Here is a 72,089-nt window from a genome sequence, read left to right as displayed (position 1 = left end):
GTTCCTTTGACTGGTCTAATAATTAAATTGACATAAGGCAGATTAACGGGAGAAAAACAAATTTAATTATGTATGTACAGGAGCCCCACAAAGACAATGAGATTCCAGGATAAGTTGGGCAAATGAGGCTTGTATGCCATCTTGAGCTCAGGAATGGGATAGGGGCCTGGAGCCTCAAAGGGGAGGAGGGTAATTCACAGCCCATAGGAAGAGCAGATGCTTGACAATTGGATGTTTGCCCTGTCATACAGACAGGTCATTCAGATAAAATGTTGTCTCTGGTAATAGCTCCCTTTCTGGACTAGGCTCCCTATCTAAATTATTTTAGATAGTTAAGGGAGAGCTAAACACTTTTCTGGAGTCTGCTGGGTCTTGATTGTCTTTAGTTCAAAATAGTCCACGTGCCAAAGTGGCACATTTTGGGAAAGCTCATTCTGAATCCCTTCAATGCCCAACATATAATAAGATGCTTCTTAGATGGAAGGCCACTGACAGAAAGGAAAGTCACTCAGCCCGTTAAGGGTACTTCAGGCTCCCTTTTGAAGGAGCACCTATTACAAATGATATTCTTTAAGGATGTTGAGTGAATTTATAGATTTGCATTGTCTGCAGAATAGAAGTTTCTACTAGAATAAAAATATTATACAAGACTTGCAAAATCTAGCCAGTGATCTAAATTTGACTCATGTATTTATACTATGGTATATGTTTAGGAAGATATATAATTGATTAAGACATGCTCCCTCTCCTCAAAGAGAATACAATAACACATACTAAAAAATAATAACAAAAGCAACACCAATAATAACAATGCCCACAAACCTTTTCCACGTGTTAATTCATATTCTAAAACTAAAATATCCTTAAAATTAATAAGTACTATTATTGTTATTGTGAACAGACAGATGAGGAAACTGAGGCACCGGTAAGTTAATTAACCCAAGTCCCAAATAGCTAGAAATCAGCAGATATAGAAAAATGCTGAAATCACTATTCATAATAGCCAAGATATAGAAACAATCTAAGTCTCCATTAACAGATAAATAAATAAAGACGATATACATATGGGCATTATTCAGCCACAAGAAAGAAAGAAACTCTCTCATTTGTGACAACGTGGATGGACACTGAGGGCATTATGCTAAGTGAAATAAGTCGGATAGAGAAAGACAAAGAATATATAATATAACATGTGGAATCTAAAAAAAAAGTTTAATTCATAAAAACAGACTAAAATGATGGTTACCTGAGGCTGGGGGTGTGGGGAAAACTGGGGAGATGTTGGTCAAAGGGTACAAACTTCAAGTTATAAAGTGAATAAATTCTGGTAATATAATGTACATAATGATTATAGTTAATAATACTGTATTACTTATTTGAATGTTGCTAAGAGAGTAGATCTTAATACATGCACATGTTCTCACCACAAAAATAGAAATGGTAGTTATGTGACCTGAAAGAGGTGTTAGCTAAGGCTTTGGTGGTAATCATTTTGCAATATGTAAGTGTATTAAATCAATACATCATATACCTTAAATTTACACAGTGTTATATGTCAATCAAATACAATACAGCTGGCAGGAAAAAGAAAAGAAAATTGTTGGAATTACCAGAGCTGGAAACAGCATGGTACGTGAAGAGGTACACAGCTCTGAATGAATGAAGGCAAAGTTCTCCTTGCTATGCAGTAGCATAAAAGAAAGAGAGAGGCTACCTTTTGGAAATAATCAACTAGTGTAGGCTCCACTGCAGGCGAAACACATGAAAAATAGTCGATGATCACTTCATTTCCATACATGCTTTCACTCTGCCAAGATTTTTAAAATTGTGTTTCCTGTACATACCCTGGGGTATGGGGAGAATGCATAGCTCTGGGAGGATATACATAAAGTCATGTGTATATGCACATAAATATACATGGGTTAGAATAATTGATCAAATGGAGACCTAAAGGTCCTCCCACAACTCCCTATACACCAGAGAAACAAACAAGGCAAAATATTGAGTAGCAGAGTTCTGGCTCAGTCTTCAGGTCTTGATGACATCAAGACAAACCACAGTGGCTTGTGCTGTTTATGAGCTCATCTAACCTCTTGGCTGAATTACAGCTTTATAAGCATACCCTCCTATTTATTACCCTGCACTCAGCACTCCATTATCTAGAGTGCTGTCAGAAAATACCTTCCCAGCTGCTGAATCTCCCTAATCACAATTCTTGTCTAACCCAGCCCTGCTCTGGGCTGCGGGGATGGGGGAAGGAGCAGCGGGGAGAGGAGAGTTTTCCGTGACAACTAGAAGGAGGTGCTTGACATTTCCTCCATGCTCTCAGTCAGTGCGACACTCCACACTTTGCCCCAAGCCTTTAGTAACCCAGTGTGAAACATGGCAATTTCCTAAGCCATGGTCATTAAAGTAAATACCATTTCTCCCCATAAGGCTCTTTTAGCTGCTGTGTTCCTCGTGCTTGTTTTAGCTCATGATATATCATGCCAAGTATTTCAGAGACAGTGTTCAGAAATCGCCCAGCAGCTGGACTGGGAAGTGCAGTGCTCCCATCCATCAGGGGAAGGAGTGGGCTGCAGGGAGGTTGTGTTTTGTATTTGCTTTACATTCATTATGTGTTTCTTGCTGAGCCGGCCTTTTCCACAAACAGTGAAGACTGAGCTGACGAATGACTCCCTATTAACACCAACTCATGTTGGTAATTATGCATCTTCGGAAAGTACTTAATAAATACTATTAAAAGATTTGGCTTTACAGCGATGGCAATCAGGCCAGATGTGATATTGTGTTATTAGACAAAGGCAATCTTGAAAAGGTTTCAAGGTAACATTTAAAAAGCAATCCTATATTAGATTGCCAAGCAAGATGCCCCATAAGTGCTTAAAACACATCAGAGGTTTAACTTCACATAAAGAATGTGTCACCAGATGGCGACAGTAATTACCCTGTCCCCAAACCCAAGTTGTATTTACCCTGCCTTTTGCCTACAGTTTCCAATACAATAGCCAGCTTTTCTGCTGGAGCGCACACTTCCTGTTTCCTGCTGTACACACCCATACATGAATGTGTGCTTTTATTAACTGTGCAAGACAATATTTCAGTCACATTATTACACCCACTGCCTCATATAGATCATAAAGGACAAGGATAAAATTTAATGTGCGATAACTCTTTGGAGCCAGAGTGATAGTTGGCCAGGAGTTCTTTGTCAGAGCATCTCGCTTTTCATCAAGTACTCAGCCACGAAATTCTTTTCGACTCTGGCAGAAGCAGCAGGGAAGACGTTGGGAGCTCTATAAAAGGCATTCTCCTAATCTTCAAACCATTGGAAGGACTCTTTAGCATCTCTTAAAATAGTTTTTCCTTCTAACCTGCCTGAAACTAATAGAGAGAAAATTCTGAGATGTTTCTTAATTAAGCAATAAGAAATGGTGAGGGTGGTCTGTGCTGAGGTCATCACAATTGCAAAGCATGAAAAAAAGCAAAAAGTACCCTCAGTCCTTAGGCATCTAATTAATTTCCCTCTGAATGTGCCTTATTGCTATTATTAAGAAGACTTCTTATAGCAAAAAGGAAGACCCAAATGTAGACAAGTCCAAAAGCAAGGGAGGGTCAGGGCTGTGAGTGATGCAGATAAAAACACTGATGCAAAAAAAAACCCCCAAAACAAACAAACAAAGAAAAACCCAGAAAATGCTGACCTCTGGCCTGGAGAGGGGAGAAAGGAGAGGGAATGCAGGGGATAGAAGGGTCCCTTGCTTTGGCCTCTTTATCATTTAGCCTCCTGGGCTGCTGGGAGTGGCTTGCAGAACTACCTCCTTAACCAAGCAGGAAATACAATTGTAAGAAATTCTAGATGAGATACAAGACACCTGGATTGGAGATGGCTACAGCTAAGGAGCCTGAGCAGCCTCCCCTGAAGGAATTCCTGGTGCAATTCCTAGATGTTCATTCCGCACGCAGCCAGTGAGGAAAACAGATCTGAGAGCGCAAATCTTGCTCCCCAAACCCAGTTTGCAAAGCCCTCTTTAAAATCACGGAAACGGTGAGTGCCTAAACTCTTAAGCCTACTTTCTAGTCACTATTTTCAAACTAGGACGCAGTAGTGTTTGAAAGTCCTCACTAGTATTAAAAAATTATTAAAGACGCCCTGACCAGTTTGGCTCAGCGGATAGAGCGTCGGCCTGCGGACTGAAGGGTCCCAGATTCCATTCAGGTCAAGGGCATGTACCTGGGTTGCGGGCACATCCCCAGTAGGGGGCGTGCAAGAGGCAGCTGAATCGATGTTTCTCTCTCTTCGATGTTTCTAACTCTGTATTCCTCTCCCTCTCCCTTCCTCTCTGTAAAAAAATCAATAAAATGAATTTTTAAAAAAATGATTAAAGACAATTTAAGTGGTACAAACTTAACACTTCAGGAAATGGGAAGTATCTGTTAGAGAACTGCAAAATGGGACAAAAAACAGGAAGCTTTTATAGGGTAAAGAAAAAAGAACAAGAAAGAGAAAAATAGAAAACACTTATTGTCTGGAGCCACGCAGTCAACCTTGTTTGTGATGAGAAGAACCGGTTGGCTTGGCTTTTGGACACTGGCTGACTGGACAGCCTGTGTTTCTAGTCAAGCAAAGCCTTTATAGGGACACAAAAGTTTTGCTTTTTATAACTGCATAAAAATTCATTTCTTTAATATGACTGTTCTCCCTTTGTTTCCCTTTTGATTCAAACCGGTCTCATCCAGCACCTCATTCATCCACCCCCTTCCCCCTTGCACGCCCACGACCTTAAGAATTGAGCCCTCAGGGCAATGAGATTCTGATCAGCATCAAATAATCTTGGGAGGAAAGCCTCTGGTCGGTGATCACAGGGACAAAGTTTTAGTCAAACTAGAGACGGAATCCAGGCCTCAGTTGTGTTTCAGCTCCAGGCCCAGAAAAGTGGAGAAATAAGACAAACTGACTCCATGACTGACAGCAGGACCAGAGGCAATGACCAATGACCCCTACCCTAGTGCTGACCAATCAATAGAGACCACAACCCTGACCATGACCCTGACTCCCTTAGTCACCATGATTAATGATTATTCCCCTAGATAACCCATCCCCTGCAAGCCATCAGGGAGCCAGGCCTTTTGAGCATTAGCTCACCTGTGTCTCTGGGCATAGGCCACTTCCTGAAAATAAACCCTATTTTTTTGCTGCAAACTCTTATTCATGTCTTATTGGGCTGTGATGCACGCAGGCAAACAGACCCTTTTGTCTGGTAACATTTTGTTGACATGGTACCTGGGCTCCAGGAGCAGCTCTATCTTGGGCCTAGAAAGTTATCAACACCAGCAAATCTGGAGTTTGCCAGAGAAGCAACGCAACTCAAAACTTGCTACCTCTCCATGCCATTGACCCAAGAAGTCTCTCTATTATGATTATTCAACTCTGAGATCCACAATAGGAATGCACTCAGGAACAAGCTTTGACTCTGTTGTATGCCTTTCTCGCCTCTGTGAAAAATTTACTCATGCCTTAGTTAACTTAATTTCATGGAATGACTTGTTAAAATAGTTACAATGACAACAAAACCCTTTATCTGCTCTGCCGTTTGTGATTTGCATCCTCCTACGCATTTGGATGGAATAAGTGCACCATGCCACCCACACACTTCATGTTGCTTATCTCTTCACTTTAAATTGACATTTTATCCCACAAAGAGAGCAAAATCTGTTGGTTTGAAACTCTATATTAAATACTAGAATTAAGTACCTGACTGATGTTTTTATACTTTGCCCTCAGTACAGTCAATCCTCATGATTTGAGTGTTTGCCAATGTGTCTACTAGTTTAAAATCATTTGTAACCCTGAATCAATACTCAGGCACTTCCACCGCCATTCAGACATGCATATGCACAGAGTGATAAAAAATGAGTCACGTGATGCACATATTCCAGCTGAGGTCGAACAACGCGATGATTTGCTTTCTCATTTCAACCCCCCTACTGTAAACTTGTATCCGTTTTGCAATCTATTTGAGCTTTTGGGGTGGTGATTTCACTTTTTAAAATGGCCCCCTAGCTTAGTGCTGAAGCACTGTGTAGCATTCTGAAACTCGAGGTGCCTTACAGGGAAAACAAATGCATTAGGTAAGCTTTGTTCAGGCATGTCGTAGTGTTCTTGGCTGTGACTTTAATGTTAATGAATCAACAATATATATTAAATAAGATGCCTTTAAACAGAAACACACATAAAACAAAGTTATACATTAATTGGTTGATGAAAATGTTGAGGCTTGCAGGAACCTACCCCTGTATTTCCCCCCGGGGGAATGATTTGGTATTTGCTAATTCACTGCTGTGACTTTATAGAATGTAACTACCGTGACTAATAAGAATCAACTGTGTCATCAAAATTGCTGACTTCACGTTCTCTACTCAGCTGGCTCTAACCAAAACTGATAACATTTGTGATGGTTTGGTTGTGAAATTAAATCATGTCCTTTTTTTTTTTCTTTTTCTTTTTTAATCCTCACCTGAGGATATTTAAGGAGACAGGTAAAGACAGAGAGAAACATCGATTGGTTGCCTCCTGCACGAGCCTTGACCAGAGCCTGGACTGGCACTCTATCTAATGAATCAAACCGGCCAGGGCAAATAATGTCCATTTTAAACAAAGTGTTTTTTATAGTCTCCTCTTTAGAATCTTATATTATAAATTTTTTAAGTCTTTTAATTTCAGCCACAACTGGACCTCTCTCTAAGATCATGTTTCCCAACCTTCCTCTCCATTTGTGAGGTTCTGATGTCAACAGATGGGCTATGTGAGCCCAGAGGAGTCCTAACTTGTGGTTTTAACCAGCATTGGCCCTGTCCACAGCTCTGAGGGCTGAGAAAATCAATATCTTGCCTATAAATTGGCTGTGATATCTCTCCTATAACTCTGCTCTAAGGCATGAGACATTAAAATGAGCTATCACACCCTAGCCAGTTTGGCTCAGTGGATAAAGTGTCAGCCTGCGGACTGAAGGATCCCAAGTTCGATTCTGCTCAAGGGCACATTCCCGGGTTGTGGGCTCTATCCCCAGTAGAGGGTGTACAGGAGGCAGCCGATCAATGATTCTCATCATTGATGTTTCTCTCTCTCTCCCTCTCCCTTCCTTTCTGAAATCAATAAAAATATAAAATAAATGTTTTAAAAATGAGCTATCACAAGGAATATTTGGAAGCCTTCTAGATTTTGCTGGTCTGCTGACTCCACTGAGGCCCTATATGCCTTTGTAGAACAGAGTGATTGCTCTCCTACCTCAGTCAGTACCCCCAGCAGGCACAGCTACATAAATTACCAGGCCCACAGCCAAATGAAAATGTGGGTACAGTTTTATGGGTGTGTGACCTATACACTTGCACAGGTCCGGTGATCAGAAAGGCCATGTGCTTGCTTTAATGCACTATTGAGATCTCCGCAATTGAGTGTGTATGTTTTCTTGGAGGCTCTACTGCTAATTATAAAAACCAATGTATTCCTAGGTTTCAATTAACTAAGAAACTCAGAGCTAGGTTCGGTGTCCCATTCTGTAATTAAATTATGCTGGGAACAAGACATTATCAATTCCTCTGCTCCTTCTGCTTCATTTTTATCCTTTTGATATTTTAAATTATCCCCTGCTTTATATTTCATTTACTTTTGTCAGCCAAAGTTTCTGAAGATAAGCAAAGCAAAAATCCCATGGAAATGAAATGGCCCTCTAGTCCTTTTTATAATCACAAAACATAAACTTCAGATTCATTAGCTGAGATTCAATGAATGATTACTGAACACTTGAGTGTCAGAGTCATTTTTGGTGTCTTCATATGTGTTACCTAACTGACTCCTTGCAACCCACCTGTAGTGAAAGAGGTACTGACACCACGTTATAAATGAAACTTAAGGTTCAGAGAACATATATAATTTATCCAAGTCTAGAACTAGCAAATATTAAAAAAGGAACTTAGACCCAGCTTTCTGCTTCTTAGTTTAGTATTCTTTCTGTTATAATATGCAGCTTCTCCTCTTTACCTTGGTAGAGTTTCAATGATCATTTAATCCTAAACCCTTCCATTTTACAGATGGGCAAAATGGAGCTAGCAGAGGCCAGGTTGGTTACCCAAGACCATTCTGCCAGCAAATGGAAGATTTGGGATAAGGAGCCCTACTCCTGTCTCTGGGCCCATAATCATGGCTCTCCCCAGGCTTTTTTTCTTTAATTCTTCCCACCTTCCTTACCTTTAGGGTCATGTTGTGGATCTCATCATCTTCAATGCTTTGATGATCACTTCCTGCAAATGAGTTTCCAAGCCAATAACTCCAGCTTTGGAACTTCCTCCTGAATGTAGCTTGCATCTTTAATTTTCTACAGATTGCTAATTCAAAGAGTCAAAACTATTATTTATTCATTCAATTATTTAACCAATATTTACTAAGTGGCTTTTATGTGCCAGTAGGGGAAATGTAGTTCATTTTTATTAGGTTTAACAGTTTAAATACATTATGTTTTATGGCCCAATGAAAAAGAATATTTGAGACTGAGGCTGCAGACTAAAATTAGTCTTGGCCAAATACCATTTACCTGACAGCAGCCAATTCTAATTCTAATGCTAGTTAGTAAACATCCAAAGACCTAAGGCATCGAAGTTGGAAGCCTGACAACAAGCATGTATTTCCAGAAAGTAAAATAATATTCTAAAAATTGTAATTATGCCTCCCCATTTTCACAAAATCTCTGATATTTTTTTCAGTATTTTGATTATCCTATTTCTGTCCTTTGCTATTAAACCCACAGTTAACTAGTTTACATTCCACTGAGGTAAAATCTACCCACACTTGATTTCCATCTCTGTCCCAAGAATATACAATTTTGTGAAACTTATCACTAATATTAATCTTTCCCTGTTTGCTTCATTTTTCAGTCACTTTTCTAAAACATGAAGGAGTAAGGATAAAATTAAATACTCCAATAAGTACACAAATACTAGGGAGGGGGAAAAAACCCTAACGACTCTGTTGACACTGAGCAGTCGCCTGGCAGGTGGCACCCTATGCAGCATAGCTCACAATGCTTATTGGTTTGACAATACATGCAAATCCAATGTGCAATCTGCAAGGCAACCTAAGGGTATCAATGCATAATTTTCAGAAGAATATGTTGTATCACAGTCACATATGTGAAAGACAACAGGTAAAATAAGCAAAGTCAAAAAAAAAAAAAAAAGACCTCGGAGAAGTTACAATTCTATATTGAAGACCCGAAGTACCTAGGCATGCCTTAAGTAGGGGGGCATGCAGCTGAGCAGGGGAGAATCTCTTCACTCCTCTTGCTTGTTCTGTGAGGCAATAAATAGCTCCAGCTCCAGACTGAGAGCAGTGGAAAGTTAGTCAACCCTTTCCCTCCCAATTGTTCAAACCCCTTGTTTCTCTCCCAGAACCAAACTAAGCAGAGGGCAGGATCCAAGGTAAGTCTGCGGTAAATCGAGCCTGAGCCCGCCATTGAAGTTCTTAATCTCTTAGAAAGAACTGGAAATGGGGAACATTTTCTCTGGCTTCACTAGCACAGAAAAAAAATGAAATTGGTAATGAAGCAGAAGCACTGTGTCAATTGCTTCAAGTTCGCTCACATTTAACATTTCACACCCCATTTGCACTTCCGTTCTCTCTCCACCAAATGAGAAAGGCACTGGTGCCCTTTGGGGCGGAACAGGATGGCTGGCTCCCTGGAAGGGCCTCTCCCTGTCATTCCCTCTCTTCCCTTTACCTCACTCTGTGGTGAGATGTCTTCATGCCAACTGAAGCCGTCAGTGTCTCAGTGACACTCCATCCCACCTGAGCATCAAGAAATCGCACCGGTTCTCCCGTTGTGAATAAAAGAGCATCGATCCCACAGCAGGGCCCTGCCTAGTTTTTCAGATATCCATGCACACTCTGTAGAGCCTGGTTTTCAGTTTTGAGCTACAATTGCTTGTCTTAATCAATAGGACTTAATCTGAAGCATTGGTTTCACACACCAAGCATTCTAAAGAGATTTGACAGATAATGTTAACCTTTATTGAGCATCTTCTCTGTTCCAGGCTGAATTATGTCCCCCCAATCTGAATTTGGTTGTCCTCTCAAAATTCATATGTTGAAATCCCAATCCCCAATACCTCAGAATGTAGCAATATTTACAGGTAGGACCTTTAAGTGGAGGTGATTGAGTTAAAATGAGGCTGTTCGTGTGGGCCCTAATTCAATCTGACTGGTGCCCTTAGAAGAGAGAATTCAGACACATAGGAAGACATATATTATATGTAATATAATTCAATTAATTCTTACAACAACCTGTGTGTATACGGAGCAGGAAGAACATTCTTAATATGTTTTTTACAGACAAGGAAACTAAAGTCCAGAACAGTTTAAAAAAAAAAAATGTAGGTGACAAGTGATTGAACTAGAATTTAAATACTGGCACTCTGCATCCACAGGCCATGGACTGAACCACTACACCCTACTGTCCTTCTACACCCAGAGGAGCCCTTACTTATGCACCGGTGCTTCTCTTGCAATCTTTAAGGAACAAAGAAAATTTTCTTTTGACTCAATTGACGGCAAGGATTATGGTGTCTGAAAATTAATAAATAAATCAGCTCCTCTGCATCCTTACCTTATTTTTAAATTCCCTGAAGAGAAGTTTGTCAGTTAGGATTCTTTATATTATAAGACTAGAGGCCCGGTGCATGAAATTTGCGCACTTGGGGCAGGGGGAGGGGGTTCCCCTCAGCCCAGCCTGCACCCTCTCCAATCTGGGACCCTTGGGCCTAAACTGGCAATCAGATATCCCTCTCACAATCCAGGACTGCTGGCTCCCAACTGCTCGCCTGCCTACCTGCCTGCTTGCCCCTAACCACTTCTGCCTGTCAGCCTGATTGACACCTAACTGCTCCCCTAACGGCCCAATTGCCCAAAACTGCCCTCCCCTGCTGGCCCGGTCGCCCCCAACTGCCCTTGCCTGCCAGCCCAGTCACCCCTAACTGCCCTCCCCTGCTGGCCTGGTCACCCCCAACTGCCCACCCCTGCTGGCCTGATCACCCACAACTGCCCTCCCCTACTGGCCTGATCACCCACAACTGCCCTCCCCTGCTGGCCATCTTGTGGCTGTGGGCACCACCATCTTTGAGAGCATGGCAGTCAATTAGCATATTCCCTCCTTATTGGCTGTGGGTGCCGCCATCTTTGAGGATGGGGTAGTCAATTAGCATATTCCCTCCTTTTTGGCTGTGGGCGCTGCCATCTTTGTGATGGTGTGAGGGTCAATTAGCATATTACCTCTTTATTAGATAGGATAAACCCCAACCTAAACTGACCTAAATTTTTTTTAAAAGATGGGGTACCCCAGTTGTTCCAAACTTTTCCTCATGGAGGCAAAATGGCTGCCATGATTCCAGATCTCACGTCTTTACACCATACCCCTCAGGGGTAAGAACATGTGTTTTGGCTTTATTTCCTAAATCCTCAGTAAACATCCCTTTCCAATATTTTGGCCTTCAGTTTTACATTGGACCCAGGGGTATGAAATCGAGTAATTAGTTTAAGACAATTAGGTCCCCACCCAAATCACAGAGCTGAGGGTCTCGGGATGGAAATGAAGACTTCCCCGAGCCTTACTGGAGGTTATCAGGGGCTGGGAGGAGGGGTAGATGGGGAATTACTATTTAATGAGTATAGAGTTACTATTTGGAAAAAGTTCTGGAAATAGCTGGTGGTGATGGTGTACAATATTGTGAATATAATTAATGCCACTGAATTGTTCCCTTAAAATGACAAATTTTGCCCTCACTGGGTGGATCAGTTAGTTGGTGCTTCGTCCAGTACACCAAAAGTTACAGGTTTGATTCCCATCAGGGGAGGCAACTGAAATGTCTCTCTCTCTCTCTCTATCTATCTATCTTTCTATCTATCTATCTTTCTCTCTCAAAATCAATTTTTAAAAATATCCTCAGGTAAGGATATCTTTTTAAAAAACAAATTTTATGTTATATACCTTGCCACAAAAAAAATTACAGTAATTTAAAAAGTAAAAATTTTCAAAAATGTATGAACACATTTCACTCCTATGCCAACTGAGGCCAGTATTTTATCCTCAAAATGCCCCTATGCCATTGAAAATAACCCTTGGGAGCCCTCCCTAATACCTGAACCAGTGCCAGGACCAACGGGCATGGAAAGAAACCTGCCAATGTCAAGAGAGATCATACTGGACACTGACTTGTGGCCTGGCTCAGGAAAGATGGCGATATTCTTCATTATTAATGGGAGCCCAGCACTCTTATCTTACACTGGCAGAGCATTCACACAGGGAGATTATTAAGGTCAAATCCCTTACTGGTTTGAATGGAGGATTTGTAATGAATATTTTCTAGTGGCATTTACAGAGAGGAGGTTCTAGCAGGGGAAAGTTAAACCTGGGACCTGAGCTGTGGCATTCTTGTTTTCTCCTGTGACTATGTATAGTCGGTGCATAGGGAGAAATCCCAGCAAAGTCTCCCACAGACACAGCATTCTTCCCTTCCACAGCTGCAACAAAGGGGAGCAGATTGCTCTGTGATAAATGCCGCTCAGTTGCATGGTCCGCCCAGCAAGCAGAAACCAGGTCCAAGGCAGCCATCTAGCTGTAAGGTGAGTTCACTCTGACTTCATGTGTTGAGTCCCTTGTTTAAAAACAATACATTTGCATCCATGACGCCCAGCAGTCAGCTTCAGAATGATCTTATCAAGCGTGCTTTTGTGCAGCTAAGCTGGAAAATGTGGGCTGTGACAGACTGTAGCAAAAAAGGAACACATTTACATGTTACTGGGTTGGAAGAGCCCTTTGATTGTTGGAGAGGCCGAGTGCTGCTGTCAAGCCCTGGCAGGCAGCACACCTGAGACACGCTCCTCGTGGCTGACAGCTCAGGGCTGAGAGTCAGCGCCGGATCAAAGAGTGGGGACTATCTCAAGTAAGCGCGTTAAAAACACAAAGAAGCCTGCATCTTGATAAGAGGACAGGCTGTGGAGAGAAAGGAACAGAACGAACACGACCTTGAGTCTGTAAAATGTTACAAGCCTCAGAACTGTAAAATGCCTGAAATGAAAAGAAAATGTGCTGCTCAAGTAAGAGTCTCCGAGCTGGAAAGGTCGGGAGTTGTGTGCTTGCCACATGGAAGCAGAGAAAGAGGCTCATAGATAACCGCACGGATTCTTACTTAGGTTACATTGCCATTCAAGGCCCACTACATGCTTGCATACAGAGGTCTGAGACTTAAGGCACCAACCCGCATGCATTGTAGCTGAGCATGCCTCGTTGGCATGAAATGCAAGGCTTTGACATACAAATATCCTATCTAATAAAAGACAAAAAGGGTAATTGACCATACCTTCGCTACACTTCCCATGGACTAATCAGGGCGATATGAAAATTAACCGCCAACCAAGATGGCGGCCGGCAGCCATGCAGCTGAAGCGAGCAGGAGGCTTGCTTGCTCCAGGGATGGAGGAAACCAAGGTTCCCCGCCTGCCACGGACCGGCTCTGAGCTCTGAAAGCAACAGTTTCAATTATAGAAGCTAAACAAACCCCAGATACCTGCTTTCAGCAGGCCATGGCCTCAGAGCTGGAGCCAGCTCTCAGCTCCAGTAACGGCAACAAAGTTTCAATTATAGAAGGTAAATAAATCTCAGGGAAAAAAAAAAAAAAGAAGAAAAGGAGAAGCTGGGAGCTTCAGTCACCAGCCAGCCTGAAAATGGCCCTCAGCCCCTCACCCAGACTGGCCAGGCACCCCATTGGGGACCCCCACCCTAAAGGGGGTGTGACTAGCCTGAAAAGAGCCATCAGCCCTCATCCAGGCTGGCCAGGCACCCCAGTGGAGACCCTCACCCTGAATGGGCTGTGACCAGCTACAAACAGCCATCAACCCCTCACCCAGGCTGGCCAGGCACCCAAACGGGACCCCTGCCCTGATCCGGGACACCCTACAGGGCAAACCAGCCAGCCCCCACCCATGCACCAGGCTTCTATCCTATATAGTAAAAGGGTAATATGCAAACTGACCCTAACAGCAGAAAGACTGGGAATGACAGGTCACTATGACACACACTGACCACCAGGGGGCAGATGCTCAATGCAGGAGCTGCCCCCTTGTGGTCAGTGCGCTCCCACAGGGGGAGCTCTGCTCAGCCACAAGCCAGGCTGATGGCTGCCAGTACAGTGGTGGTGGTGGGAGCCTCTCCTGCCTCCTCAGCAGTGCTAAGGATGTCTGACTGCAGCTTAGGCCTGCTCCCGCTGGCAAGTGGACATCCCCCGAGGGCTACCGGGATGCCAGAGAGATGTCTGATTGCCATTTTAGGCCCAATCCCCTGGGGAGCAGGCCTAAGCCAGCAGGTGGTCATCCCCTGAGGGGTCCCAGACTGGGAGAGGGCACAGGCCAGGCTGAGGGACCCCCCCCCCCCACGCAATTGCACAAATTTTTGTGCACCAGACCTCTAGTTTTTCATAAGAGAAAACACTGGTTAGTGGCAATAGTCAAGACACAACTTGCTTTTTAAAGAAGCAAATAAAAATATTGAAGATGAGACATTACGTAGAAACAAATAATAGATGTGCTGCTTTGGAAATTAAGTTTTCAGCAAGGCATTTCGTATGGTGACATATTTATCCATAGGAGGATTTGTCATCCTCCTCTAGGGATGATGGCTCTTTCCAGCAGCATGTTGTTTCCCATCTGACTCCCCAATTTCAGTTCTTGGTTTGGGGGTGTTTTTCCCCTTTTTTATCCTCTCCATAGGAACAGCTACTGTCCCCATGTCTAGAATCCCCACTAAGAGAGAAAAGAATAATAGGCAGAGCCAGCTAGAAAATTTGAGCCCTAATTTTTTCACATAAGCAAAACTTCTCAGAATAAGCAAATACATAGGCAAATACATTTTGCCCCTTTAACCTTTACCTGGTATACGTACTAGAATAAGCACGTTAAACTCAAGGCCCGTGAAAACTTCTCAGAATAAGCAAATACATAGGCAAATACATTTTGCCCCTTTAACCTTTACCTGGTATACGTACTAGAATAAGCACGTTAAACTCAAGGCCCGTGGGCCACATGTGGCCCACAACGAATATTTTTGTGGCCCAGCCAATATAATGGTATGTAAAAAACATTTTGTTTTTTGGGTTTTTTTGGTTTTTTTTTTTTAAAGAGACCACAAACTCCATATTTTATTGATTTTTTACAGAGAGGAAGGGAGAGAGATAGAGAGTTAGAAACATCAATGAGAGAAAAACATTGATCAGCCGCCTCCTACACACCTCCTACTGGGGATGTGCCCGCAACCAAGGTACATGCCCTTGACCGGAATCAAACCTGGGACCCTTCAGTCCGCAGGCCGATGCTCTATCCACTGAGCCAAACCAGTTTGGCTGTAAAAAGCGTTTTAATAAAAATTTTGTAACTTAACATGTTAAGCACCATGTCAGTCACTGGTGACTGACACTATACTTATATCTGTCCAGACAGGTCAGTCACTGGTGCCGCCAGCATACCGGTGAAATTGGATATTGCAGGCTAAACGGAAAAGAAGACAAAACAGGCTTGGTGCTTACCGTGTTAAGTTTTACAATATCCTGCTATACATAATCCTATATAATAAAGGGCTAATATGCAAATCGGCAGAACAACCGGTCGCTATGATGCGCATTGACCACCAGGGGGCAGACGTTCAATGCAGGAGCTCAATGCAGACTGAGCTCACGGCTGGCAAGCACAGTGGCAGTGGCAGGAACCTCTCCAGCCTCCACTGCTAAGGCTGTCCCCAAGGACTCCCAGACTGTGAGAGGGCACAGGGACCCCCCCCCCCTCCCGAGTGCACGATTTTCGTGCACCGAGCCTCTAGTTATTAATAATGAACTACAACATTTGCTAATGACTGATTACTATAATCATGTTGCATTCATTTCCCTTACGCGCCTTATGCGTAGGCGCACCATTTCTCACCACTAATACTAGCAGCGAATATTTTAGCAGCCGATTGCCACGTCACTAATCTTGTACTGACTTGTTTGGTATGCGCAACAGGAAATATTTCGCTTTTGGAGAACAAGAAAAATAGGTCTATTTGCATTACACTTCTTAATCTGTGCAGTTATTCAGTATCTGGTAAGTTAATGTTCAAGAAAAAATATTAATTTTTATTAAAATGTTCTATTATTTTATGTTAATGATTACTCATTTATTTCAGCCCTTTGTATTCAGAATGTCTCTATTGAAATAAACCTATGTTTCTATGAAAATTGAAGCTTTTGGGGGTTTTTTGCAGTCCACATAAACTTAAACCTTGTTTATTTGGCCTGTGTTAGCCTTTGAATTTGACACACTTGTACTAGAAGGGAAAGCTTTACAAACACATTAAAAAATGATATTTTCTTTATTACTTGAGTCCCTTTTTCATTCACCTTATATCAACCACTGTAGGCACCCAAATAAATATTTGCTCTTGGCACCATCAGGCCAATAGCCCAGTTGTGAAAAGTGAATTTTCCACTGTGAAGGATGTTACCTGACACTGAGCTAACCCACACCCATATTCAGGTATTCATATATGGTTTCTATTCACTGATCCAGTATTTTTTCTAACATTGTTTTCAAAATTTACCAGCTTCTCGATAACAGTTTTTAATTGAAAAAAAAAAAAAAACTAACAAAAAACATCTCTCCAATCTCCAGCTTCAGTATGATCATATAAATAATTTTAACTAAATTATACCCTATGTGTATTTGACAAGCATAGAAGAGTTTTGCCCAGTGGCCTGAAATGGTCCCCCAAATTTTGATGGCTTCCTGTGAACATTTAATATTTTAAACTATATTAAAAACAAAATCCTGAGTACTTTAATTATATAGTGACTTTGCCTACACAGGAAATCATTTCCTTCTAAGTACTGTGCTTATCTGTTCTGATTTCTGAATTCGTGGGAAATCTTCCAGCCTTTGGTTTTTTCTGACCCAGGCAATTAACCACAGTGGAGAAAAGTAACCCTAAGAACTTTACCAGATTGTGCAATGTTCTAATAAAACACAAGAGGGCAGGTTTTGCTTTATTGTAAACCCAATTCAGCTATGCTGTTAATCAGGAAGGTCACTGTGCTAATTACACATTCAGAAATGCTCAGTAACAGTGAATGAGTAATCAGAATGTGTATGCTGGCAGAAAATCTGTGGTATTTTAATAAAGAGGAACAAGTTTAAGCCTTTCTACGAGGTGTTATTTACAACACAGAGCACAATTATATGTAGGAGACACTGTGATGGTTTTAGCTTTTGTTTATAAACTTCCAAAGGAGCAGAGGATGGCCAGAAGAAGAAAGGACCAAATCCAGTCGTATTACATCCAAGAAGTCTGACTGGTATCAAGGTGGCAAATAACACAAGTGGCTTAATGATTTCTGCCAAATAGATATAGTCTTGGTGAAAATATATAGAGCAAACAGGCCTTGAGTAGTTGTGCTTCTGTTTGCTTTGTTTACTTTTAGAAAACTTTGTTATGCTCACAATTTTCTTATGTGTTGGTTTCAAGATTTCACAAGTGTATTTTCAGCTTGAACTATCATTATAGCTTAAGTCAAAATATCATATAATCTTTAGAGAATTTCTAAAGAAACTCTTGAGCCCATTTGAATAGGAAAAGCACTTGTTTGCCTAGCTAGATAATTTTCCCACTTATTTCTTCCACTGGAACAAGGCTGTTAAGATATCAGCTAGTGGAGGGCCCTAAAATGGCACTGTGAGGGCCCAACTTTCTATCCTTGTCCCTAGAAATGGTAGAACTAAGGCCTGCTATCGGTGGGGAGAAGATATACCCAAAAAGAAAATATAGCTGAGAAGTATACCTTTGTATTAGGTTGTTTGAAGTAAAATTTTGCCTACCTTATGCCCTACTCAGAATCTAAAATATAGTTTATTTCATGGTTCAGGTTCACTTTGAGATTAATTTATTCATTCAAAAGTATTAATAGAGCGTTCATGATGAGCAAGGCACTGTAGAAATAAGAAAAGTTCAACCTTGGGTTTTGTAATTGCATTGAGGAGAGTAATTATCTCCCAGTTCAGAATGAATTGGCTCTTTTATGTGCCTGTGTCAATTAACTGCCAACATTTTCTGATTACTCGAAGTGCTCTGAAACAGTGACACTGGAGCCATACAGAAAGGTGTGCCACCTGTCCTCTGGAAGCTTCAAGTCTAGATGTAGAAGTAAACAGGACATGACCATTACCTCACTGCTTCTAACTTCCTTCTTCTGGGACCTCCAACAAGTTGATCGATGGAGAAGGCTTTCCAGAAGGGTCAGTGAGTTAGCTGCTGCAGACCCCTCCTTCCTGGTCACTGACTGCAAGTAGCCACTCTCCCACACCCCCCAGACCCCCACCCCCAGGATCAGTCTTTAAACCATGGGGACATCAATCATAACTCTTCTCCTGGGAAAAGGGTGGTGCCTCGTTTCTCTTACCTATGTAACAGACAGCCAGGAAGTCTCAATTGCTTAGAAACTCCAAAGTAGAAACATCGGTTTAAGAATTTGTTTCCCAAAATGGAGTAACTATTATGTATTTTATATTTCTTTTTAAAAAGTGAAGTAGTTATTATGTATTATATAGACTCATCTACACTAATAAAAGACAAAGATGCAAATAGACCATACCTTCCCTATGCCTTAAGCCATGCCCACCAGCCAATCAGAGCGACTGTATGCAAATAAACCCAACTAAGATGGCGGGCAGCAGCCACAGAGCTGGAGTGGCTGCTGCCTCCTCTCAAGGCAACAAAGTTTCAATTATAGAAGGTAAATAAATCTCAGATACCTGCTTCCAGTCACCATGGCCACAGAGCTGGAGCAAATAAAATAAAATAAAAAAAAAACAAAAAAAAAACACACACACACACACACAAAAAGGAAAGGCGGGGAGCTTCGGTCGCCAGAGGGCTTGGTCAGTCTGAAAACAGCTACCAGCCCCTCACCCAGGCTGGCCAGGCACACCAGTGGGGACCCCCACCCTGAAGGGGGTGTGACCAGCCTGAAAAGAGCCATCAGCCCCTCACCCAGGCTGGCCAAACCCTCATGGGGTGAGGGTCCCCACTTGGGGGGGCTTGACCAGCCTGCAAACACCCATCAGCCCCTCACCCAGGCTGGCCAGGCACCCAAACAGGACCCCCACCCTGATCCAGGGCACCCTTCAGGGCAAACCAGACAGCCCCCACCCGTGCACCAGGCCTCTATTCTATATAATAAAAGGGTAATATGCAAATTGACCCTAACAGCAGAAGGACTGGGAATGACTGGTCACTATGACACACACTGACCACCAGGGGGCAGATGCTCAATGCAGGAGCTGCTCCCTGGTGGTCAGTGCACTCCCACAGGGGGAGCTCTGCTTAGCCACAAGCCAGGCTGATGGCTGCCAGCACAGCGGTAGTGGCGGGAGCCTCTCCCACCTCCTCAGCAGTGCTAAGGATGTCTGACTGCAGCTTAGGTCTGCTCCCTGCTGGTAAGTGGACATCCCCCCAGGGCTGCCAGGCTGCCAGAGGGATGTCTGATTGCCATCTTGGGCCCGATCCCCCAGGGAGCGGGCCTAAGCCAGAAGGTGGACATCCTCTGAGGGGTCCCAGACTGCAAGAGGGCATAGGCCGGGCTGAGGGACCCCCCCGAGTGCACAAATTTTTGTGCACTGGGCCTCTAGTGTATGTATGTATATATATATATATATATATATATATATATATATATATATATATAGGAATTGATGCTCACAAATTATTATTGTTAAAAAACAATAGCCCCATCAGATGATAATAATCTGCAAAACAACATTTATTTTTATTTTCTTCTTTAATAAGTTTTTTACTTCTTGTTAATGTGAGATTAAAATTATTCATTAGGATTATTATAATTAACAATGTTAAATCTTAAGCAAGACACAAATTAATGTCAAAGAATTTTAGAATTAGAAGAGAATTTCGTTCACAAAGGAAAAATGTCAGTGGATTTCATTTCACTTCTGTGTATTAGATTTATAAAAACATTTCCTTTGAAATCATAATTCTTATACATATAATTTTTCTCATACTGAGGATATAGCATATAAAGTTATCTATTCATTTTCTTCAAGGTTGAATTTTCTTCCTATCATTGAGAAGTATAACCCTACAATGCTCATTGATATTTTCTGAGTTTATTTGCATAACATTCAATGTATGTAAATACCAACTCTTTTTATCCTACAGGTTTGTTCTACCTTTAAATTTTTTAAAAGACATTCATCATTGATTTATTGTAATATTATAAACTGTTAGAAAATGTTATTCCTCTTAAAAGGACTATAAAATCAGGAAATTATTTTTTTCAGGAAGACATTATAAAATATAATATTTATAAGTTTCAGCACTAAAGATAAAATAGCTAAGTATAAATGACTATCCTTTACTTCTACCACAAATAGATCTTGCTTTAAACAAATCTTATGAGAATACAATGTATGAAAAATTAATATACCTAAAAAAGAAGCTAAAGGTGGTTATTTGCTTTATAGAATTATTCATAATAGTTCATCTATAAAAACTAATTCCCCTGGTGCTTTTAATGTAGAAATGATTTATGCACAACTTTTCTGGAACATCCTATCATGCACAGCTATATGTTCATTTTAATATATATCTCCTTTGGCGTAAAAATGGATGTAAAAATGTGTTCAACTCTGAGTCAGGAACATAAACTTTACAAAGTGGAGAATGTTAATGAAACATTGTTAAATTTTCCATATGCTGTTAAAGGCAGGAATTCTGATGCAGCTGTGGCTAAAAAAAATCTCAGCAGTCCTTCACCCCATGAAGGACTCTGGGCTACCTTGGTTCTTATTTGCTGAGCCTACTCTTAAATATACCTGTGGCTGTATGAGACTCAAATTCAGTTCAGATTGAGCTTTGTCCATTTCTCTGGCTTCCCCAATTTTATTCCAGTGGACAACACTGGATGTTGGTGAACCTTGTACCCACTAAGCCCCCATCTGTAGAAGGCAGCTCTAGAATCCTCTTAGCACCCATTCTTGACACACATCAATTCCAGAGAGAGGTGCTGACATGAGCAGACAGACGGGCTACCTTCTAGAACTTTGGCCTGATGCATAAGTACCAGATATGAGCAGGTGAAATTTGCCTTGAACTCTCAATAGCTATTAGCTTCTTGGAAGTGAAGATCATATTGCTAAATTTAAACATCTTAGTGAAAAAAAATGCCTCATTCTTATCTCTCATGATCTGATGTTTACTAAATGGAGCATAACCATTTAATTCTGAGTTGTTCTATTTTGTATACTTGGTTTGCTTTTAAATGATGAGACTTAATTAATTAATATTCATAAGTAATGTCAGTATAGTACAGAATTAATTAGTACAAAGTCAACTCGTAAAAATAAGCCAAATGCATTTTAGGTTAGTAATTTTTCATCTGAGGCTACCTAGTAAAGAAATTGGTTCAGGATCAGTCAAATGAGACTGAGAACAATGGAACTCTGATATTAGGGATCCTCATCCGGCCTTCTCTAGTCAGCCTTTCCTGGAAAGAGGGATTCTATTTTTGGTAATGGGTTTGAAATTGTATGTTAGTTAACTGGAAAGCTCTATAATTTAATCCTTCATTTACTTATTTATCACTGTATGATTCATATTTATCCAGCTATTGAATCTTGTGATATGTCTACTGTTAAGAACTTCAGACTTTTGACAAATTCTGAAAAGTCTGATATATAAAAGAACCGAATCATTCATTCATTCATTTATTCTCTACCTTACTTGGAAAATAAGGCCTATTTTCATCCTCTCAGCCATTTTAAAGGCTGAAGAGGAAAAGAAGAAAAATAAGCCTCAAGAAGACAATCAGAAAGGCACCTAAAAGCATAGATATTTGTAGTTCAAAGGGAGCTCAGAGACCATTGTGGCATCTGCCACTCCCTACCCACCCTATTACAAATGGTGACACTTGGGCTGAGAAAGATTGAACCATAATCTTGTCCAAATCACAACTTTCACTAACCATAATATTACAATAAATCTACACAACCAACTTTTTTTTTATGTTCTCAAAACACTGAGGAGGCTAAATCAATATGGGGAACTATTATGAGATAGCACACATCTTCAGTTCTACCTTTGTTTGATGGTAGAGATAGCCTCAAGCACTTCAGCTTCAGTCTGTTACACAGAAAAGCAAACCAGAAACTACAGCTAAGCATCGTCTGTGTTTGGGATCATCACAACAGAATGAGCTGTGCCAAAGATCTTTAGCTAAAGGAAGAACCGTGAGGATTAGTTTGTTGTCAGGGTCTCAGCAACAAGGTCTTTGTGGCTGGCCTCTCCTCTAGGGTAAGGCATGAGCATCCTAGGCTTCTTCTGTATATCTCTTGTTCAAATGTGTCTCCATTAAGGGCGCATATCCTTTGCGAAGTCTTCTGTACTGAAGGAAAGCCAGCAAGACAAAAAGACCAACCAAAGCCACCAGCATTCCCATAACCACAGGGAGAGTCACGGACCAACTTGGAGTTTCTTCAACTGAAATTAAAACAGAAGAAAAAAAGTCTGTGGTTGGGATTTTCATCAGCTGAACACTCTTCACAAAGGAAAAAGTAAACCAATTTGCCTTTTACATGAATTTTTGCTGATGAAGCAAAACAACACTGGCTAGAATAAAATTTATCTTCTCCTTCCTCACCAACTATTTATCATAGCCACAATTGTTTTCTTTCTTAAGGAAGTGGGAAATGTCATTCCATTATTTAAATACAGTTTATTGCATCTTTAAAATTTTCTTACAATAAATATTTATATAGAATAAACCCTCCAAGGAAGTATATATAACTACTTTTGTGAGTTAGAAACTCATTTGTAAACATGCATGCTAAAATGGTATCTGGTGAGCTGCAAAATATGCAACCCTCAGGTGGAGAATTTCTGCCATTGTCTCTACCCGCTTTATGGGATGATAAATGATCAAGACAGATCAGATGGGTTATTACAACAGGAGACATTCAATAGCAGGAACAGTTAAAATTGGTACCCATTTGGGTAGTTGTGAATAAAATCTGAATCGTCTACATGAGAAATCCAATCCTCTACTCAAATGTATTTTATAATCACTCTTCCACAAAATTAATGGATATTATTTCTAGTATATGTATACTTACTTGTCATTTTTTTAGAAAGTATCTTAGCCTGGACAGCTGTTCTTAAATTCAGTGTCTCTACACTAGGTTCTTGGTCTATATCCTACACTTATCTAAATGTAGATTCTCCTTCTCGTTCTTTTCTTCCAATCCCACAGAGGGCTCTGACCCATCCTGATGGGATTCCCCCAAAAGGACTTTAATTTGCCTCCTTTTGCTCTAATTGAGCAGCATCTTTTGCCAATCTAAGCTTCTTAAAACACAGATTTCAAGTCCGCATTTCTTTGTTCAGGAACCAAAAATGATTGTCTTTTGTTATTGTCCAAACTGCCCTGCCTAGCTTTTTTTAAAATTAATATTATTTTTTAATTGTGGTAAAATACACATAACATCTATTTTACCCTCTTAACCATGTTTACGAATATAGTTCTGTGACATTAAGTACATTCACACTGTTGTGCAATTATCACCACCATCCATCCGCAGAACTTTTTTCATCTTGTAGAACAGAAATGGTAACCCACCCATCTCCCACTCCCCACCCCAGATCCTGGTGACCACCATTCTACTTTCTATCTCTATAAATTTAACTACTCTTGATACCTCAAAGAAGTGGAATCATACAGTTTTGGGCCTTTTGTGACTGCTTTATTTAACTTGGCATACTGTCTTCAAGATTCATTCTTGTTGTACCACATGACAGGATTTTTTAATGAATATTTTTAATGAATGAATTATTAATGAATAAGACTCCATTGTATGCATATACCACCTCTATGTATCCATTCATCCATCAGTGAATACTTGGGTTGCCTCCACCTTACATCTACTGTGAATAAAATTGCTATGAACAGAGTTGTACAAATATCTGTTTGATTACTTGCTTTCAATTCATTGGGATATATATCCAGAAGCTGATTTGCTAGCTCATGTTGTAATTCTATGTTTAATTTTTTTTTAGGAACTTCCATATTGTTTTTCCACAGAGGCTATGCCATTTTACATTTTGACCATCAGTGCACAAGGCTTCCACTTTCTCCATATCTTCATCAACACTTGTTATTTTCTGCTTTTTTTGTTAGTAGCCATCCTAGTGGGTAGAGAATGGTACCTAATTGTGGTTTTTGCCTAGTTTTTAAAGTCCTACATAATCAGGTCCTTCTCGCAGATCCAACTTTGCTTTATTTTTTTAACTATTCAATGCCCATTTTTTCTTTTTTAAATTGAATTTAGTGGGGTAACATTGGTTAATAAAATTATATATGTTTCAGGTGTATATCACATATCCAACTTGAATTCACAATAATCTTCTACCCAAGCCTTATATTACAACCAGGATTTCTTCGCACAGTCCTCTATGTAGACTATCTGTGCCTTTCACAGTCCTGTGCCCTGCCCTTCTTCAATCTAAAATGTTGCTACTTTCCTCCTCAGCTACCTAAGATCTATCATCTCTTCGAATCTAGCTCAAGACCTACCTCCTTTCTCAAATCCCTCACTCCCTTCTCTGACTTCTGGTTATAGTTCTGCTACCTCAGATGCAACTGTAAACTTATTTGTCAGACCAGTAAATGAGTATGAGTGTGTGTCTTCTAGTGAGTCAATGCTTTCAGGGCATATTTAGACTCTCAGTCTATACCTCTTAATTGGCTGATTTCAGAGCAGGAAAGATGCTCAAAATGGACATTGCAAACTTTTTGGTTATTTTATGTCCCAGAGAAAATGAAAAGAAGCTTCAAAGAGATACCCCCAGTTGCCCACAGAAATGAAATTTCAAATCAGGAAGGAGAAGGGGCAGCAGTAGATGCAAATTAGAAGGAAAAACAGGGGACAGATTCTGGGGTCTGAAAGACTGCAGTCGAAGAGACAAATGTGAGTTCAAACACGGTCCTAATTACTTTGTAGGTGGAGGCTTAGTGAAGATGAAATAGACACAACTGGAAAAAGCTACTGGCAGAGGGGATGTCTGTTTTTTGACTTCTTGACAAATTAAGATGTTTGCTATTATTTTAGCTTTCTTTCTCAACCTGTTCTAAGATTTTTTAATGAGGTATAATTGATATACCACACATTATTAGTTTTAGGTGTACAACATAATGACTCAATATTTGTATATATTGCAAACTAAGAATCTTTAAATGGCACACAGAGCTATATTGGGGCCTAGGTAAAAAAAAAAAAAAAAAAAAAAAAGTGCCCCTATATGAACTTATCAAAATATCCTTCTATATTTTGAACCAAGTAAGAAAAGCAAATAAAAAAATCAACAATCTAAAAACATGTCTTAAAAAAGCATTAATTTATAAAATATACACATTTTTGTATGTATTGTTTTAAAATATTTCATGATATTATTACATATCTAGATTACTAACATATTTGGCCTCCCCTGAAACTTTGTGGTCCAAACAAGTGCCGCTCTTGCCTCACTCTAAACCCAGCCTTGCCTTCCAGTAATGATCTCCTGGGAGTCCCTCTCCACATGAGGCTAGTGAATTTTGACTTTACTGATTAGACAGTTCAAACCATGGCCAGCTTTCAATTAACTCAGACAAAACTGTCAAATCAAGTGTAGGAGTAGATACTTCCTCTGTGGAATAAGGTTTGTTCACAACTTTCAGTTTTCTAAAACAACAGTCATCCAACCAGTCCCTTTTCTGATGTTTAATTAGTAGTTCAAAGGCTAATTTTACTAAATATATGTATCCTAGAAAATTGCCAATAAAGTTAATGAGACCTGAATGCTTCAATTTAAAGTCTTGGCTTACTTTTTTTTAAAAAAAGAAAGAAAGCTCCTTTAAAAGATGAATCACCCATTTAGAAGTTGTATTAGTTACCTGGAAGATCAATGGCATAGCTGTAGCCAAGTTGGTCTGCGGTTAAAAATAATTCCTGATTAGTCACCGAAGGGAAGAAAGGAACCATGTTGTACATCCGATTGTGACCAATGGGTGCCAGCTCCTGAGGCCAAGCATCTGCGGAAGGATTGAATCTTCTCATCCACTCATCAAAAATGGCATCAGTAAAGGCATGGAGGACCTGCAAGACATTGAACATGACCTTTAACGTTTATCAGACTATTTCAGTTAGATTAACCTGGCTGGAGCTTTCTCTACAATGGAACGTAGGTCTTCTTGACATGAGCAACTCTGTATACCCAATCTAATATCAGTGACATGCCTACTGGCATTTTCAGTTAAGTTTTCAAGAATGTATGACATATCGCTCCAAACAGGATTACAAACCCCTTTGTCGAGTGAACAAATGAAGGTTCTGTTGCAGATTGAACACTGGTTTGGGAACATTTGAGGCCTTCAACAAATGTAGGTTAATGATTAAGTTCAGAAAAAGGGTGAGGATGATAGATACATAGCCTAGTCAAATTTCAGGTGCTTTTGCTTTAACAGGAGAGATAGAAGAGGTTGCATTTCCCAGTATTATAATACAAATGGACAGTTAAAAATATATCTGAAATGGGTTTTCAAATTTTTCTCACCAGGAATACCCTTCTGTGTACTCACTTGATAACCCTCTTATTGGAATTTTGAGTATTATGCCAGCCAAAGAAAGTCTAAAAATGTTGTAATGTGCATAGTGCTTATTTTAATTTCCTCAAGGAAGCTGTTAAAGTTCTTAAATACCGAAATTATGACATGTTTTAAAATATTCACAGCAAAATTTCCACATGTATAGCCCTGATTTCACAACAGAATATAAATGTGAGTTCAGCTTAGGCTTTATGCCTGGTCGTTAGAGTTCCTCTTTCATTTCTAGACGATAAGTTCAAGGAGCTCAGAGACACTGTCTGCTTTCTTTCCATTGTGTCCCCAGTGCCTGTCACCCCAGGGCCTGTCACATGGGAGAGGAAGGTACTTATTTCAATAAATACTTAATAATAAATTTATTCATCCATTCACCATTGTTACTTCTACCCCAAATATAGCACTGGTCAAATTATACTATAACTAGAAGCCCAATGCACGAAATCATGCATGGGTGGAGTCTGTCAGCTTGGCCGGTGATCAAGGCCATGTTGCCACCACCCACCCTGGTTCCCCGTTCACCATCTGGTGACGAGATCCTAACGGCCGGGGGAGGCACCAAGAGATCAGCCATTCCTGCCCGCTCACCAGTCCCAACCCCACTGCGGGTCGCCCTCTGTGTGTGGGGCGACCAGCAGGGTGGGGGCCTTGGCCTGGCACCACCCACATCTCCCACCACCCACCCCAGTTCCTGTTTGCCATTGGCGATCGGAGCCTGCCAGCCGGGAAAAGGGACCAAGAGGTGGTCAGTGCACCTCATAGTGACTGGTCGAGTGGTCATTCTGGTCGTTCTGCCATTATGGTCACTGGGCTTTTATTATATAGGATGTTATTTATTTACCTATTTCCCCTAACAAGACCCCTAACTCCTAAATGTCAGAGATAAGGTCTCTCTGCCTTTGAAGCCTCAAGCTTAGTATGCAACCGGGACAAAGTTGATGCAGAGTATTTGTTGGCTGATGACAGTGTCATGCCAAAGTACTTATATTTTCTGTACAATTGACCCAAACAGGTACCTTTCTAGCTGGTCTGCAAAATCATTCCTTCTGTTTTCTAGCATCAGAGTCTTTCAGGGACGAAGGAACTCAGTAATCCCTGTCCAGGCACATCTTCCCTGCTTGCCCACAGTCAGAATTCTTTGCTCTTTGCACTTCTTGAACCGCTTTAAATGCATTGCCCTTCTGGCTTGTATTATTATTGTTTATTCAGTAGATAACATTTTTATATCTTACCCAAGGTTCCTTGAAGTTTAGTTGCCCCGTTCAGGTAACAATGGGGGCTTTCTACATTGTCTCAAGTGGCTGCATTCCGAATAGTAACAGAAATCAAGTTATTTACTGAAGGGAATTTGTTGTCATGAGTAGATTTTTAAAGTTTATGGCAGAGACAATCATCTTAAAAACCAAAATATCAAATTATAAGGCCTAGGATTTTAGAGAGATAAAAGATATTTTTAATTCAAAAGTCTTGGCTTTGAGTAACAAAATTTTAACTCCAAAAGAATAAAGCCATCCCTAGCTGGTTTGGCTCAGTGGATAGAGCGTCAGCCTGCAGACTGAAGGGCCCCAGGTTCGATTCCAGTCAAGGGCTCATGCCTGAGTTGCGAGCTCTATTCCCAGTGGGAGGTGGGGGGGGGGGGGCGCATGCAGGGGGCAGCCAATCAACGAGTCTCTCTCATCCTTGATATTTCTATCTCTCTCTCCCTCTCCCTTCCTTTCTGAAGTCAGTTTAAAAAAAAGAGAGAATAAAGGCATAGTTTACTGCAAAAAGCAACAACTTTGGAAGAATACTTGATAATGCAAGTGACCAATGTTTCTCACAAGTAGCGTTCAAAAAGAGTCACCTTTGAGAAGGGTCATCATCCCTGGGAAAGGAGCTAAGCATTTGTCGTTGGTGTATGTCCCTGAAAAAGGTACCACATGCCCTATGTCCTGGGAAGTCCAGAGAAGGTTAGGCGTTTCACAGAGAGGGAAGGTGTGGCCTGGGGAGCCTGGCAGCCTCAAATGGAAGTTTTGCCTCAAGTATGGAGCCCAAGCACTACAGTGGGACTGTCTAAAGGTGGCAAGTACTGTGGTTGCTTACTCAATGTCCATTCCCCTCTTTCTCCTTAGTTCACTTTCTTTGCATTTTGAGTGAAGGCATATGCCAAACTATCCATGAGATTTAACTAGAAGTCGTTGTATGGGACTTCTAGGGAAGCTCTTTTTTTTTTTTTTTTTTTTTTTTTTAATATATTTTATTGATTTTTTACAGAGAGGAAGGGAGAGAGATAGAGAGCTAGAAACATCGATGAGAGAGAAACATCGATCAGCTGCCTCCTGCACATCTCCCACTGGGGATGTGCCCGCAACCCAGGTACATGCCCTTGACCGGAATCGAACCCGGGACCCCTCAGTCCGCAGGCTGACGCTCTATCCACTGAGCCAAACCGGTTTCGGCTAGGGAAGCTCTTTTAAGGTGATTGTTTCACCCTAAAAGTGTCCTTTCTCTCTTTCTGTTTCTTCTTGCTGCTTCTTGGAATGTGGATGGGGCTGCAGCAACCTTCAAGCAAAGAAAAGCCAACAAGCAAAGTTAAGAAGCCACTCACCAAGGACCAAAAAGGCAGAAAGCATCCATGATGACTGGACTGCCTGCCCCTGGAACTCTTCCACATAAAGAAAAAAATAAACTTCTTTTTGGTTTAGGTTTCTGTAATTTGGGTTTCCTGTTCTAAGCAGTTGAGACAAATCCTAAGTGATACATGGAAAAAGTATCTAGGGCTATATCAGAATGTATTTCCCAAAGAAGTCCACACAATATTTCTTGAACTGTAAGATAACTGTCTGAATTGAAGTCAGAAATCAAATTGTGATTAGAAGAAAAGACAAGAGACTCTCGGGACATAGAAAGCTCCAGATTTAGTGCTGCAAGAGGCAAATAACTTTTGGAAAGCACCAGAATTCGCCGGGTGCAAAGTGTAAATAATAAAGGAGGGGACAAGACTCTTAAAGCAATTCACAATGTGAAGAGATAAAAGAACAGGAAAAAGTAATAGGGAGAGATTATAGGTCTCAGAGGGGCTATAAAACATTATACAACAAATGCTCTGGTAGGAACTCTATACAGAGTACCCAATTTATGTAGTTAAAAAGGGTAGTGTGTGCCAAGAAAATGCAAAGAATGCAATAAACAAAATTTTGGAAGCAATAACATATCCACAGGCTAGAAAGAGAAGTAATGCAACCTGTAGAACACATACAGGAAGGGAAAAACCACCAAATTTTAACTTGGAGGCACTATTGAAGAAAATGTAATTGCATGGGCTTTTAAGGTAAAAAAAACTTTAATGTAACCCATGCAGAAGAAAGCAATGAATCAACAACTATTGTACTTACAGGCATAAAGAAACTTAATAAATTACAGAAAAAAAAATGCATATCTTCAAGATCAGTGGGGGATGAAATTACCATTAAACTTAACCTTAACTAAGATGGTTGCAAGTTCAGAACCTTGCCACACTGGTGGCATGACAAGACTATTTGCATCTGGAAGAACAGTACCATAAGAACCGGGGGCTGGCTGCAAAGACATCTGTACATTACCGAAGACCAGCATACGATGTTCAGCATTTGGATTCAATTTGCTATCCAGAGATATCATTCGATTCAGAGTAGCTCTTACTGTAGTAACATGCTAATGCTCTGGCCCTCTGAGAATTTACGTGTGAGTGCTTGAGTCCCAAGAGAGACCACAGTTCCATATGGGAAATTCCAATTTAGAACTTAAGGTAGATGACATAATAAAAACATTGGGTCCAAATTTCTACATATACAGTAGGTCTTCAAAAATGTTGTTTTATTCGTCATTTTGTTATAGCATTGATAAAACAAAGAAAGAAAGAAAAAACGATTCCTAGCCAGGGCCACTGTCTGTGTGCAGTTTGCATGTTTTCCCCATGTCTGCATGGGTTTTTTGAGGGGGAACTTCAGTTTCCTCCCACATTACAAAAATGTGCCTGGTAGGGGAAGTAGGTTGTCTACCTTGTGCCCGGCTGAGAGAGTGTGGGTCTGTGCGTGAGTGTGCCCTGTGCCCTGAGGGCACAGGGCATCCTGTCCAGGATGGGTGTTTGCCCTGTGCCCTGAGCTGCTGCGATAGGCCCCACCCACCTGCGACCCTGAACTGGAACAAGCAAGTTGGAGAATAGTTATCTTCGTTTTACTCATCTTTCTTAAATGTATGAATAGCTCACATTTATTTCAATATTTAATGTTAGGAGTGTTGGGGGTCTTTATTTAGAAATTTGGTGATGTTTTTGTGACCAGAAATATGCCACAAGAACTTAACTCTTGTTTCTATCCCTTAGCCTACATTAAAATTGGTTTGTTTGTTTTTTAAATATATTTTATTGATTTTTTACAGAGAGGAAGGGAGAGAGATGGAGAGTTAGAAACATCGATGAGAGAGAAACATCGATCAGCTGCCTCCTGCACATCTCCTACTGGGGATGTGCCCGCAACCCAGGTACATGCCCTTGACCGGAATCGAACCTGGGACCTTTCAGTCCGCAAGCCGACGCTCTATCCACTGAGCCAAACCGGTTTCGGCTAAAATTGGTTTTGTTACAACATCATTTCACTTAAAGTCACACTTTCTAAGAACTCATTGATGACCTTAAGTGAGGACGTACTGTAATTTTCTTTCTATCCTTCCCTATGCACCCTCTCAGACAGAGCATCCTGAGCAGACAGAATAGGAGGTGTTTTTCAGGCATTTGGAGGACTTATATAGTTAGGGAAAGCACACTTTCTGTATAGATTTGTTTAATAACGTTGCATTCAAAATATATATACGTATATATAAAATATATACAAGATATAATAGCTTGCATACTAAAAGAAATATCAACAGCATTAAAATTCAGTTGCTAAATCCTGCAGGAAGGAAACTTGTAGTTTAAGGGTTCAACTTTAAACAGGTGTCAACAGGGCTACAAGAAGGTTCTGCTATTAGTATGTCGGCTTTAAAAGCAGTGACCAGCACAGCTGGCATGGCTCAGTGGTTGAGCATCAACCTACAAACCAGGATGTCACAGTTCAATTCCTGGTCAGGTGCATGCAGGAGGCAGCTAATCAATGATTCTCTCTCATTAATGATGTCTCCATCTCTCTCTTCCTCTCTGAAATCAATAAAAATATATGTTTTAATAAGTGACCAGTTCAGGATTCCTCATAACCAGACAATACAGGTTGAAGAAAGAGCCAGGGTGATGTTAGAAGAGATTCTAGATAGCTGAGACACTTCCAGGCCATTCATGGCTAAGGAACCACCAAATTTCTAGGAGAGAGTAACTCAAAAATCAATGCTAGACCATCTTAGATTTGTATATAAATTATTGTTTGCCATTATACTACTTAATTTCAACAATAATGTAGTGTTTATAGTTCATCTCTTTGTACAGGTTTAGTTTTTCGCAATAGAGCATGGGTTTGTCCTTATAAAGTCTAGATTTGAAGAGGACCCCTTCAACTCCATCTAGCCACTTAGCACCTGCCAAGTTAAAAAAAAAAACAAAAAACCGTATTCCCCAAACTGAGCCTATAGCAATCCTGCCACCCTGGGAAGCCTGCCCAAGCAGGTGGCCAGCCACCCTCTCTGGCACCTTAGCTCTTATAAAACTCACCAAGAGGTTATACTACTTATGAATTTATGTATAACATACATAAATTAAATAAGCAAATGTGGCATTTTTAAAATGTGAATGCTTATTCATCGTAAAACCAATGCCCTGTCAAGCAAAATTGTTCAAACCTGTCCTTTACCAATTAATGTTAATTCCTATTAACATGATCTAACAAGACTACATTTCCTCAGCTATAATGAAAGCAATTATGAAAGGATCAAATTTAGAATTGTCTAAAATGATAAAAGGGAAAATTATAGCTAGAAACACGACATGGGGAAAGGTTCAAGTACGAAACTTTTCTTTTGTTCTCTGTATGGTCACTTACTGGTTCATATGACCTTACACTCAAGTCTTAGCCCCTCTGAATTCTCATTTCCCCACGTGTAAAATAAAGAGAGTAGTTTATCATACACATTTTTGTGAAGTTAAAAGATTACGTTTGCATAACATCTTGTATAGAGACACATTAATAGATACTCAATAGCATAACATTGTCCTAACAAAAATTTATTGAGCATCTTACTAAGTGCCAGGCACTGTTCTGGAGGTTAGCTATGGTGTCAGTGATCACATTAGCTCCTCATAAGCTAGTGAAAACTGCAAAACACATTTTATATGAACAGTGTTAGGTTTTCATGAAAAGTAAGATATCAAAAGCACATGTTGTATTTTGTTACTAACTTACATAAAGATCTCTTTTACTAATTCTTTTAAGAAACCATTTTTTTCTCTTCCCAGAAGTCATTATCCTAATAGACAGCTCAAGGAAATGCAAATGGTTTTTCAAATAGGTCTCGGCCCCTGAAAATACATCCTGCATATCAGGTATTTACATTATGATTCATAACAGTAGCAAAATTACAGTTATGATGTAGCAACAAAAATAATTTTATGGTTGGGGGTCACCACAATATGAGGAACTGTATTAAAGGGCTGCAGCATTAGGAAGGTTGAGAACCACTGTAAGGTGCTGATCGTCATTTATAAGAAGAGAAAGAAAAAGTAAACTTACTAAAGTACCATTTTCACCTATCAGATTGGCAAAGATTACAAAGTATAATAGCACGCTGTACTAATGAGAGAGAGCAGAAAAGTTGTCACTCTGCTACACAGCTGGTAGGAGGGAAAGCAATTTGGCAGTATCTATAAAAATTTCAAAGACATTTATTTAATCTTTGACCCAGCGATTCTAGTCTCTCAACTTACCCTACATATTCACTTATTGCAGCATGGTTTGTAAAGCAAAAGATTATACTAGTAAATCACCCAAATGCTCATCAATAGGAGACTGATTAAAAATTGTAGGGTAAATCCATTCTATAGACTACCATACATCCCTAAAAAAATGAAAAGGGATAAGAAAGCCTGATATGGAGTAAAAAAGAAAACTGGTATGGAGTGATTTAGAATAGGAAAATATAAATGAAGTCACAGAAGTGTCTGTGGTATGCTACCATATAAGTAAAAAAGTAGGAAGAAATCTTTAAACATATGTGTTCATATTAATAAAACAATAAATCAAATCAGGGAGAACAGAGGAAATGATCTTGGAGAGCTGGGAGATACTTGTGGATAGTTTCTTCAAATTGTGCCTTTACATTGCAACCACTTACGTGCATTATCTATTTTAAAATTTAAAATTAAATGTTACTCAAAGTACTAGTTTAATTATGACTTTTTAAAGAAAGATAAGTAAAATAGATCTATTTTTATAAGTGCTTCACTCTTGGGGAGAGAAAAGCATTGTCCTATGTACTCCTTTTTTAAAATTGCAACTGAAATCATATTGACTCTGAGATATTTTATACTTGTTATTTTTACTAATTATTAATATTACTAATTTTACTGCAGCCTAGAATAGTAGAGTCAGACGGGATCTTGCAGGATTAACCTAGTGTAATCCATCAGGTCTTTGTTTTCAGAAACTCGTTTTCTCTTTTCTTGCTTTAGATTCCTAAATTCCTACCTTATTCAATTGACTGTCAATGTTAGGAAATGCCAGTGTTATGAAATTAAGGCTATTTGTATGTCTTATTACCTTTAAAATTTCAGTGTAAAAGGTAGAGAACAAATACAAGCTGTTCAGTGGGTATTAACCATGCAACCTGCTCATTCCCCAGCCACTGAGGAATAGAAAGAATTAGAACTTGCCAGTGTACTTTCTAAAAGGATAATAGCCAAAGAGGTTTGGCTCAGTGGATAGAGCTTCAGCCTACAGGCTGAAGAGTCCCAGTTTCGATTCTGGCCAAAGGCACATGCCTGGGTTGCAGGCTCAATCCCCAGTGGGGGGCGTGCAGGAGGCAGCCAATCAATGATTCTCTCTCTCATCATTGATGTTTCTATCTATCTCTCCCTCTCCCTTCCTCTCTGAAATCAATAAAAATATATTTTAAAAATAAATTAATTAATTAAAGGATAACACATGTACACTTTAAGAACAGTATCCTTAGAAATTGGGTAGAGAATTACCGGTCTCTAACATAGCTAGCTACTTTTATGGCAGCTGACTCAACTATTTAACTCTACAGTCTATTAGGTTTCCTCCTTTTCTTTCCCTAGGTTATATCTATATTTAATAGAAGACAGCACCATTTAGCTGTGACCTAATCTTATTTTCCATGATAAATATGTGCATTTCCTTCAATTATTTTAGAAATTATTAGAATTTTAGACCTTAGTTCAGAGATTTTTTTCTGATTTTATCATTATACCTTCTTTTACTCATTACTGTGATTACATATAACTTTATACCTCTCTTGCTTGAAGAGATTTCACACAAAATAATTTTAATAAATGCATTCAGTATATTTGCGTGAATTGCCTCATGAATTTGAAATTCCAGAAGCTATAACTCTGTTCACTTAAATGCTTTAACCTGGCTCTCAATATGTGAAGACTCATTTAAGGCCAAATTGGTTTTAAAATGAAACTCTTTGTAAATAGACTACACTATTTGTGAGTTCTGGAACTAGTGCTAAGACATTATTCCTTCAGTGCCTTCAAAGAAAGGCTGGGGCTTTTTGTTTATTTTTATGCACATAACATATCCCAAAGAAAATCAAAATTTAAATATTAAAGGCATTAAAAGTAATGAAGACAATGTTGATTAAACATCTAGTATCTTTGAACTACAGGTAAGTCATGGAATTCCTCATCCATAAAGTCATAAGGTGGGCTTCCAACTAGAACAGGGAGAGAAATCTGACTAAAGAGATATCCCTATTGTAGAGGAGGGACATTGATCCTTAGAGCAGGTGTTAGCAAACTAAAGCCTGTTGCCAAATAGGACTTAGCACCCATTTTTATAAATAAAGCTTTATTAGAACACTACTCTCATTTGTTCATACATTGTCTATGGCTGCTTTCATGCTACAATGGCAGAGTTGAGTAGCTGCAACAGAGATTGTCCAGCCTGCAAAGTCTAAAATACTTGTTATCTGGCCACTCGGAGAAAAATGTTGCCAAGCTGTGTACACTCACTGGGCTTTCTCAAAAGGAGGAAATAAGACACAGCAGTCCTTGAGACTTAGGATGCTTAAAATCAAATTGCTAGGATCATCGTTATTCCCTTTAGTAGGAGAGAAAGATTTGGGCCATAATTCTCTATTTGTCAGAGGATTCTGCTTTTCTACTCATCATATTTTGGAGTACTGGATAAGGAGTATTGTGCCATTTTTTTCTTATGAATATAAATGGTGTGTACAAATGATACACAATTGAAAGTGTATGTTTTAGGCCATAAAAAAAAAAAGAATGAGATATTACCATTGCAACAGCATGGATGGACTTAGTGGGTCATGTGCTAAGTGAAATAAGTCAGGCAGAGAAAGACAAATACCATATGATTTCGCTTATATGAACAAAATACATGAACAAACAAAACAGAAATAAACTCATAGATACAGAAAACAAACTGATGGTTGCCAGAGGGGAAGGGGGTGGAGGGCTAGGTGAAAAAGGTGAAGGGATTAAGAAGTACAAATTGGTAGTTACAGGATAATCATGGGGCTATAAGGTACAGCATAGAAAATATAGTCAATAATATTGTGATAATTATGTATGATTCCAGGTGGGTGAGTACTTCAAATATCAGGGGTGGATCACTTTGTAAAATATACGACTGTCTACCTACTTTGCTGTACAGCTGAAACTAATATAAAATAATATTTAATGTCAGCTGCAATTGAAAAATAAAATTAAAGGAAAGAATATGTATGTTTTAATAAAAACTTATTTAAAGATATATAGTATAGATAAATAGAAGTATAACTATATAGCAGAGAAGGTAAGCACCAGAAATGCATAGGTATAAGCTGATGGCTGAGGTGATAGCCAAAATAATGGAGTGAAATACCAAGTTAGAACAAGGCAGACATCTTACAGAAGAGCAAAGATGGCTGAGGAGACCTAACAGGTAAGCTTTCCCTCACCCCTTCTTATTAATGGTTGGGACCAATAGTTCACATTTGTGACAAACCCTTCATTTATTGCTACCACACAGGTGGGAGAAACATTTTTTAGAAAGAGGGAACAGCTCCAGCAATTGCTTCCGTCTCGGGATTTCTTACGGCTCTCTCTTACCATGCTTTTATCTATCTGGGAGTCCAGAACACTCCCTCAGCCTTCACACCACCAGGCAAGCTGAGAGTCGTGGCAGCTATACCTTTACCCTCCCTCTTCGAATCTCCTTCTTTTTGTACTCTGGATGGAGTAAAAATAATAATCATCTTTGAAATACCTCTGACTTTGTCTTGTCAGTAAATCACCTTAAGGCACAACTGTCTGCTAAAGAGAACAAGATGAATCTTAATTGAGGTTTGGAAATTCAAATGCAATACACAGTTTTCTAATTCTTTCCCACCAACTACTATAAAACACATTGATATTCTTGAGATATTCATGTTGCACTTGACAGTTTCTATAGTGCCTTCATAATACCCTAATTTATTATGAGTTGCTTTAAGGAACACAACACTTTTACCCAACACCAGACAGAGGCTCTACATAGTTCAGTGAGGCCCCCACACTGCCCAAGGCAGGACTGAGTGAAACTGATTTGATTTGTAATCCTGTGCGCTTTTGATTTAGTCATGTGGCCTCCCAGGAGTCCAGAAAAATAAACTGCTATACACTGATGGTTTCAGGATGCACTTTGCTATGGACTGAATTGTGACTCCATCCTCCCCCAAATCCATATGCTGAAGCCTTAATCTCCAATGTGACTATATTTGGAGATGGGGCCCATAGGGCGGTAATTAAGGTTAAATGAAGTCAAAAAGGTGAGACCTTTAGATGATAGGATTAGTGTTCTTCTGAGGACACACCAGGAGTCCACTCCTTCTCTCTGAATAATAATATAAACTCAAAATACTGGCAAAATAAAAAAAGAGGGAAATTTCTTCTTTAATTGCTCTGAAACCATCTATCCAAGATTAGGTGAGTAAGCCAGGGCAAGTGGAACAGAGAAAGGGAGACAGACAGTTAAAAGGCCAAGCAGTTTACAGCTATCTAGTAAATCACAAAACCCTCTCTTCTGTTACCAAGGACACTTAAGAGTAAATGGTTTACACTTTTCCTCCCCAAGCAGAGGGCAAATAGCTTAAATCAACCTACTCAGGAAGATAGATAACAGAAATCCGATTACTGCCATTTGTTCCAACACAACCAATGAAGGATTAAGTTAAGGGAATAAATCTCCTTTTGGTGTATCAGCATAAAGCTGATGAATATTCTGCTGAGATCCTCCCCTAAGACCTTCCTTAAACTCCCTTTAAAGCCCTCAAGGCGAAGGACCCAGGGCACATTCTTACTCCCAGGAACACACCCACACCTTTCTTGCCCCTCAGGTCTTCATCTCCTAAACTCTAAGGCTCCCCATGAGACTTGCAACCAGGAGAGCAATAGGCAGCGGCAGCTCATCCCAGGCTGACCCCCTGAACCTGTCCCCAAGGCCCACTTTTCTCTGACTTTGTAGTGAGTCAAAGCAGCCCACTTCACCTCACCTCTTTCTCATAAAATTTCTAGGGAGCCAAAGCAGCCCTGCCTAGCTTTCCTGTTGCTTCTTCTATTGTAAGCTCTTGTTTTATTTTCCCCGGCTTTAATTAGCGTATTCTCAAAATCACCTGGACTCGTGTTATAAAATCTTTCCTAAACTAAATCAAGAACCCACAAGCTACAGGCCAGCCAGAGTCAGACCTGATGCAGACCCAATTTCTATCTAGTAACAACAGGAGCAAAGAATACACCTTCCGGTTTGCAACAGACCCAGCTCCATTTGTCATTTCAGCTCTAACAGGTTCTTTTATACTATATCAGAAGCTCCTGCAACTGGGGCAGGGGGGTGAAGGGGGTAGTGGCCATATGTCCCCCATCTCGAGTAGATTTGCTACTAGGTGGTGCGTAACAAGGACAGCAAGTATAAGACCAAATTCTAGTAAACCTACAAACACTTATTAGCAAGTAGACACAGAAATAAATGAAAGAACCTGTTCTTGTGCACCCAGGGACATCCATGCTCTCCTCTGGCAAGTGTCTTGCATGGAAGATTCACTCTGAAGTGGACACAATGATATCTGACAGCTGGAGCAGCCAAGCTCAATCAGAATGCTTTGCGAAGCGAGGTGACCAGAACCCAACACCAATTAGAGCTTTGGACCGTGTGTGCTGCTTCAAAGATGCCAGATTGCTGGACTTCCTGCAAGGGTCATGGTGTCTGCAAAGTCCTTGCAGCCCACCACTTCTCTTCAATGCCACTAAGTTCACCAATTAGAAATCATTTCTCCTTATGCTGACTTATGGTATAAATTATGCTAAATTATGACATAATATTTAATATCATTAGGCTAATTTCTGGACGGTAACCTCCTATCTAGGATCATTCCAAAGCTTACCATCTCCAAAGCACAAGTTTCTGATAAGGGGACTTCAAATGCTCTCTAACCACACCAATGGTGCAGATTAAAATTAATTTACATAGGCATACATCCCATTGTTACACAGAGAATAAAACACATACCAAACTTCAATCTTATTGAAAAGCAAATAAAGTCAACATATAATGTAGAAAATCTTTCATCTATGCTGAGGCTTTGAACTTACCACAAATATGGGATCATTGGCTGCAGAATGTGGCAAAGCATTTGTCCCGTTCAGGAAGGAATGAACCAAATTATGAAGGCTCATCACTTGGGAGTCCAGGGTTCCATCTGCTTTATCAAACCCCTCCAGGGCATTCCTGAGAGGAATGGGTATGTCAGCAACAACACTCACGAATTGATAAAGGCTTTTCTTTTGCCCCAGCCTGCTGAATCATCTTCTAATTTGAGATTGGGTAGGGAAATGGGGAGCTCTGCCATGGCTCATTAACTAAAAAGTAGCCCAAACCGTTCATGATGATCTCCTCTAAGGGGAGGGAACTCTTATTCAGCGCTGGTTCTGCACCTGCTCAATTGGGTTGTATCTCTTTAGTGTCTGTATGACAATTTTTACCTTCACATCTGTCTCCCAGGCCAGGAAATGAACTCCTAGAGAGCAGTTTTCTTCTGAGTTTTATTAACAGGACTTAGTACCACACCCAGCACATGGTCTGTGATCAGTAAATGTTTTTAAATCAACATATACTCTTATATTCCTATTTCTCAACTAAATAGACCTGCAGCTTGACTGTAATATATATTCAGTGTTCTAAACATATCCCCAAATTTCCCTTTCTTTTTTTTTAACCTTTCCATTTTCAGTGTCCATACCCTAACTCAGTGATCCTCAAATTTAAGCATATAACAGCATCACTGGAGAAAAACACTTATTTCATACCCCACTTCCAGAGTTTCTGATTCAGTAGGTTCAGGCGGGGTCCTACCAATTTATATTTCCAGCCAGTTCCAAGGTGATGCCCATTATGGTTGTCTGAGCACCACACTTTGAGAACCATTCCCTTAAATCTATAAGGAATGCAATCTGTGTCAAAAAGCATTTTTATCACAATGGAAAACTAATGCATGTTTCTTTTCAAGATAATCTTAAAAGTTGCCCTTTATGTCACCTTTGACACTACCCTGAGGACTGTGCCAGCCCATCACAGACCCTGAGACCTGTTACACTTAGCACAACCTCTGCATTTAAGTTCAGTCTACCCACACCCTGGCCCCAAATAACCCATCAGTTATATAATTTATACACAGAAAAGAGAGAAAACCAAGTTTGAGAGAAGACTATGAATCTATCCACCATTTCTTTTTGGAGTCTCATTTATCTTTGTTTAAAATATTACTTATATACATACATACATATTTCTCATAATTCTTAAAGTTTATTTAGAGGGAGAGAATTATTAGCTGGCCTTTAAATTTCAAGCATAGTAATGTTATTGCTGTGTTATAATTTGAGTTGCATGGAGCCTGTACTTCCCCTCTGAGATATCAGACCCCCATTTTAAGGTCTATGGCAGGCAGATTTAAAAAAAAAAAAAAAGACAGAAAAGTATAAGAAAGATCATGAGCAAAATTATTTTGGCAATATTTTAAAAATACTATAGTTGATGAGGTTCCCTGGTTCTGAAGACTATACCTATATGTGTACAGAAATTAGAAATATTTAAAAATGGTTCTAAATAGCTAAATTATTAAAACTGCACTATTAATTATAGTGGGTGGATGATGACTTTTCTAGCACTAATTCCTGGTTATCCCCTCTTATCAAGCCCCTTCATTACTTAGTTTTGTCTCCTAACACCTGAATTTCCTTTCAATTCATTTCAACCACGAGCATGAAAACCTAAGTGTTGTCAAGTGCCCGTCTTACACAGCTCAGAGCACATACCTGAAGCTGAAGGTAGAGTTCTGGAAGAAAGGAGGATTGTCAAACTGCTTGAGAGACAGACAATCTTCTATGTCTTTTAAGGATGGCAATTTCTCACCGTTTCTCCCCGCTTGATTTCTTCTCAACAAACCTTCATAGGTTCCATTACACAGAGTGACCCGGCGGTTGTAGTCATCTAAGCTAAGATTTGTACGGGGATTGCAAAGAATATGTCTTAATGTGTCGATAGTATCATAACTTTGGTCCAAGCATACAATAAAATGTATTACAGTTACCTTAAAGCAGGGGTCCTCAAACTTTTTAAACAGGGGGCCAGTTCACTGTCCCTCAGACCGTTGGAGGGCCAGACTATAGTTTAAAAAAAAACTATGAACAAATTCCTATGCACACTGCACATATCTTATTTTGAAGTAAAAAAAAAACAAAACGGGAACAAATACAATATTTGTATTTGCATGTGGCCCGCAGGCCGTAGTTTGAGGACCCCTGCCTTAAAGGGTCAAAGATATGTGGTAAAAGTACTACCTCCAAAAGTAATTATGTATTAAAGACTTTCAAAAACATAGATGCAAAACTATAATATGTGAATAGATATGCATAATCATGGTACTTACTATTCCACTGGAGAGACTGTAAGAGGGCTTACAGATAAGATGTTGATTCCTATTATGTGCCTTTGAATCTTGAGTGACTGAAGAGAGAAGAGGGTGACCAGTACTATACAAGCTAAGCCAGTTGGGGCAGAAGGGCCTATGTACTAGGAAAGCTAGGAAAGCATTTAGGCCAACTGAAGGCAAATGGAGGTGGTCAGAGTGAAAACAGATAAAACAATACAGAGAGGAGGTATTGGGGCAAGCGCTGCATTAGCAAATGCTCTAGGGCAGTGGGGATGGTCATGTCATGAACATGGAGGCTGAGGAAGTCCCATGCCCCTAAAAGATTATATTCCCCAGGCCTGTGGTGGTCTGACATTCCACCATCAGAATGCCACCCCACTGAGAGAAATAACAGTTTAGAGCTGTTTCTGTGTGGGTTTTAATGGATGCTACCAGGGATGTGGGGATAGAATCAGCGCACAGGAGGATGAGAGCGGCCAGTCCCTACACTAGGCGGCGGGGGGGGGGGGGGGGGGGGGGGGAATCCCAAGCAGGCCTCCAAGGCAGCATTCCCAAGTGTGTTCCAGTGAGGTGGTCTGTGAAATAAGGGTGCCAGGGTCACATAAGTGTAGGCCCCTCTTGAAGAGTAATAATTCGCTTATAGAAGAAAAGCCCTGAGACATTCTGAAACTAAAAAAAAAAACTTTTTTAGCCAGCATTCCCTAAATTTATAGAAAACTCTGTCACGTACCACCTATTAATACCTCAAGACATTAAAAGAAATGGTGCTTTATGAAATTATGCTAAGTCCCGTAAAAGGCACTTGTTAACGTCCCCCTGTGGTGGGGAGCGCTGTTCATAGGGCTGTAGCAAAAGCTTAGGAAAGAGCAATGGGATCCTGCAAGCTAGGCTTCCACCCCTGAAAGTACGCACATGCCCCGGGTCAGGGGTGTTGACATTGAAGCTTTGTGCCCTGGACAGGGGAGCTAGCTCAGCAGGGTTAAAAACAGGATTTTGTAAGAAGCAAATGAATAAAGAAATCCTCTTGGGAAATTTTTTTCTGAGATCTGTGCCAGGAAAGAGAAACAAATTCAAGGACTCACTGAGGACAGACTTCTTCCTGGGCTGCAGGCTGCTTACCTTCTTCTGTGTTCTTTAGTACTTACAGCCTGTCCTCCCCAATCCCTCTCAACTCCCAGCACCCTGTGGTCCAGCCACACCACACTGCTTCCAAAGACTTTCTAGCTTCATATATGATATTCCCTCCACCTAGGACACACTTACCACCCTCCTCTACTTGGTTGAGGTCTGTGCCTCCTTAAAGTCTCAGAATAATCATCTCTGTCTCTTAGAGTCTTTCCCCACTCCTCTCCTTGGCTTTGCACATACATCTATTATGATACTTCCCACCTTGTATTGTAATTTATTTACAAGCATTCCATCTTTGTAAATATAAAACAATATTTTTTAAAAGCTATATTTTATTCACTCTTATATCCCCAGCATTATTACAGTGCTTAGAATATGACTGGTGCTAAAATAGTTGATCTCAAAATGATGGCCAAGCACATTCAACTCACAAATGTGACTTTCATAACTTTTTTTAAAATCCTCATCCAAGAATATGCTTTCTTATTGATTTTAAAGAGGAAGGAATGGAGGGGGTGGAGAGAGGGAGAGACCTACCGGGTATCAAACCCACAACCTGGGTATGTGACTTTTCAGTGCATGGGACTATACTCGAACCAACTAAGCCTCACCGCCAGGGCCATGCCTCTATTTTTTATTAAAGAGTTTAGAATTTTAAAAAATCCTACCTCCCCCAGGAAAGTCATTTGCAGAAACATGTAAACAGAACCCAACATGCACTAGAGACAGAAATATAAAGTGACTCGCCATCTCTCAGACATAAGAAAACCCAGTGTCAGGTGTGATTACCTATCACAGACAATTTCCCAGCTGGAGAATCTTGAGTTCTGACTAATCAGAGTTGGATCATCTTGTCTTGCTGCCCCAAGCAGTTGGTCTGTACACACGTCACACTCATTCCTCCCAGTGGCAAAGTTCCAGTAGGGCAAGGCAAAGGACTCATTGCCAATAAGTCGCTGAAAGCAAAGGACATGCCTAGTCACTTAATCCAGCCATCAGATAGAACAGGAAAGCATATAATGCAAAGAATGTTATGGGTCTTCACCAAATGTATAACAAAATGTAAGGAACCAAAAGTATGGTTTTCACCAACCTGGAGATCTCTTTCCAGCCACAACAAATGGTACCGATGCCAGGTGACAAAGGCGGGTCCTTGGTGTGAGAAATCAATGGCCTTGTAGGGGCGTCCTGGTCCTAAAACAATTGGGACACTAATTAGACGCCACAGAACAGAGTTTTTAAAAAGTTAAACCTTACCTAGGATGTGTCTGCAAAGCCAATAAATCCATGGTGTTTTAGTCCAAAATAATTGTTTTTGTCATTTATCTTTCTGAAAGCAACAACAGAATCATTTCAGAATCAACTGGCACTTTTAGGGTGAATTCTTCAACTCTCAAAAGTTTGAATGTCAACGGAGACCCAGAGAAATTCAGGTCACTTTCAGCTTTAAAAGTTCATGTTATATATTTAATGAAATCAGAATCTCCAAAGGAATAGATCATTAAGACCTAAGTGAAATATATTTTTAAAAGATATTTTCTAACCGATTCTTTACAAATGAATACATTTACAAGGGAAGGATTAATTAAGAATAAAGCATCTTCTAATGCACTGTCTAATTCAGCATTTATATAACCAAAAAGAACTTTCACGGATTTTGCCTTAGCCATCAATCAGTTAGAACTACTGGCTGACAAGTGTGGCCAACACTAGAAGAGAGAAAAATACATTCAAACCAACTTGGCTGGCCACTGGAAATGCCAATTTTACTGAAAAGTTGTGGGCCATTTAATGACCTCCCTGCTGCCTGTTCCATCCTTCTTCCCCCTTTCATAACAGCTTTTGATGGTTATGTAGAAACTTTAGCTAACTTTAGTTCTTTTTCAAAGTACCTATAATAACTTCAGGGAGCAGAAGAGACATGAATATAAATTTAATTCCTAGATACGACCAGAAACTATAGTTTTTCTTTTACTCTTGAGAGACTAGCCTCTCATAAAGCAAAAATTCCTCAGAGTCAGGACGGGAAAGCTATAAAGGTTTATTGCCAGAAGAGCCTCCTTATCTATCGATAGAGAAAGACAGATGCGTACTTGAGAGGCAAGTGTTTTAAAGACACATGGAGGAAAGGACTGCAGTTGCTGCTGTTGGCTGTGCAGCCCTTTTTAAATGTTTTAACCCAGAAAAAGTTTAAAGTTCTCAAAACAGAATGATGAGGGAGAATAATATTGTATGTCAACTGTAATGGAAAATTTTGTTTTAATTCAAAAAATTAAAGTTAAAATTAAAAAAAAAATGATGAGGGAAAATCAAGTGATGGGGAACCAGTGATAAACATGGGGACAGAAAATTCCAAATAAGAAGGAGACTATTCAAAGTGAGCTTCATGTCCTCATGAACCCTCACCCCAGTGAGGGTCTCCCAAAGTGGGAATAATCGCAGGTATAACCAAAGGTTCAGAACTGCTCTGAGCAGACCCTGGAATGGACTCAAGCCGCTCTGGAACAAACTAGGGTTTATGGCTTTCACCTGAGTCAAAAACGACTGAGGATGGAGCAGAACCTACTAGATCAGTGGTTCTCAACCCTCTGGCCCTTTAAATACAGTTCCTCATGTTGTGACCGCCCCCCAGCCATAAAATTATTTTCGTTGCTACTTCATAACTGTAATGTTGCTACTGTTATGAATCGTAATGTAAATATCTGATATGCAGGATGGTCTTAGGCGGCCCCTGTGAAAGGGCCGTTCGACCGCCAAAGGGGTCGCAACCCACAGGATGAGAACCGCTGTACTAGGTTAATGAAGTTCCTCCCATTCCAAGTCCTACCCAAGCCCCAATTTTTAGGATCCAGAAGGGCAAGGCACCATTTTCTCAAGCATCAAACGTAACTGTAGTCCAATCACTGAGCCAGAAGGAACACTACATTGTTGTGGCTATGCTTTTTCTTGACAATACAACTCCAGAAAAACCCTGGGGATCCCAGCAGGGCGTGGGCACTGTAGATAATGACCTGGGAGTCTAAAGACTAATACACGTGACTTTACTGGTAATGACATGCTTCCAACACACACTCTAATTCTGCCCAAAGAAGTGTCACATGGTTTAGCATGTGTTTAGTTAATTCCTCTAATTTGAAGAAAAGGTCAGAGAGGGCTCCCATGGCCAGATTTAAAAATGTTTTCTCCTGGAATCAAAAGAAATTTGCCTTGCCCTGGCTGGTGTGGCTTAATTGGCACTGACAGGTGGCCAGTTCAAGTCCTGGTCAGGGCACATACCCTGGTTTTGGGCTCTATCTCCAGTAGGGGGCATGCAGGAGGCTGCTGGTCAATGTTTCATATCAATGTTTCTCTCTCACTCTCTCTCTAAATTCAATAAAACTATTTTTTAAAGGAATTTGCCTTGAATTCACCATCTCTTGCTTTTGAGAATTAATAGCTTTGTAGACAAGATTGGACTTCAAACTCAAACACAAACTATAGGAGAGAACATTTTCAAATGTCTGCAGCTGATGTGCAGGAAGAAACTGCTCCAGCCTAACTTTAGGCAGCATTTGACAGTTCTCTGACTTTTCACACACCTACCCCTTCCTTCAGGTTGTGCTCTTGTTAATTAACTTGTCTGAAATTACTTTCCATCCAACTACCTCACCCCCCAAACACAAACTGTTGATAATATGCATTAATCTAAGGGGAAAACCCACCTAATAATGTATCTCTAACAGAATAATAATGAAGCCACACAAAGAAATCATAAATGCTGCAGTTGGCGATCTGTGGCTGGGTCCCGTTGGGCCCAAGCAGGCCCAGCCAGTGTTGCGTGGTGATCACGTAGTCAGGGTGTGTGGTGTTCTTCGCGAGGTCTAAGGCACCCAAGAACTGCTCCCTCTCCTGAGGGGTCAAAAAATGAATGTTCTTTCGAATAACTGGTGGTTTCTTCTGATCGCAGTTGGGGCCAGTCCAGCCAAACTTGCAGTCTCCACAGTTAAAGCCAGCAAAGTTTCCTAGAGTATTGGGGATGGGGGGGAGGGGGAGATGGAAGAAGTAAGTTTATGTCCTTTGGAATAAATGTCTGAAGTTGAACTTTGGGATAGAATGGATGAGAAGATGACGGTGCTTGCAAGGGGGAAAAGAAAGCCAATTTCCTTCCCTTACTCTCTTGAAATGTTTGTATCTCAAAGTGAACTGGACACTAGAGTGTTCCCTAGAAATTTTTCCTGCAAAGAAACAGGATATCAAGTGTATTACATGCTGTTATGGACTCAACTGTGTCTCCCCCTCAAACTAATATGTTGAAGTCCTAACCCCTAAGACCTCACGATATGACTGTATTTGCAGACAGGGTCTTTGAAGAGATAATTAAGTTAAAAGGAGGTCATTTGGGTGGCCCCCTAATCTGCTATGACTGGTGTCCTTATAAGAAGAGGAAAGTTAAACACAGATAGTTGCTCAGATAGTGATGACACAGGTAGAAGACAGCCAAACCTGCCAACATCTTGATCTTGGACGTTAGGCCTCCAGAACCGTGAGAAAATGAATTTCTGTCAGCTAGTCTGTGGTGCTTTCTTATGATAGCACTAGCAATCTAAGCGCATGTTGTCACCTGTGCTCTCCTTCCTCTCATGGGTCATGCAGGGTGTCCCTTCCCAATTCTCTCTATCTCCCTGCCTGAGACCGAGCGGCAGCCTCAATGTCCACCTGCTGAGCCCCGCTATCCTGTGGCATACACTAAAAGGCTGACACAAGACAGCTCATTGGTTTAGAGGAGAGAATATACACTAAGTTAAAAGTGAAACCAACATATATAAGCGATTTCCAAGAATTCAGGTGAAAGCTAACATTAAGAAAGTTGGTTCATTTCACAAAGGAGACAGAGTTAATGCAAAATCAATGAAGACTGGCAGGTCATAAAGGTGAATTAGCTGCCTTGGTGTCAGGAAGTGCAAATCACTGCGGGTTCCCTGTGTTTGCACAAATGTCTCTGCTCTTTCAACCCAGAGAATGAGAACTAGGCAACCAATCGATGTGTCTCTCTCACATCAATGTTTCTCTCTGTCTCTTACCCTCCCTTCCACTCTCTCTAAAAATCAATGGAAAAATATCCTCAGGTGAGGATGAACAAAAAAAAATATTGTACATCAACTATTATTGAAAAAATAAAAAAATTAAAAATTCATGTTATATCATGTCTCAGAGAAAATATTCCAAAGCTCTGCAGATCCTTCTCATTTTTTTAGCTTCTAAACCTGATCTCAAAAATCAGTTAAATTGCTGATGACAACTGAAAAGTGCAACAATTTAAAACCCTAGAGCCCAAATGTTTATATCTTTAATTTAGACTTCCTAGTAGTTCCTTACATCAATTTAACATGGTTTTTTCCCCCCTTAATCCACCATAGCAACAACAAAAAAAACAGAGGGCCCTTTTAGAAATGAAGAGAAAGAAAAAATAAAGAATCTCTAGATACCAATCTATCTAGCACTGAGTATGTCCTTCAGCAAAAAATAAAATTAAAAAGATGAAGTCCAATATCTACTTAGGACTGGGATAAAAATGGAAAGAGACTAAGGGCAACCAAACAATGCACGTTCCTACACGAACTACATCAGCTCAACCTCAGAAAGCTATTAGACTAAATAAGCTTAAAGACCACCGATTAGTGGATTTATAAGGAGCTCTAAATAGCTATTCCTTTTAATTAGAGATTCTATTATTTTAATAACAATACTTTATACTCACATAGGGCCTTTCATCTACAGAGCTCAAAAGGATTTTACAGGTGTGGTTTCATCATTATCCCCATTCCAGAGATTGGAAAATGGAGGCACTTAGTCACTTGTACAAACAAGAAGTTCTCAGACAACTATTCAAAAACTATTTGGTGTGCATGTTTTTCAAAAGTCGAAAGACACAGCTGCAACTGGTTAGTCTCAGAAAAGCCATGTGGCAGGTATGACTTATAAAGTGAATGGCTAAGTCTCCTGAAATTCAGCTCTTCCTGACAATTACGTTCAATAACTTTTGTTTTCAATTTATCCCCACAGAGAATAGAGAAATGAGAAATTCTCTCTAGAGAATTTGAGCACATAATTTAGAGTACACCCCCCCCCCTCGGAGTTTGCATTTATTTTAATTAAATAGGCTAAAATATTTTACCAACTTCAAGATCATAGAAACTATGGTGTTAATTTTTATTTTCATTTTTATTTTTTGTGTGGTAAGAACACTTACATTTTTAAGTGTGTAATACATTATTGTAGGTACAAAGCTATAGAACTGTCAGTTATGTTGCTCAATCTGATTAATTTAGATAACTCATATAAGTGGAGTCATGCAGTTTTTGTCTTTCTGTGACTGATTTATTTCTTTAGCAAAATATTCTCCAGGTTCATCCATGTGTTACATATTGCAGAATTTTCTTCCTTTTTTGGCTGAATAGTATTCAGTTGCACATATATACTGCTTGGAAACCTTGTGCACTATTGGTGGGAATGCAAAATGGGGCAACTGCTAATGGATAACAGTATGAATGTTCTTCAAAACTTAAAAATAGAACTATTATATGATCCAGCAATCCCACTTTGGGGTATTTATCCAAAGGAATTGAAATTGAGGTCTCGAAGAAATATTAGTGTCCCCACGTTCATTGCAGCACTATTCCCAATAGCTAAGATGTGGAAACAACCTAAATGTCCAGCAATAGATGAATGGTGTGCTTATTTTTCCACTGATTTAACAAAGTTCAAGGTCATCAGTAGCCTATTTGCCAGAAGCTAATCTATACTTCTTTTTTTTTTTTTTTAATCCTCACCTGAGGATATTTTTCCATTGATCTTTAGAGAGAGTGGAAGAGAAAGGGAAAGACATAGAAATATCGATGTGAGAGAAACGCATCAATTGGTTGCCTCCTGCACACACCCCAACCAGGGTCCCGGATGGACACCCGAGGTATGTGCCCTTAACTGGAATTGAACCTGGGATCCTTCAGTCCACAGGCCGATGCTCTATCCACTGAGCCAAACTGGCTAAGGCTATACTTCTTTAAATTTTGGGTGACCCCAGTGAATTCCAAAGGTCCTATTTGCAAAGTAATTATGAGGCTACCAGAGAAGAGGGCTTTGGAGCACTCAAGATTAGTTTTAAATCGTAAAGACTGGCTCCTAAACCATGAAAAAGCTACCCTAGGAAGGCAAGCAACTCACTCTTTAGGGAGAATTCACGGAAAGACATGTGTCTTGCTTTGGGACATATGACACATCACAGTGATTACTGTACCTACTAAATAACTTTCCAGCTCAGTCACTAAGGACTTAGTCTGGTGCCCTGAGACCCAAAGAAAAAGACCATCTCCCCAGTGTAAGTGGAGCCATCCAAAGTGAGGATGGAAAGAACTATGGTCCTGTATGAGTCTGGATAAATCAGCTCATGGAAGAGGGGGTAAGCCATAACCTGGTAGTGGGTCTCAGAAGCAGTCATGGCCGTGACAATGGCTGGAGTGGGAGACCATACACCACACACCTTGAGGAAGCCCTGCTTCCTTTGACTGGCTTATGGACATGAGAGGTCCTGATAGTCTGGACTTACAGGACAGGCCCCGTTCCTGGCCCTCTGCCTCATAGGTATGTTTATCCTCCTCAGAGCAGGGGATCCCTTTTATGTTTTGAATGTAGGCCACCGTGACCCCAAGTTTCTGTCACTTCTAGAGAAATATTTATAAGCATTCCCTCAGGAAAGAGAAATTACAATTATCCCTTCTATTCTGCTGCTCTCTGTTCTTCCCATCCCCATCTTTTTTTAAAAAAAACTTGTAACACAGGTCAAAAAGATAAAGTAGATGGTGATAAGAAGAATGGACATTTATATCTGATTTCTTAATACCTTCTGTCTCAGAGATTTCCAACCTGTGTACTTGCGGTACTCTAACATTGATTGATCCGGAAATAAGTGTTCTGGAAGAAATTTTGATTCAGTCCATACAAAGAAATTACTGTGTGGTGTGGTTTCCAATCACCCAAGTAATATGAAACCTGCTGTTTCTCATTAGACTGCAAAGCCATGAGTACCTATGAGATGATGTCTATAGGAACAAATGCTCAATTGGTTTAGAAAAATGGACAGTAATATTCAATATGCTATTAAAAAATCCTGGTCACAATTAATACTCAAGGCAAAATTAATAATTTCTTTGAGTCATAGATTTAACAATATGACTACAAAATGACTATAAAGCCAGAATTATTTTTAAAGTTTAAAAATACCAACATCACTCCTACTTTAATATCACAATCTTTTGTACATTCTCTTAGTTTACTTTTTACAACCTTACGTAGTTCAATTATCTGTATTTTCCAGGGTTTTGGTGTCATATAAAAATATAGTACAACATAATTTTAAAAGGAAAACTCCTTATGCAGCTGGACATGCAGGACAGTGTCAAAGGGCTTTGCTAAAGTTGCCGCTTATGTTTTCTGTGTTTCAAATGCCCTGCCCACCTTTGAAAGTTTGCCATGGCTGTCACAGCTGCTGGGCATGGAGGGAGCCCAGTGAGGAGGACCTGAGAAGGCTCAGAAGAGCCAGAAGCTTAAGAAGTGTGCAGAGATTTCAAAGAAACGGATCATAAGAGAGACCAAGGCCAAAAAGAGGGACACTGCGCAACTGTGAAATGCCCACATCGAACCCAGAAAAGAGAGAGAAAAGCCATTGCTCTCTGATAACAATCCTCCCTCCGCAGATCACAGAGACAGCTTGGCCCCACCACATCTCTCCAGCTTTGGCAAAGTTACGACCCACCCAGGCATAACGTCCCCCTGCGTGAGACCTGTCGAAATCATTCAAAACTCGGACACTCAGACTACAGAACACCTGCCTTCCACGCCCGTCTTCCAGATGCCAACCTCACCCGCCCCTCTCTTCAACAAGCGCAAACCCATTTCGGGAGAGGGCATTGACTCCATCGTGAAAGGACTTGCTCTGGCTTTCAAAGCTGACTCCTGCGCCCTGTAGCTTCCAACAGACAAGCCAATGGTATGTTGGCATGAGTTCATATAGCCAGGCTTGGCTCATGTCATATTTACTTAGATTCCAGAACTACATGTACTAGAGGGCGCGAAGAATCTAAGCAAGACATTAGCCTTCCTCAATTTGCTCCCTACGAGAAACAAACTTGGATTGCCTTGCAGAGCCTGGCCTAGCCGTCTCTTCGCTGGGGCTCCTTTCCCAACTGGGCCCTCCCCACTCAGTTAGGGGCAGGCCAGGTCTCCCCCCTGGGGGTCTGCCTCACCTGTGCAGTTGCAGGTCCGGTTGAAGAACTTCCGTGGCCACCGTTCTCGGTCATCCTGGTTTCTTAGGACATAAGGACCACTCCAGGGCCTGGTGTCGGCTTGCACCTCCATGCACTGGCCCCGGCCCTCTTGAGAGCCACAGACGTTGGCCGGCTCCACACCCAGCGGCGGGCAGCACTCCTTGGCCACCAGGCTGGCCACCGTCATGCAGACCCGGGGGAACTGGGCCCGGGCTCCAGGCAGCATTCCACAGCCCAGCCAACTGAGCAGAAGCCCCCACCAAAGAGAGCGCATGGCTTTACAATCCGGGAACTTTCTCTCTCCTCCTATACTGCTTTCTTCTTGTCTTCCACTCGAGCTCTTGAGCATTCACTCCGTTTTTTTATTTTTGTTTGTTTTTGTTGTTTTGTTTTGTTTTTGTATATTTTTGTTTTGCGGTCTGTTCCTCTCCTCTTTAAAAAATACCCACAAAATCACAGAACCCACGCATGTGCACGTGTGTACATGCACACGCACAGACTATTTTATGTGATCCAAACAACTCAAACAAATTTAATTTTATAGAAGCGCCTCTAACAGCCAGATTTAATGAGGGTAGCGCTTCTCACCATCTTCCCCGTTAAATCAGGCTTTGTCTAATTGAGTTAATTTGCAAAGCACTCCAGTCATACTACTTATTATGCTGGTATTTTTAACCCCCCTCCTTTACTCCTTAGCCCATGACTTTAATTGCCTTGAACTCAGTTCCAAAGCCAAACACCGGGCTGCCTTTATTCTGTCTGGATTGCCAGCCACCCGGCCTCGTGGGGTTTGTGTAAGGGCTGGGAGAAGCCATCATTAGGGGGATTAGTGTTAGAGAAAGCCTCATGGTTAGCACATGACCCAAAGTGCACAATGAAGTAGATAAAGTTTCTGGCTCTGTTTCAAAAGGGTAAAACCATCTTCATTATCTGGGCTCATGTGCTCCAGCCAAGCTTGTGACCTCAGACTTCCCAGGGAGTCAATAGATGCAGTGAGCTCGTTGTCAAAGGCCCTTTACAGACAAGCGTGCGTTGCTAACTACATTCACTCCTGACTGCTCCCTGACGTGCTAGGAAGACCGCTACAGGAGGTCACACAGCTTCAGAAATAAAGAAACATTTATTTAGGGATGGCATACAACGAATTGCTTCGTTCCACAATTAGGGACCCTCTTCCTTCCAAATAATAAGGTACTATTCTCCTATTCAGCACATCCAGCCTGCAGATTTTTTCTTAATTACATGAAGTACCAGCCACAAGAAATTCAAAATTGTCATTATCTAATTGTAAGAAAGGGTTTGCCAGTGACATCTTTGATTTATGCTAAGTTAAGCATTGTCGATCTAGAAGGCAATGCCTCCCCTAGTGCTTCTGAGGCATCAGGGGGAGGGGGTTTGTCCAGATTCATCAGCGCATCCATTCACTTCTTCACAGTGGAAACAGGACTGTCTGAGTCCAAAAGGGTGCATACAGATTGCTGACAGTCCAAACAGTTCCTAAGAATACTTTATATTAGGGCATAAAGATACAGAATGTTATTTCTAGAGCAATTTCCTAAGGTTAAAACATTTTCTATAGCTGTTCCCATCCCATGTAGTTCTATGTCACCCCATGATATTAAGTTGTTGTCACTAATTAAATGACAGTTTTCAACCCTGACTGTCCACCAAAGCCAGCCTGTACCCCAAGCCCAATGAAGCAGAATCTCTGAGAGTATGACCCAGACTTCAGTCTTTTTCATAAGTTCTCTAGGCCAGTGATCGGCAAAGTTTGGCTCTCGAGCCACATGCAGCTCTTTGGCCCCTTGAGTGTGGCTCTTCCACAAAATACCGACTTCTGCGCATGGGCCACGAAGTGTCAATAGCACTGTATGTGCGCTCCCGCACGTGGTATTTTGTGGAAGAGCCACGCTCAAGGGGCCAAAGAGCCGCATGTGGTTAGCCAGCTGCAGTTTGCCGACCACTGCTCTAGGCCATTCCAATGTGCACTCAGAGTTGAGAATCACTGGGTCAGAATAAGACACAGCTCCAGTGGAAATGTGGAAATAGAGTCAGCTAAAAGATTCCACGTATGTTATGTCCCTAGGCTGCCCTAACAAGCTACCACAGTCTGAGTGGCTTAAAATAACTGAAATGCATTCTCTCACAGTTCTGAGGACCAGAAATTCAAAATCGATGTGTCTGTGGGACTGTGCTTTCTCTAAAGTTCTGGAGGGGCATCCTTCTTGCCTAACGTGGCTTCGGGGGGCTGCCACCATTCCTCAGCATCGCTCCAATCTCTACCATGGCCACATGGCCTCCTCTCTTCTGCCTGTGTCTCTCCTCTCAGTGTCTCTTATAAAAATACTTGTCAGTGGCTGTAGGAACCAGCTGGATCATCCAGGAAGATCTCATCTTGAGATCTTCCATCCACAAAGACCCTTTATCATTTAAGTTCCCATTCACAGTTTCTGAGGCATGTAATGGCTTTTTGGAGGCCCTATTCAACACACTATGTCATGGAGATGAAGCTTGAACAATACTCGAATTTCAGTATCTCAGATTTAGAAGGGTATTTTGGAGCTCATTCATCCCATGTGTATTTATCGACCCTCTTTATGCCAACCTTGTCCAACTTCGGGATTTAACTCATGTTTTGTGATGCCCTGGTTCCATAAATATGAGATTCAAAGTTTGTGATTATTGACATAAATGGAGTCAATGCGTCTTATGTCAGAATGCCCCCAGATCTAGGTCATGCGATCTCATTATTTTCATAACAGCACTTGCTAAATAACTCCCCTGGTCTGTGGCTTTAAATGCAGGTTATCATGGCTCCCCATATTATATCTCTGGCCCTGATCTCAGCTGTGAGCTCCAGATTCATATACCTAACTTACTCCTTGACCTCTCACTTGGAGATCTAGACACTCCTCACTTAACATGTTCAAAGCAGAACTTTTGCTTTCTCTTTCCAGATTTGTTTCTCGTAAGTCTTCTCCACCTTGGTAAAGAATGCCCCACAGTCCTGTAATTGGTCCTTGATTTTTCTCTTTTTCACCTTGCCTATATGTGCTTCCCCTTGCACTTGGAGTAAAACCTAAGGTCCTTTCCATGCACTACTCAAAATGTGGTTTACAGATCCACAGACATGTGTTCCTGGTCTGCATCAAGGTATCTTATATAATAAAAGCATGCCAGGAATAGAGGAGACCCTCCACAAACATTCACTGAACCAACAAGCTCACTGAGCCTCAAGTCACTGACCCAGGGGTACACTGAGTTCTAATCTTATGGTCTAAAATAGTTTACTACAGTTTCTTAGTGCCTGAGTATATTATGCAGGCCTAGGGGGAAAATGCATTTGTTTCATTTGGACTAAGCACATTCTAAGCATTCAATTATTACATTTTTGGCCACTTTTCTGTATTGCTTTTATATGTTTAATAAGTGTACCAATTTTAACATCTCAACATACAAATATGTATATGCAAAAAAAAAATAAAATAAAAAATAAAAGCTTAATATGTTAAGTGTCTGGTCATCCAGTTGGCTCTTCAACCAATCAAAGCATAATATGCTAATGATATGCTAAGGCTGCTCAACTGCTCACTATGACATGCACTGACCACCAGGGTGCAGACGCTCCGACCAGTAGGTTATCCTTCTGCTGGGTTCCAGCCTATCAGGACTGAGCAAGATGGGCCAGACATGCCCTGGAGCCCTCCCACGGTTCCTCCCTAGCTGGCCAACCTCCCACATCCCTCCCCGGCCCCAATCATGCACCGGTGGGGTCCCTCGGCCTGGCCTGCACCTTCTTGCAATCTGGGACCCTCAGGGGATGTCAGAGAGCCAGTTTCAGCCTGACAGAAGAACAACCTGTCACTATGACACACACTGACTACCAGGGGGCAGACGCTCAATGCAGGAGCTGCCCCCTGGTGGCTAATGAGCTCCCACAGGGGGAGCACCACTCAGCCAGAAGCTGGGCTCACGGCTGGTGAGTGCAGCAGCAGTGGCGGGAGCCTCTCTGCAGCAGCACTAAGGATGTCTGACTAAGGATGGGCCTAAGCCATCAGTTGGACATCCCCCAAGGGCTCCTGGACTGCGAGAGGGCACAGGCCAGGCTGAGGGATGCCCTTCCCCACCCCCTGAGTGCATGAATTTTGTACACTGGGCCTCTAGTATACAATAAGGACAGAAATTAAAAGTCAGCATTTAGAAACTGTCATAGCAATTTGACATTTCCACAATGTCAAGCACATGATCTGTGGACTCATCTCATTGAAGACAGGGTACAGTTAACATTGGGGGGTGTCAAACTTGTATGGTGTTGATCTTGTAGCACATGCTGCAAACTAACCATGTTGGATCACATGTTGGTCTGTGGCTGATTTTTTTTTTAAATTTTTAAAGCTCTTTACCATAGGTAGTTTGATAACTGGTGTATAAGATCCTCCATGATCTGTCCCTCACCCACCTTGCTCTCCCTCTTATTCTGCAGTAGCAGAGCACATTAACCACTCTGTTACTCAAACATGTGTTCATTTCTTTTTATAAAATTGATTTAAGAGAGAAGGGAGAGGGAGAAATAGAAACATCAATGATGAGTGAGAATAATTGATCAGCTGCCTCCTGCATGCCCCACACTGGGGATTAAGCCTGAAACCAGGGCATGTGCCCTTGACTGGAATCAAACCCAGGACCTTTCAGTCTGCAGGGTAACACTCTATTCACTGAGCCAAACCAGCTAGGGCAATTATGTGTTCATTTCCACCCTGGCCTTTGTACTGCCTTTTCCTCTGCGTGGAACGTTCACGCTCAGAATCCTCCTTGTCACTCAAGTTTCAGTGACATATTAGCTCCTAAGAGGTCATCCCAAACCACTCACTTTACTGTGTCTACACAGTCACCTACTCTTTATCATATTGCATTATTTGTTCTTCATAGCATTTATTACTATTTAAAATTATCTTATTTATTGGTTTAGTTGTTGATTGTCTCCTCTATTCAAGTTCTTCCAGGAGACCAAGAAACTTAACCATGTCCTATTTCCAATGTCAAGAACAGTACTGGCAAAGAGTGTCAACTTGGTAACAATTGATGAGTAAATATTCCCAATTCTTAATTTTTAATTTTATCAGCAAAGCCTCACCATTATAGAAATTGGTTTTATACAAATTAAATGTTACTAATTTTACTACATAAAATAACTTTAGACTAATAAGCACATGTTGGTCTGTGTTGAGGGTTCCTTTTAAGATTTTGTTACATTACTAAAAATGTTTTAAAACCACTGGCTACACATCACCAATAACAGCAAATTTTCTCCTCACTGTTTCTGACAAGGTATCACCAGTGTCTGGTTAAATACATCTGATATTGTTTATATTGTGGCAAAGAAAGCAATAATGGGAAATTGCCTAATACTCACTTCTACTCTCATTTCATTGGCAAAAGCAAGTCTCATGGTCAAGACTGCTGTTCTCAAAGACAGGGCCTTTGTAAGGAGGATCCCTACAGGGAGGGTCAGCAAATATTTCACTTTCACTGCATTTAAAATTAACTTAAATGTCTCATATAGCTTAAATGTCTCATACAGCTTTAACACTGCTGCTCTAAAATCAAATGTCTCTCCTGTCTCCATTCCCTGTGCTTTCTTATGGAATTTTCTTTTGTTTGTTCGGTTACAACAATAAACAGAAATATACCATATTTTTCCATGTATAAGACGCTATTTTTTTCTAAAATTGTTAGAATGAAAATTGAGGGGTGTCTTAGACATGGAAGTCAGCCGAGGAAGGAGCCACGAGGGTGCGCAGCTGCCCATATCTTGCCAAACAGGCTTCCTCCAATCACGAGCATTATTGTTACTGACATCAGCTGATGCCGTAATTGGAGGTGGATGTGGAGAGTGTGCAGATGATACAGGGACTGGGGCGTTCTGAGCCCATAAAGATGTCAAAAGATATATACTGGTAAGCGATTGTCTTACTGTGCAAAATTCAAACTGAATGTAATCAATTATGCAAAAGATCATTGAAATAGAGTTGCAGAGAGACAATTTGGACCTCCTCTCACTGAGTATATGATCAGACAGTGGAGAAAACAGGAAGAACAACTCCTAAAGATGCCAAAAAAGAAGAAGGCCTTTAGAAGAAAACCAGCAAAATGGGCAAACTTAGAGCAGAGGCTTAAGACTTGGATTATGGAGCAGCACCATAGTGGTTTATGTGTGTCAACCAACCTTATTCAATGTCAGGCAAGAATGTTTGCAAGTGAAATGAACATTGTTGATTTTAGAACGGCAAAATGGTGCTTCAATCTCATGAGGAGAGAAGGGTTGTCCATGAGAACATGAACAAAATTAGCTCAGAAAATGCCACCAGTTTATGAGGATGGTCTCACATATACAGTGACTCAGAAGACAACAGTGATACAATAGAAGTTGAAGAAATTGATATGTCTGGAACTAATAATGATGAAGAAGAGAGCAGTGATGCAACAGAGGCTGAATAAAGTGAACAGATATGCTGCATAGTATCATAGTACTGGTATGTAAATATTACCTGCAGTAATTACTAAATAAAAATGTGTTCTGTTTTATGTTTAACATAATTGATTTCTTAATTTTGGGTTGGAAAAGTGGGGGGCATCTTATACATGGGGGAATCTTATACATGGAAAAATACTGTATTTTCTCAGTTCTGGAGGCTAAAAGTCCAAGATCAAGGTATCAGCAGGGTTAGTTTTTACTGAGGCCTCTCTCCTAGGCTTATAGACTAATGAACACCACTATTATGTTGGCTGTCCTCTTGCTCTCTCTTCACATGGCTTTTCCTCTGTGTCCCCTTGTGTGTCCAAATTTTCTCTTCTAATAAGGACACCAGACATAATGGATTAATCTCACCCTAAGAGCCTCATTTTAACTTAATCACCTCTTTAAAGTCCTACCTCCACATAATGTCACATTTTGGAGGTTAAAGTTTTAATATATGAATTTTGGGAGAACACAGTTCAACCCATAACAGACTCTAAATGCATGAGTTCACTGTCATTTCTATTCAATGTTGTCATATTAAATTGGTGTGCCAAGCAATGTGATTTCTCTCCTTCTGGCCATAGTCTTAGCCACACATTTGGTTGGTGTGTCATCATTGTCTTCAGAACCCAACTCATTGATGGAAATGATCATGAGAATGTAGAGTTTCTTTGCAGGGTCCTGGGGCATGCCACTCAAACAGAGTCTCCTAACTCTGGAGAGCTACAGGATTGACTGAGGGGGTCCTTGGACATCATGAAATTGTATGGAGAATTTGGCATGGGTCTTTTCCACGAAGAAAACTCATAGATTTGTTTAGCTTTTCAATTGGATCTATGACCCAGACCTTGAGCATTCAGCACAAGCAAAACCTTAGAGTTCCCGAAGAAAAAACTTAGAAAGATACTTCGGGCACCATTGGTGCTTCCAAAGGTTGCCACAGCCATTAACCACCAGTCTGCCTCTCCGCATGGTCATGGTCATTTCGTTACACTGCATTGCCAGACTTACCAGGAAAGCGCTTCATGCTAAGGGACCCATGGAAACTCACATTTCTTTATATCCTCCTCTATGCCAGGTTCTGTTCTAGGCTTGCTTTCCTTACCTGTGTTATCCCCATCTAAATTGCAATGACCGGCTACTTATGATAAAATACTTCTAATTTAAATGAATTGTTTTAATCTTCCTACCCTAGATAGAAGCCCTAAGCAGGTCAGAATCGAATTAAGAAATCTTTATCCTGCCCTAGCTGGTTTGGCTCAGTGGATAGAGTGTTGGCCTGCAAACAGAAGGGTCCCCGGTTCGATTCCGGTCAGGGCACATGCCTGGGTTGTGGGCTCGATCCCCACTGTGGGGCGTGCAGGAGGCAGCCAATCAATGATTCTCTCTCATCATTGATGTCTCTACTAGTATCTCGCCCTCTCCCTTCCTCTCTGAAATCAATAAAAAAGAAAGAAAAAAAAAAAAAAGAAAGAAAGAAAGGAAGGAAGGAAGGAAGGAAGGAAGGAAGGAAGGAAGGAAGGAAGGAAGGAAGGGAGAAAGAAAGAAAGAAAGAAGAAAGAAAGAAAGAAAGAAAGAAAGAAAGAAAGAAAGAAAGAAAGAAAGAAAGAAAGAAAGAAAGAAAGAAAAGGAAGGAAGGAAGGAAGGAAGGAAGGAAGGAAGGAAGGAAGGAAGGAAGGAAGGAAGAAAGAAAGAAAGAAAGAAAGAAAGAAAGAAAGAAAGAAAGAAAGAAAGAAAGAAAGAAAGAAACCCTCACCCTGATAGGGAAACTGGCTGAAGCTGAGAACGTCTGGTTCCTCCCAGCCTTGCATTAACTGAATTGCCTTTTGATATCTGCCATCCTCCTACATGAAGGCACATTACGGGAAAACATCGTGTGAAACTTCTAAGGCATTTTTATATCATCTACTATACTTCACAGTGTTACTTTTATGAGGATCCTGGGGAGAGATTTCTCTCAGGGCTCAGTACCTGGAAAAGCTGTGCTTCCTCATAGCTTTTAGACCCTGTGACTCTTAGAATAATGTTTCTTTCTTTGCCTTTGCCAGTTATGAAGCTTAGAGCCAAATTTGCAGCCCTCGTGTCATGCAACTGATGCACACAAGATTTAGTTTGATATTTTCTTTCCCTTATGTTCCTGGATTCTGAGATTCTGATTTTATCCCTTTGCAAATGTATGCATTTATCCAGCCTATCTCAAATTTCTTAAGAAAGGAGACAGGGAGATATATACATTCATATATATTTCTGTGTCAGTCCAAAGGTAATAAACACACACCCAAGTTCTTCTTTGTAAGAAAGCTAGGGCTTAGAGAAGAATTCAAGATGAATTCCTGTGAAATTGGTGTAAATCTGAGATCAAAAGGCATAAGCCAATTTCTCAGATCATGAGCATGGCTGTAATTAAATATTGCTTTCTTTCTTTTCTTTTTTTCAGAAGGAAAAGTCTTTGCTAGAAACTGCATAACGAAATCCAGGAGGAGATATTTCATGGGTGTTTTGAGACCATTTGTTGCCAATGGCAGCTATAAAACCAAGGAGTATTCTAAGGAATGTTCTGAGACCCAGTCAAGAGCGGCAGCTGAGCATCATAAAACTAAATAAATAATCTGAGTGTAGAAAAGTGCTTGATTAGAAAGCAATTCATTTTACCCTCTTCTTTTACAGTCGAGGCAAGCATCTCAATGAAAGAGATGATCTGCAAACTTATTTTGCATTTCAGCATCTTGCATGTAAGAAGGACCTGATACATGTTCATGGGAGTGAACTGAATTACATACTTTAGAGAATTGTGAGTGAATGATGCAGGGTGTGTCTGCAAAACTTGCAGACAGGATGCCAGTTTGTGCTTTTCCTACATTCAAAGGAAGACTCAATGCCTGGTAAGCAACCAAATGGGGTGCTAAATGTTTCAGAGCTCCCCTAGCTGGTTTGGCTCAGTGGGTAAAGCGTCGGCCTGTGAACTGAAGGGTCCCAGGTTTGATTCTGGTCAAGGGCATATGCCTGGGTTATGGGCTCATCCCCAGTAGGGGGCGCGTAGGAGGCAGCCGATCAATGACTCTGTCATCATTGATGTTTCTATCTCTCTCACCCTTTCCCTTCCTCTCTGAAATAAATTAAAAAATATTTATAAATAAATAAACAAATGTTTTAGATCTGTTGCTAAGATTAATCGGAAAAATCACCTGTATCTTTCTTCTGCTTGTGAGCGAGTTTCCTGCTCTTTTCTCCAGGCCTCTGAATGTGAAAATCCTCCCCGTTTTTAGTCCCTGCTGGACTCCTCTGGCTGATGCTTTTTGATCTATTCTCTGCTGCCACATCATAGGGGAAAGAGATTATATTTTTTCCTGTGTCCAAATTGTTTCCTAAATGCTGGGCATCTGTACTGATAAGGGTTTTGCTTTCTACATCTAAGAGCTTTTCTCTTCTTGGTGGTGTGAATTGTTCTTCAATGGAATTACGGGTTAGGGATGGGCTGTGTGGCTTCTGGTATTTCAGTTGGATGCATTTTTCCCTTCTGTATGCATTTTTTGATATTCTATCCTTAAGGCTGTGTTTATACATCAAACACATTTTAATTTCAGATTTTGGATCACTCCTCTATATCTTTATCTCAGTTCTTAGTTATGCAACTTGTGTCCTCTAATTCTTATATTAACATTTTGTTTATTGTTTTTCATCTTGGTAATGGGTATTCAATTTGGATTTTTTTAAATATAAAGCCCTATAATTTACTGACTGCCATGTGGAAGTAATATAGTAATTTCTGCTTCAAAATTTGCTGATCAAACCCAGCAAATACCACTTACACGTTTGCAAAAGATTGCACAGGCTTCTCTAGACAACTTTAGTGCTAACAGATCCAACAGAGTTTATAAATATGTGATTAAGACTGGTCAGGGTCTGGAAGGATCACGATATATGTAGTGTCTAGTGAAAATATAAGGTCCATAACTGTGAATTCACTGTCAACATTCTGTGTGGATGGGTTGGAGTAGGGAGGCGGGGAGGAGAGGATGTGACTCTCTAGTCTCTGTGTTTGCATATATAGACTATACACAAGAACCTATCTGAGGAGCTGTTGCTGAAAAGTGGGCCTAAAAGACTGGGGAACCAGAGAGGAAAGGAGACTTGTTTTTATTCTATTTTTTTATACATATTGAATTTTGAACCATGGACATTTAGTAGTTATTTTTTAATCATAAATATAAAATTTTAAGTTAAAATTTTTAGAATGATGAGTACTTGTGAGGATGACATTAGAAAGAGTGGGAGTATATTTGTAAGTAGTAAGATTACTATGGCTTTGGCACAACACAGATTTGTTTTATTGATCTTGACCCTGCTCTTACCTTGGACAATGTGGTTATTCTCTCTGAGCCTAAGTTTCCTCATCTATAAATCTGATATAAGAATAACTATTATGTTTAATGATAAGGATTAAATACCGCACCATATATAAATTGCCTAGTAGAACCTGACACTTAGTAGGTGCTCAAAAAAGAGTGACTATAATTATTATTATTATTTCCATAAAATAATCCATTGATGCCACTGTCAGCCTTTCAAATTCCTGCACTAGCAAATCATTGGTCTGGCCTATTATGTCATTTTGTGTTTGTTTGGAGAATCATTACCTTCTTAATCAATGGCCCTTACTGCCTCTATTTCAATGGACAAGCAGGAAGAGGTTGGATGATCCCACTAGGACACTGAAAAATTTCCACTGAATATTTATTTCAGGACTTATTAATTATTATATACACATGAACATGCACACATTCATACTTATTCATATACACACATCTAATCCAAAAATCTAATTATAAGGTCCTTTTACAATATTTTTCCTTCTAAATCAGTGCTTCTAACTTCAGCATATGGGAAATATTCTTACCAATAATGCAATATTACTACCCAGAAATGAAAAGAACTGTTCTTCCTTAGATTCTGCAAAATTAATTAAATAATGATTTCTTAGATATGCTATTTTCTTAGCCTTGGAACTTAGGTTTTCCCACCATTAATGATAATAAATATTTGTGTGGGCAAAGCTTAAATAAGTAACAGAAACTATGAGTAAATTAGATTTGAAACCACTTTTATTAATTTCAAGAGCTGACCAAAATAAATTATATCATTAAAAATAATAAAATAAAATAAATCTTCTTCAAAAAATACTTGACCTGAATCTAATGCTCATTATTTTATATTTGCTGTCAAAAGCATGTAACCCTTATGTCTTTCTGATGCTCTCTTTAAAAATAACCCCTTCTCACTTAATCTCATCTGCACTACTTCAATTACTTTTAATTTTTTATTTATTGATTTGACAGAGAGACAGAGACATCAGTTTGTTGTTCCATGTATTTATGCATTCATTGCTTGATTCTTATATATATAGGGCTTCAACATATAAATTTGGTGTGGGGGGACACAGTTCACCTCATCACATGGGGTAAACGGTGAAACTAGGCATCAAAAGTCATAAGCTCATTCTCTTTTCACAACCAAGTCACCCTCACCACATTCTCAAACTGCTGAGTTTAGAATGAGAGTTGGTATGGATCACGTGGGTGGGAAGAGACACTGTAGAGAAGTCAGAGAATCGCCATCATAAGCCTTCGCTGTTCTCCAGTGACATGGAGAATTCTACTTCAACTCATTGGAAATTCCAAATCGAGTGGAAAAGAGCTTATTTCTGTAAAGAGTAGTATTTGGTTGGCAGTGGCAGGATCTCCAGTTTTTCTGTAGTTAATGCTATCCATGGTCTCTTGGAACCATTTCATCTCATAAATTACAGATCTGGACGAGAAGTTAAGAAAACATTTTAGACAAGAATTCTCAATTGAGAAAACCAAGGCCCACCCAGAGTGTAATTTACCCAAAACCACAAAGCTAGTTAGTGACAGCGCCTCAGTCTCCTGATTTAGGGTGCAGTGCTCTTTCCTCATATTAGACAATGGGGATGAGTAAAATATGAGCTACCTTTTTCCTGATAGGGACTTTTTTCCTCTCATCTTTGTCTCGAGCATCTCATATTTAAAAGTCACTCAATTCTCATCTTTCGGCCAACTCAACAGTTAGAGATGGACAAATAGAAAGTGCTCGATAAATTTATTAAATGAATTTATGAATAGGAACAGGAAGCACTGTGCCTTTAAAGATAAACTCTTCAGCTGAATATCCAGGAGGTCCCTGACTTACTGCTCCTCCACCTCTATGGAAAGATCCCAGGAGCTCCTTTGCTTCCTTCTGAATTGGAAGGTGGATTGGTCTCCTCCTGGAAAAACGATCCCTCTCGTCCTCTCCTAGATTTTTCCTTGAACTGCCTCTTTTTAGAGTCCAAGTGTGGCTCCTCTTGTGTCTCCTTGTATATGGCACCATGGCTGTTGTAACAGGATTCTGCATTCACTTCAGTTGCCCCGTCAAGGCTCCTTTGAGAGTGTGCACTGCTGCATGACCTTTGGGAATATTCTTTCTATCAATCTTCCTTCCACCCCTACAGATATACTTCATATAAGTAGGTTAAGTTTTTCTGTCCAGAAAGTCCCTACAACCTGATGACTAGAAACTGTTCCTTCACATTTCTATATTAACTTCATCCAAGAAAATAATCCAAGTTATTACAAGGCAATTGCCATGTAACCTTTTAAGGAAATACTTATTTTTAGATGTAAAGAAAAACCTATCTTGAGAGAAGTCTTCATTAAAGTGTAAGCGAGAGCCAATGTGGCAGAAGCTTGCGAAGAAAAAGACAAGTACTTGCTATATATGGAGTTTGATGAGGAGCCAAAGCTTTCTTTTTCCTTTACCTAAGCATTAAAATTTCTATAATATGTGATATTGTACTATAGTTTTGCAAGATGTTACCATTAGGAGATAATGGATAAAGGGCACATGGAATCTCTCTGTATTATTTCTCATAACTGTATGTGAATCTATAATGATCATAAAGTAAAAAATTAACCTTTTTACTAAGATAAAGTTAGTGGGAATGCAGATTGGTTGAACCGCTATGGAAAAGGTGTGGTGATTCCTCAAAAAATTAAAAATGGAATTGCCTTATGACCCAATAATTTCACTTCTGGGAATACATCCAAAGAATCCCAAAACACTAACTTGACAGAATATATGCACCCCTGTTATTGCAGCATTATTTCCAATAGCCAAGATTTGAAAGCAACCCAAGTACCCATGAGTGAATAAGTGAATAAAAAAAGCTTTTACATTTACACAATGGAATACTACTTGGCCTGAAAAAAGGAAATCTTACCTTTTATGATAGCATAGATGGACCTAGAGGATATTATGCTAAGTGAAGTAAGACAGTCAGAGAAAGACATATACCATATGATTTCACTCAGATGTGGAATCAAATGAACAAAATAAACAAGCAAGCAAAATAGAACTAGACCTAGAGATACAGAGAACAGAGTAAGAGTTGTCAGAGGGGCAGAGGGTTGGGCACTGGGGAAAAAAAAGTTAAGGGATTTAGCGGTAGAAATTGGTAGTTACAGAATACTCACAGAGTTGTGGATTACAACATAGGGAATAGAGTCAATAGTATTGAGATGAGTATGTGTGGGTCCATGAGGGTACGTGAAGTAGTGGATGAACCACCCTGTAAAGTACATTATTCCTAACAACTTTTCTGTACATCTAAACTAATACAGAATAATACTGAATGTAAACTGTAATTGAAAAATGAAGTTAAAATCTTTTTTTAAAGTATAGTAAGATGTAGTGTAAATTAAAAAATGTTAACCTTAAAAAAATCTCTAGAATAATGGAGTCAGCAAGCAAATGAATCAACTGCAGTTACCACTGCATTGAAGCATTTTAAAGGTCCTTCCTTGTTTTTTGCAATTCACTGATGGAAGCACCAATATAGTCATGCAGAATGGCATTTGTCATTGGAATGGGTACCATATCCCTAAGAACCAAAACAGCGCATTTCTCCTTCTCATTCCAAGCCTACTTCCTAATTGAAATCGTAAGCCCCAACCCTTGACTGACCCTTTCAAATTAGTAAAATGACCTGGATAACTGGCTGACTGTAGAGGGATTTTCCCAAGGGAAGGGAATTACCATTTTGTTCATCTTTATATCTAACATCTAACACAGAATCTAGAACCTAGTAACTGAATAATAAGTGTTTACTGGAGGAATAAGTAAATGAATGAATGAATGAATGATGAATGACAAACAATAACTATCATTGCTGTAGGGCTCAAGTTAACTCCGAAGTGGGAACTATTCCAAATAACTTAATTTCTTACAAATCAAAAGCCCAAATTTGAGGTTAAATATACATTTTTTCACACTACTTTTTTTTTCATTGAATCTATTGGGATGACATTGGTTAATAAAATTATGTAGGTTTCAGGTATACAATTCTATAATACACCATCTGTATATTATATTGTGTGTTCACCATTCCTAGCCAAGTCTCCTTCCATCACCATTTATCTCCCTTTACCCTCTTCTACCTCACCCAGGCCCCCTTTTCCTCTTGTAATCACCATACTATTGTCTGTCTTCTGATAACAATACACACATTCATTTTAAAACACTTAAGAAACAGAAAAGTATGGAAAAGAAAATTTTAAATCACTCATATTCTCACCATTGAGAAATAATTCTAATTAATCTATTGCTGTTTATCATTCCAGGTAAATGTATTTATTCATTTCTCCCATGGCCTTTTTAATAAAATTGGAATTAGAGTATATACCTTTTCATAATCTACTTTTATCCTCCATTTAATTATATGCTGGAGACACTTTTCCATAGTTTGCAGTTGTTGAAGTACAGAGCAGAGGAAGGCTGAAAGTTTCACTCAGTCAAAACCATGTCAGTCATATCAAAACATGGCAGTCAGAGAGAGTGCTAGCATCCAGGGGCCCACTGTGCTGGGAAGGTTCATCATATAGATTGTGAAATGCTTCATGTCTGTACTAAGACTCTTGCAACATGACTCTGAAGGAAAAAACAATTTGGGCTCTTTTTTTTATTGATTTTTTACAGAGAGGATGGGAGAGGGATAGAGAGTTAGAAACATTGATGAGAGAGAAACATCAATCAGCTGCCTCCTGAACACCCCCTACTGGGGATGTGCCCACAACCAAGGTACATGCCCTTGACTGGAATCGAACCTGGGACCCTTCAGTCTGCAGGCCGACACTCTATCCACTGAGCCAAACCAGTTAGGGCAGTTTGGGCTCTTTTTATGACTAATACTAGAGGCCTGATGCACAAAATTTGTGCAAGTGCCTTGGCCCCGGCCCCCGCCCGCAGCCACTGAGGCTGGGGGCCTCTGCTGCCTCTGGTGTGGCCCCCGCCCGCTGCGGCTTTCTCCAGAAGGAAGGACGTATGGTCTAATTAGCATATTATGCTTTTATTATTATAGATAGTATATAAGACGATATTTGATGAGGGCATATTTGACAGTAGGACAAACCTCTGACTCCATATTATCGGTTACCATTCCCAGAAGACTTGCCAGTAGTTGAAGTCTAGACTTCTACAGATTCCAGGGGAAATGCCTGCCCTGCTTGTGCTGAGTGAAAGAAGCCAGACAAGGGGGTTCATACTGATGATTCCATTTCTACAAACTTAGAAAATGCAAGCTAATCTCAAGTGACAGAAAGCAGAGTATTTTCCTAGGGACAGGATGGCAGGTATAGCTGTGAGGATAGGGTTACAAATGGGTATGAGGAACTTTGGGAGATAGTAGATACATTTATTACCTTGATTTGGGCAATTTTTTCAATTTTACCTTGAAGTGTGTGCAGTTCGTTGTATGTCATTATATCTCAGTACCCTTGCCTGTCCCCACCAAGTCCTAGTTCTACTTCAAAACCCACAAGGAACATGTTGGGTATAGCACTGAGTTGTCTCTCATAATTGCTCTCCAGTCTGGAAGACCTATTGTCATCATTAATTTCATGTGTCAACTTGACTGGGTGCCCAAATAATTGGTCAAACATTATTTTGGATATTTCTGTGAGGGTGTTTTTTGGATAAAATTAACATTTAAATCAGTGGACTTTGAGTAAGGTAGATTATAATGTAGTGGGCCTCATCCAATCAGTTGAAGGCCTTAAAAGAACAAAAACTGGTGGGAGAACCAAGATGACGGCATAGGTTAACGCCGGAGTTTCCTGCCCTGAACAACTACTTCAAAAGTGAAACCAAAAAACGGAAGGGACATCACCCAGAACCACAGGAACGCTGGCTGAGTGGAAGTCCTACAACTAGGAGGAAAGAGAAACGCATACGGACACTCAGAGGAGGCGCAGTGCTGAAGTCAAATTCTAAGGTGAGGAGTGTGCGGAGCGGGCTGGCGGCGGAGAGTGCGGTTGGTGTTTTCAATCGGGAGGGAGTCGCAGACTCTGAGCTCCAGATACAGGCGAGTCTTTAGGGACCCAAACTCAAACGGGAGAAGCGGGACTGTCTGGCTTCGGTCAGAGCGAGTGCAGCTTTCTCTCCGAGGTTTGCAGCCCTTGCTGGGACTCAGAGAGGCAGAGCCCCTGGGGACAGGACTGAGAGCTGCCATAACTGCTCTCTCCAGCCCACCCTGTTGATCCTGTGCGACCCGCCCCGCCCAAGCCCTGCACAGAGGCATTTGCCGGATAGCCTCAGGCAAAGGCTAGATTAGCACCTCCCTAGAGGACAGAAGTTCTCTCACTACAGACACAGCTGATTCTCACAGCCACTTGGCCTGGAGGTCAAACCCTCCCTGGCATTAGCTACAACAATCAAGGTTTAACTATAAGACTGCGCACAAAGACCACTAGGGGGTGCACCAAGGAAGCATAACAAAATGCGGAGACAAAGAAACAGGACAAAATTGTCAATGGAAGATATAGAGTTCAGAACCACACTTTTAAGGTCTCTCAAGAACTGTTTAGAAGCCGCCGATAAACTTAATGAGATCTACAAGAAAACTAATGAGACCCTCGATGTTATATTGGGGAACCAACTAGAAATTAAGCATACACGGACTGAAATAACGAATATTATACAGACTCCCGACAGCAGACCAGAGGAGCCCAAGAATCAAGTCAATGATTTGAAATGCGAGGAAGCAAAAAACACCCAACCGGAAAAGCAAAATGAAAAAAGAATCCAAAAATGCGAGGATAGTGTAAGGAGCCTCTGGGACAGCTTCAAGCGTACCAACATCAGAATTATAGGGGTGCCAGAAGATGAGCGAGAGCAAGATATTGAAAACCTATTTGAAGAAATAATGACAGAAAACTTCCCCCACCTGGTGAAAGAAATGGACTTACAGGTCCAAGAAGCACGGAGAACCCCAAACAAAAGGAATCCAAAGAGGACCACACCAAGACACATCATCATTAAAATGCCAAGAGCAAAAGATAAAGAGAGAATCTTAAAAACAGCAAGAGAAAGAAACTCAGTTACCTACAAGGGAATACCCATACGACTGTCAGCTGATTTCTCAACAGAAACTTTGCAGGCCAGAAGGGAGTGGCAAGAAATATTCAAAGTGATGAATACCAAGAACCTACAACCAAGATTACTTTATCCAGCAAAGCTATCATTCAGAAGTGAAGGTCAGATAAAGAGCTTCACAGATAAGGAAAAGCTAAAGGAGTTCATCACCACCAAACCAGGATTATATGAAATGCTGAAAGGTATCCTTTAAGAAGAGGAAGAGGAAGAAAAAGGTAAAGATACAAATTATGAACAACAAATATGCATCTATCAACAAGTAAATCTAAGAATCAAGTGAATAAATAATCTGATGAACAGAATGAACTGGTGATTATAATAGAATCAGGGACATAGAAAGGGAATGGACTGACTATTCTTGGGGGGAAAAGGGGTGTGGGAGATGCGGGAAGAGACTGGACAAAAATCGTGCACCTATGGATGAGGACAGTGGGTGGAGAGTGAGGGCGGAGGGTGGGGCGGGAACTGGAAGGAGGGGAGTTATGAGGGGGAAAAAGAGGAACAAATGTAATAATCTGAACAATAAAGATTTAATTTAAAAAAATAAAAAATAAAAAAAATAAAAGAACAAAAACTGACCTCCCCTGAGCAATAAGAAATTATACCAGCAGATGGCCTTTGGACTTGAACTGCAACATCAGTTTTTTCCTGGGTCTCCAGCCTGCTGGCCCCACCCTGCAGATTTTAGACTTGGCAACCCCATAATCACATGCGCCAATTCCTTAAAATATCTCTCTCTCTCTCTCTCTCTCTCTCTCTCTCACACACACACACACACACACACACACACACACACACATATCTTATTGGTTTTGTTTCTCTAAAGAACTATGACTAATATACCTGTCTACACTTTTCAATGGAAAAGATTTCAAAATTGTAAGAAAAGGCTACCTTTTAGAGGTCTCAATTAGAGCTACTCTCCTCGGGAACCACATAGAGGCTTGAGGACAACAGCAAAACAGAATCATAAGTCTCCCTTCTCCTCAGGAAGGGAATAATGTTGGATGAGTCAGAGCCCCCAAGGTTGGTGTTTCAAGGACTATTTGTAGATAAAAGGTACAGAAAACCAACCCTACAGATACCAAGCGGCCTGCTCAATCCATCAGTGAGAGAAAGCAGGTAGGCCCAGCATAACACGGGGACTCTGCTGATTTTCTGTTCAATCCTACAGTTAAAATTGTCAAAGAAACATAAATAAATACATCAGAGCCAAACAGAAAATCTTTGAAAGCTGTGCATTTATGCTCCTGAATAAAATTTAGCATAAAGACAACTAAAAGCCTGAAGATACGTATTCCCATTCAGAAGCAGTAAGAGCATTGAGGGAGGATTTCTTTTCCCCCCTGAAGCACTAAAAGCTGGCTGCTGATGGCAGGATAACAGAGAGAATCATATTCTCTTCAGGATGTTCAAAAGCAAAATTGGCTGCATGGATTAGACCTGCCTAACTTCAAATACACAGAACATCTCTGATTTTTTTTTTTTTTTTTTACATCTCTGAGTCTTACTGGACAAATACACAAGGTGTGCCATCAGTAGCTAAACATCATTTCAATTTTACATCACCACCAACAACAAAATACAGTTAGAAATCATTTGACCCCTGGATCTAACCTCAAGCTCCAAGTCATGGAAAATATTAAACTACCCTCGTCTTCCAACCATGGTCCAGCCTGGCTTCCAGATCTTTGCCCTTTTCATAGGAGATGATTATACCCCCACTGTGCTCCAGCCCAAAACACAGCTAGCTTTCTCTTTTTAAATACATTTTCATTTGAAAAATCATTCAA

At 40.4% G+C, this 72,089-nt stretch overlaps 1 protein-coding gene across 1 annotated transcript; it reads right to left on the bottom strand.

Annotated features, from left to right (window-relative positions):
• Positions 1 to 21,837: 21,837 nt before the first annotated feature.
• DCT (dopachrome tautomerase) lies at positions 21,838 to 52,576 on the bottom strand. Its single transcript, XM_081082357.1, has 8 exons — positions 52,272 to 52,576; positions 46,695 to 46,994; positions 44,087 to 44,187; positions 43,783 to 43,949; positions 41,249 to 41,428; positions 39,530 to 39,665; positions 26,065 to 26,266; positions 21,838 to 22,616 (listed from the first exon to the last, which is right to left on the bottom strand). The coding sequence occupies exons 1-8, from the start codon at positions 52,564 to 52,566 to the stop codon at positions 22,447 to 22,449; spliced, it is 1,551 nt and encodes a 516-aa protein (XP_080938483.1). The 5' UTR covers positions 52,567 to 52,576; the 3' UTR covers positions 21,838 to 22,446.
• Positions 52,577 to 72,089: the final 19,513 nt, after the last annotated feature.

This window comes from Myotis nattereri (genome assembly GCF_964212035.1).
Source record: "Myotis nattereri genome assembly, chromosome: 2".
NCBI lineage: Eukaryota > Metazoa > Chordata > Mammalia > Chiroptera > Vespertilionidae > Myotis > Myotis nattereri.
Note: the sequence above shows the minus strand (reverse complement) of the source record. Positions and strands in the feature narration are given on the sequence as shown.

Bases quoted from the DNA above. Each gene is read 5' to 3' on its own strand.
- DCT (XM_081082357.1), bottom strand. From the start codon at position 52,566: ATGCGCTCTCTTTGGTGGGGGCTTCTGCTCAGTTGGCTGGGCTGTGGA. The intron at 46,995-52,271 runs GTGAGGCAGACC...CCAATACTCTAG, and splicing joins CCGGACCTGCAACTGCACAG to GAAACTTTGCTGGCTTTAAC. The intron at 41,429-43,782 runs GTAATCACACCT...TACAAATCTTAG, and splicing joins TGGGAAATTGTCTGTGATAG to CTTAGATGACTACAACCGCC.